At 48.3% G+C, this 72,089-nt stretch overlaps 1 pseudogene; it reads right to left on the minus strand.

The window, feature by feature from the left end:
• Positions 1-30,139: 30,139 nt before the first annotated feature.
• On the minus strand, positions 30,140-51,104 carry LOC141240604 (mitochondrial fission regulator 2-like; annotated as a pseudogene).
• Positions 51,105-72,089: the final 20,985 nt, after the last annotated feature.

The raw sequence follows: 72,089 nt of genomic DNA on the forward strand, positions 1-72,089 counted from the left end.
CTGCGGCTTTTTTTATACGGACTGTCACGGGTGTGTTGCCACGAAGATCGTCACGATTACACAGCCTGACTTCTCGCAGCTGACTTTTTGGTGCTTTGTGTTTTTCGGCAGTGAGGGAGTTAATTCTCTCTCTCTCTGTGCTAGACGAGGTCAGCCTCGCCCAGCTGCAATCAATGCTGCTGTAGTGAGACTCCTTCAAATGCCTGCTGGTCTGTTAGGGAAGTGTCGGTGAAAGCATTTCATACAGACTTACAGAGCGGATCGTGGTATTTGGAGTTTCTGAGATAAGTGTATTTGGAGTGTATTTTCCCTTCCTCGCTTTATCATTTTTCTCCTTTCCCGTTGGTGTTCCCTCTGTTGTAGTTGTGTAGTTTTTGTATGCAAGGTGGTTTTGGTTTTTCCCTTGTACTGTCTCGTTCGTCTAAGTACTGTGTGTGGGCATATTATTACTTGTCCCCTTTTGTTGTGATCGGGGTCCTTCTCAGGACTAGATTACTTAGGTGCAGGGATCCTCAGGAGGTAGGGGTTACGCTGGCGGCCTGGACCTCTGTACCTTTAACAGTACCTCCAGGTTGAGGGATTAGTCAGGGCCCCAGCTTAGGGTCAGCTTAGGCCCCCTACCTCCAGTATACAGAGACAGCGTGACATTTTCACCGATCCACTTAGTTTTTCTCCAGCTACCATGGATCCAGTAGCCGGTCTAGCTCGGCAGTTGCAGAGTTTGTCCATGGAGCTGGCGGACGTTAGGTCCAAGGTTTTGTGTCCTCAGGAGCAAGCCGGACCAGAACCTAAAGTAGCTCTCCCTGACAGGTTCACTGGGGGGCGGGACAAGTTTTTTGTTTTCCGGGAGGCATGCAAGTTGTACTTTCGGCTGCGGCCTCGGTCATCGGGGAGTGAAGATCAAAGGGTGGGAATTGTCATCTCGCTCCTACAAGGGGACCCTCAATCTTGGGCGTTCTCTCTTCCCCCGGGCTCCCCGGCTCTTCAGTCAGTGGATAGGTTTTTCGCTGCTCTGGGACTCGTGTATGATGACCCAGATCGGATCTCCCTTGCTGAGTCTAAGTTACGTAGGATCCAGCAGGGAGATCGTCCGGCGGAGGAATTCTGTTCGGAGTTCCGTAGGTGGGCCACGGACACCCAGTGGAATGACCCGGCTCTTAGGAGCCAGTTTTGTCAAGGTTTATCCGACAAATTACAGGATGTGTTGGCACAGTATGACTCTCCCGTGTCACTGGAAGCCGCTATGGCCCTTGCTATTCGCGTTGACAGACGGCTTCGGGAGAGGTGCGGGGCAACTCCGCCCCCTGTGATGACTCCACCTTCTACAAGGTCCCCTCATATGGTGGTTCCCCTGGTCAGTCCAGAGGAGCCTATGCAATCAGGAGGGACATCATTTCGGGGGAGGGGACCGGTGGTGCGCCATAAGACAGGAACGTGTTTCTTCTGCGGGAGAAAGGGACATTTTATTGGGGGGTGTCCGTCCCGTCCCTTGCAGAGTGAAGAGTCGTCGGAAAACTGTTGATCCCAGGTTGTGTGGTGGACGGCAATCTGGGAGTAGGTATTTCGTCCCTAGGTTCGTCTCAGTTTCTCGTACCGGCGGAGGTGGTGGTGGGTACGAGAACTGAGAGGATATCTGTTCTTCTGGATAGTGGGGCCGGGGCTAATCTGGTTGATGCTCGGTTTGCCCGGGTTCAAGGTATGCGATTGAGTGAGTTGGCTAAACCCATCCCCATATTCTCGATCGATGCCAGGCCTCTCGGTCAGGGAAGTTTTTTGCAAGCTGTGCATGACGTAAAACTTCAAGTGGGGGCGATACATAAAGAACTGTTGTCTTGCTACGTGTTGGAGGGTCTTCCCACTCCTATAGTGTTGGGCCTTCCTTGGTTAACTAAGCATAACCCGGTTATTAATTGGCAAACCAGAGAGATAAGCCAATGGAGTAAATTCTGTAATAAAAACTGCATGAACACGGTCATCGGTGCGGTTACTCCTTGGGTCTTACCTCCATTTCTGGCGGACTTTGAGGATGTATTCTCGGAGAAAGGGTGTCAGGAACTACCTCCTCATCGCGAGTATGACTGTTCTGTAAAACTGCTCCCTGAGGCCAAGTTACCTAAAGCTAGGTTGTATAACCTTTCTGGTCCTGAGAGGCAGGCCATGAAGGATTATATTTCAGAAAGTCTGGCTAAGGGGCATATTAGACCTTCATCTTCACCGGTGGCTGCGGGGTTCTTCTTTATTAAGAAGAAAGATGGAGGCCTACGCCCTTGCCTGGATTTCCGTGAACTTAATCGGATTACGGTCCGAGATCCGTATCCGCTCCCACTTATTCCCGATCTCTTTAATCAGATCGTGGGCGCCAAATGGTTCTCTAAGTTGGATCTCAGGGGGGCGTACAATCTGATTAGGATGAAGGAGGGGGATGAGTGGAAGACGGCGTTTAACACTCCGGAGGGGCATTATGAGAACCTTGTCATGCCATTCGGTCTGACTAATGCCCCGGCGGTGTTCCAACACTTTGTTAATGACATTTTTCGCCGCCTGGTGGGACAGTTTGTTGTCATATATCTGGATGATATCTTAATTTACTCGCCGGATCTGGTGTCTCATCAGGAGCACGTTAGGCAGGTGTTACAGATCTTGCGGGATAATAAACTGTATGCCAAATGGGAAAAGTGTGTGTTCGCCGTACAGGAACTCCAGTTTTTAGGCTTCCTGGTTTCAGCGTCCGGTTTTCGTATGGACCCTGGGAAAGTGCGGGCAGTTCTTGAGTGGGATCGGCCAGAGAATCTTAAGGCACTACAACGTTTCCTGGGGTTTGCTAATTATTACCGGAAGTTTATTCGTAATTTCTCGTCCATGGTTAAGCCTCTCACAGACATGACTAAAAAGGGGACGGATTTTTCTAGGTGGTCTGACAAGGCTTGTCAAGCATTCTCCTCCTTGAAAAAATGTTTTGCCTCGGCACCCATACTCATTCAACCTGATGCGTCACAGCCATTCATTGTAGAGGTAGACGCTTCCGAGGTAGGGGTGGGAGCAGTATTGTCACAAGGTTCGTCCCCTGGTAAGTGGCATCCGTGCGCCTTTTTCTCTAAAAAATTGTCGTCCGCTGAGAGTAATTACGATGTCGGCAATAGGGAACTCTTGGCCATTAAGTTAGCTTTTGAGGAGTGGCGCCATTTTTTGGAGGGGGCAGTCCATCCGGTCACCGTCATCACCGATCACAAGAACCTGCTATATCTGGAGTCCGCGAAACGTCTGAATCCCAGACAAGCTAGGTGGTCATTGTTTTTTACCAGGTTTAATTTTGTCGTTACATATCGTCCTGGGTCAAAAAATGTAAAGGCGGATGCCTTATCTCGTAGTTTCCCTGGGGCCGGGAATACGGACGACCCGATTCCTATCCTTCAGGAGGGGGTGGTGGTTTCGGCAGTATGCTCTGAGCTTGAGGAGGAGGTATTGGAGGCTCAGGGGGACGCCCCTGTTGGACCTCCGGGGAGACTGTTTGTTCCAGATCAGTTGCGACAAAAGGTGATCGAGGCACACCATAACTCAGTTTTTGCAGGACACCCGGGGAGTAGAGCAACTGTGGATCTCCTCTCGCGTCGGTTTTGGTGGCCTAACTTACATAAGGAGGTGGTAACTTTTGTCGCGTCCTGTGGGGTTTGTGCGCGCTCTAAGACCTCACATACCCGTCCGTCTGGGGCCCTCTTACCTTTGAAAATCCCGGAGCGTCCTTGGACTCATCTGTCTATGGACTTTATTACGGACCTCCCTCAGTCTTCGGGTAAAACGGTCATACTCGTTGTAGTGGACAGGTTCAGCAAGATGGCACATTTTATCGCTCTTCCGGCTCTCCCTAATGCTAAAACTCTTGCGCAGGTGTTCATTGGAGAGATTGTGAGGCTTCACGGGGTACCCTCCGAGGTGGTGTCTGATCGGGGGTCTCAGTTTGTGTCCAAGTTCTGGAAGGCGTTTTGTGCACGGCGGGGGATGCATTTGTCGTTCTCATCGGCTTTTCATCCTCAGACCAATGGTCAGACGGAACGTATGAACCAGAGCTTGGAGACATATCTCCGGTGTTTTGTGTCAGAGAACCAGGAGGACTGGGCTTCTTTCTTACCTCTGGCAGAGTTTGCTCTTAATAATAGGCGGTGCGAGTCCACTGGTAAGTCCCCGTTTTTTGGGGCATATGGTTTTCACCCCCAGTTTTGTTCTTTCAGTAGGGGGGGCTCTTCGGGGGTTCCTGAGGAGGAACGTTTTTCCTCATCACTCGCTTCAGTATGGAGAGGGGTGCTGAAGAATCTGAATACTATGGGGAACCGATACAAACGTATGGCTGATAGGAGGAGAGTGTCTGGTCCGGACCTAAGTGTGAACGATCGGGTATGGTTGTCTACCAGGAATATAAAACTTAAGGTTCCCTCCTGGAAACTGGGTCCCAGGTTCATCGGGCCGTACAGAATCAGTTCTATTATTAATCCGGTGGCATTCCGTCTTGACCTCCCCCCTACGTTTAAAATTCACAACGTGTTCCACAGATCGTTGCTTAAGAGGTATGTGGCGCCGGTGGTGGTCAATGGTAACTTGGAGTTCCAGGTATCGAGGGTCATCGATTCACGCTTTAATCGCCGGTCCCTTCAGTACCTGGTTCATTGGAAAGGGTATGGTCCTGAGGAGAGGATGTGGGTTCCTGCGTCGGATATTAACGCAGACCGATTAGTTCGGGCCTTCCACACGACTCACCCGGATAAACCTGGCCCTGAGGGTCCGGAGGCCCCTCGTAGAAGGGGGGGTACTGTCACGGGTGTGTTGCCACGAAGATCGTCACGATTACACAGCCTGACTTCTCGCAGCTGACTTTTTGGTGCTTTGTGTTTTTCGGCAGTGAGGGAGTTAATTCTCTCTCTCTCTGTGCTAGACGAAGTCAGCCTCGCCCAGCTGCAATCAATGCTGCTGTAGTGAGACTCCTTCAAATGCCTGCTGGTCTGTTAGGGAAGTGTCGGTGAAAGTATTTCATACAGACTTACAGAGCGGATCGTGGTATTTGGAGTTTCTGAGATAAGTGTATTTGGAGTGTATTTTCCCTTCCTCGCTTTATCATTTTTCTCCTTTCCCGTTGGTGTTCCCTCTGTTGTAGTTGTGTAGTTTTTGTATGCAAGGTGGTTTTGGTTTTTCCCTTGTACTGTCTCGTTCGTCTAAGTACTGTGTGTGGGCATATTATTACTTGTCCCCTTTTGTTGTGATCGGGGTCCTTCTCAGGACTAGATTACTTAGGTGCAGGGATCCTCAGGAGGTAGGGGTTACGCTGGCGGCCTGGACCTCTGTACCTTTAACAGTACCTCCAGGTTGAGGGATTAGTCAGGGCCCCAGCTTAGGGTCAGCTTAGGCCCCCTACCTCCAGTATACAGAGACAGCGTGACACGGACTCAAGGTCCGTGTGAGCAACCTGACATGTGTGTACACCCATTGAATACAATAGGTGTGTGTATGTCATACATATTTGCGGTCCTTTAAAAACGGGCCTCATATGGACATAGAAAATGGATGTGAGAAGGGGGCCTGAAGCAGTATACCTAGATCCAGGGGTTTCCACCTTACCCTCATTCAGTATTGTCTCCTCAACCACCCCCACAACACTGTTACATCCAGCTTCAAGCATCCCCTATGACTATAAGTATCCTATCTCCAGCTTACAATACTTAAATTATCTCTAAACCCCCAAGGCCAGTATATGAGCATCCAGATCTGCTCTTTTGTACTGGGCTAATCATAGAAGTCACCATCTGGAGATCTGCTCCTCATAGCTGTTTGCTAGGCTTGGTGCTAATGCATTGGGCTGGCAGACGGTCGTGCCCTCGAGCCACAGGTTGGGACACCTGCTGTAAAGAGAAAAAAATCCAAAAGCCAGAATTGTAATTTTTCGGCTACAGCAACTCTGTAAAAAAATGCAATAAGCGATCAAAACGTGATATCTACCCCAAATGGCATCAATAAACACGTCAGCTCGCCATGCAAAAATCAAGCTCTCACACAGCAATATTGACGGAAAAATGAAACTGTAACAGGTCTTGGAAAATGGGGACATAATCACATGTTTTTATGAATTTCCAATTTCTTTTTCTTTGAATAAAAAAAATATGCCGGTTGGGATTTGCTGAAAAGTATACAAATAGGGCAACACAAAAAATCAATACACCAGATGTGGACTTCTTATAAGGCTGGTTATTAGTGATGAGCGCGCGTGCTTGTTTAACCCTGTTTGTTAGGCAATCCCTGCATGTGCTGCAGCTATCTAACAGCCGTGACACATGCAGCCGCGGCAGATCAAACATAGATGCCAAGCACGCCGCAAATACTCGGCGAGCACCCGAGGGTGCTCAATTAATAGGTTAAACGAGCACGCTCGCTCATCAGTACTGGTTATCTATTAAGATACTTATGCTCATTTGCTTATTCTGTTTGGTGTCTTGATTTTTTGTGTTTCCCTATTGATATATTTTCCCTGACGACTCCTGATCATTTCTGCATATACTTATAGGGTCAGGGACTTAATAATTGATGCACACTTTGATGTATAACATCTTTGTCTTTTCAAACATGGGCAGTGAATTGCTGTGTATTTTGTTATATTGACACACATCCAGGATTTTGTGATTACTACTACCTGTGCTGCACTTTAGATTAGGGGTGTAATAGGGTCCTATATATCATATCCTGTCAATATATTATATATTTATTGTGGACCCTTATATATATTGGCTGTTAAATGTGTAATTGGATATACACATTATAATATATGTTTTTGTGAGTTTTTAACCTAATCATTAAAAGTTCTATTTTAGGGGTGTATTTTTTGGTGGTTATTGAATAACGGCCATAACTGGTGTAAAATGCTGGGATCAGATGAGTAATCAATAGGTTTTCTTCAGAAAGTGAACTAAGTCCGCACCTCTGACTTCATGGCGCAGGGGAATACAGATTTGTGCGTTGATCCTGTATATTGTACTTATGTGATTGGGCACTCAGATATTGTGTTCTCTCTTATATTCATTTACTCAGCACTTTTCTAGTCTTATGTTATGGTCTCACTTTGTAACTTTTTATTGGTGACTCTGGAATATGACATTCTCACATGTTTAAACATATTTCTAATCTCTGCCCAGGAGCCATCGATGTCCGGATCTACAGCCTCTGATAGCGCGATGGAGCCGCAGGCCGATGCCGAGAGCTACGTGTCCATGATTTCTGACCTGCTGGACAGCTTTATAGATGGTGTCAGTGCCAGGCTCTTTCATCTATTAGATACAGTATGTTTGATTTCATCCACAAAAACAGATGATTTTCATCTCCATTTTCATCCGTATGGCATTTACATGACCGAATACCATTTCCTATGTTAAAGAATTGTTTGTATCCATAAAAATCTTGCACTATTCAGATGATCCGTATTGGATCCAATTTTTTTGCGCACACATAGACTTACATAGGCAAGTCTCATCTGACCTACAGAAGAAACTAACGCATGCTAAGATGTGTTTTTGCATGCAGATTCGGTCCATGAAAAACAAAAAAACCCATGCTCCTATCAACTAATTGAACTGCATTGGTCCTCGTGCCGTCCGTGTGATGTCAGTTATTTCATGGACAGCACTCAGACCGAAAATAAAATTGTGTGAACTTGGCCTTACGTTCAAAGGCGGAGACTGTTTTGCCAGAGTGCTCTGCTAGTTTTGCTGTCAAAATGGCAGAAACTCTGTAGATCGGAGCAAGTCCTTAAAAGGGTTGTCCGGTACTTTTAAAAAAAATGCCAGTGTGTTTTAATGATAAATACAAGCTTCTTTCTAAGTACCTTGTGCTGCTGATGCTGCCTGTGGGCGGCGCTATCGGTGGCCGCTCACAGGCAGCACGTGACACAGGCAGTGTGAGGACCATGAGTGGAGGCAGATCTGCTGTGTTCAAGTCAGTTAGTCAGCGGAAATATCACATATTTGGTCAGTTAATGAGAGTTAAATCATTATAGTTCACCGAGGTCACTCTGCTCCGTGAGACATGTACACAAAGAAATATTCAGAAAAAGTAAAACTGTATGACTAGCGTATTAAGCAACTGACTAAAAGGGCACAAAATCATAGATATTTGTGTGTCTACAATTTTTGTTAAATGAAGCATAAAACTGCATCAAAACTAGAATATCGAAAAAACACAAATACACAGAGAAAAACCCCAATAATACAGTGCAGATCTGAGAGTGCACTAACATTTTACCTATACAATTTGTAATTTTCCTCTTTTCTTCTATTAGGATCAGGATGCGGTGGGTATGACGATGATGACAGGGTAAGAGCCTCATTGCCACCATAGTCTATATAAGTGCTCCCTTACCTATGGCCCTGCAGGCATCTCTAAGCTAGAAGTCCTAGTATGCAATAATATGAGGAATTTATTAAATGACTGAATCAAAGGGGTTGTTCAGCCCTGATGTAATTTTCGACAGAATACAAGCAGTATGTAATGTTCTACTGATAGGACCACTTGTATGAAAATTGCATACTTTTGGTCACATGGCAACTGCTGGAACCGACAGGCGAAAGCCGAATCCTGACAGTGTGTTAGGATACAATGCTTTATGAAAATTCCACCAAGGCTACACAACTCCTTTATGATATTAAAAAAAATAAATACAAACTAATTCTTATCTGTTGTATTGCAGATCATCTACATGAAGCTGGATGATGGCATCAGGATCCCAGAGGATGAGGTAAGTGATGGTGGTGTTTGGCCAGCGTTTATCTTCATACTGAACTGAAAGGACATGATTTACATTAGCATCATGTAGAGGAAGAAAACTGGAATTGTCATTCTGTTTGGTTATAGTAGTTATATACAGATCCCCATCACTTATCACCCCCATCTTTCAGCCAATGCACTTTTTAGCTTCTCTGATTATTACACATAGGGAACGGCTCCAGGTCACATGCCCTGATTGCCTTTGCACCTGTGTTTTTGTCTAGCTTTGTGTGTTTAGCGCCTTTTTGTTTATACCTATTTAATTATTTTATTTGCGCCTTTTTTTAAGTTTATTCTTTATGTGCTTGCCTGGTTGTTTTTATTTTGTTTTCCGTTTTGTGGGCAAAGTCTAGTAATTCCAGATGTTTTATTCTGATTCATCAATTGAAACCATTTTAAAATTTGACACCACTTTACTCCAGTCCAACCCTGCTGTATTTTTCAATAAGCCACTATTGGGGGCAATTTTTGCAATTTTTGGTGCCAAAATTTACCAAACATAGTTCAAGACAGAGAAAGACCATTTTTTACTTAATGCCAAATTCATAAACCTGGTGCACCGTTTTGTCAGCACCCGGCGCACCTCGGTAAGTGCCGGGGCCCTGAGCAGGTGGAGGGGACCATTCGCCGTTGGGCACCCCGGCACTCTATGGGACCCATGAGCGGAGGAGAGTAGTGTCAGCGCCCACTCCCCCCCAACTTGCTCAGGGCCCCGGCAGCCAGTGAAACAATACTTACCTCTCCCCGTGCCTCCGCAGCAGCTCCGGTGTCTTCCGCGTCCTCTGACTGTGACATCTCAGGTCAGAGGGCGCAGTGATGTCTTTACACCGCGCTCTCTCCTGAGCCGTCACAGCGCAGAGCGGGAAGACGTTGGCGATGCTGGAGCCCAGAGCAGCGGCAGCAGGTAAAGAGTGAGGTGAGTATTTGATTTTTCTTTTTTTAATGTATGGGGGCATGGGGCATTATAAGGAAGGGGGGAAAGGTGACATCCTGCATGGGGCATTATAAGGGGGGAAAGTGACATACTGCATGGGGCATTATAAGGGAGGGGGGGTGTGATATCCTGCATGGTGCATTATAAGGGAGAGGAGGTGTGTGTGACATCCTGCATGGGGCATTATAAGGGGGGAAGGGACATCCTGCGTGGGGCATTATAAGGGAGGGGAGGTGTGTGTGACATCCTGCATGGGGAATTATAAGGGGGGAAGTGACATCCTGAATGGGGCATTATAAAGGGGGGGTGACATCCTGCATAGGGCATTATAAAGGGGGGGTGTGACATCCTGCATGGGGCATTATAAGGGAGGGTGACATCCTGCGTGGGGCATTATAAGGGGGGGAGTTTATCCTGCATGGGGCATTATAAGGGAGGGTGACAGCCTGCATGGGTCATTATAAGGGGGGAAAGTGACATACTGCATGGGGCATTATAAGGAAGGGGGGGAGAGGTGACATCCTGCATGGGGTATTAAAAGGGGGGGAAGTGACATCCTGCATGGGGCATTAAAAGGGGGGGAAGTGACATCCTGCATGGGGCATTAAAAGGGGGGGAATTGACATCCTGCATGGGGCATTATAAGGGAGGTGGGGTGTGACATACTGCATGGGGCGTTAAAAGGGGGGACGTGACATCCTCCATGGGGCATTAAAAGGGGGGGAGTGACATCCTGCATGGGGCATTATATGGGGGGTTGACATCCTGCATAGGGCATTAAAAGGGGGGAAGTGACATCCTGCATGGGGCATTTTAAGGGGGGGTGACATCCTGCATGGAGTGTTATATGGGGGCCAGTATTCTGTATGGAGCATTATATGGGGGCCAGTATTCTGTATGGAGCATTATATGGGGGCCAATATCCTGCATGGAGCGTTATAAGGGGGTCAGTATTCTCTATGGAGCGTTATATGGGGGCCAGTATCCTGTATGGAGCATTTTATGGGGGCCAGTATTCTGTATGGAGCGTTATATGGGGACCAGTATCCTGTATGGAGCATTTTATGAGGGCCAGTATTCTGTATGGAGCGATTCGCCGGTTTCTGAGCTATTGAGCTATTGTGGAATTTACAATAGATATCGATCATGTAATGTAAGAAGTGAAATCTTTGGCATTGTGCTATATATATATTTCTCTGCGGTATCTATGCATCATGAATTGTGGTATGTGTTAAAGGGGCCCACTGAGACTCTTTTGCCAAGAGCCCACAAAAACCTGGAGCCGGCCCTGCTTTGTAGCTCACACATCCCCAAAACATCATCGATCCACCTGACTGGATGAAAGATGCAAGAGTCTGTCTGGATCCCAGAAACTCACTCAGCTTTTATGCACACACATTGATTACAAGCAAACAGGTCACAGGTGAGGATGTTACCTTTAGCAGCCATTCAAACCCATTTGTGTCAAATTATGTGCATGTTATCAGGCCAAAATCACCTGGGTATGTGAACTTTTGATCAGGGTCATTTGGATGCCTTTGGTTGTCATTAAGATTTAAAAAGAGAAAACACAGTAGTTTGACAATAAATGTTCAGTCCTGTTTTTTTTCTGTATTGTGGTTTGGAGAGGCAAGGTCTCCAGACTGGGAGAGCTTCAGCTCAAGACAGAGCTGAAGGCTTGAACTACAACTTGTGTGGGCAAATCCCATACTCATATGGACTCTGCTATCGTTTATTCTTTTGTTTTGTCGTTTTGCCAGTAAGGCTGTGTTTAGTTTGCTGGAGTGCAGAGCTTTATGCCATTTAATAAAGCCTGCAGAGAAAACTGAGTCTACTTCCAGAAGCGGACGAGCGAGTCGTCTAGGACCTGCGGTCTTGTGACCGCGGGCAGGAAGAGGGATATCGGCGGCAGGGCGCCGCAGCCAGTGCCTGCACATGGGACCCGGCGGCCAGCACTGGATTCTGCAGGGGGCAAGGCGCAGCCCCCACTATGCTCCTCCATAACCCATACCATGGGCCTGTCTCTGCCTCCACCTCCCGGCCACTAACAATCACAGCCCGCCCCATTCCCCGGCAGAGCCCCCTACAATGTGAAGCACTCCTCATGCTATCCCCACCTCACCCTGCAGTTTGCACAGGATCCTGTTGCCCCTTTGCTGGCCAATTTGCCTGCTAGTCATATGCAGGTCATGGCAGCCCTCACAATGACCCCCCCGCTAGCCCCAATCTACCCCCTAGACTCACCCAGGGCCTGCCTAGCGCATTTATCACCAGGGATGCCTCCTCAGCGTCAGGAACTCCAGGAAGGACAACACCGTGCGACCAGGGAGGACGACTGGACGCGGGATGTCCGGCCGGTGTGGCGGGAACGCCCACGCGGCCCCGTGAGTATGACTCTTTGTCGTGTCCGTTTACACCCATACTAATGTCGGAGGGCACGGAGCACAGTCAGAGGGCAGGAGAGGTAGATCAGGTAGTAAGGGTAGGGGGGAACCCGGAAGGGGCAGGTATGCAGAACATGCTGACTATCCTAAAAATTGCATAGCCTCTCTGGAGGCGCACAACCTGCCACCAGCTACAGCGTCAGCCTGGGTCCCATTGGGTGATGAGGTGGTGCGGAGCGAAGGGGTAGGGCAGGGAGAGGGGGATCAGCAGCCAGCGGCGACAAGTATGTCACCGGTAGCAGAGCAGACTACGAAAGGGAAAGGGGATAAGATTCACCTGGATGATATGGGGCGAAGTTTACGTCTGCTACGAGGGTTCCCTGGGGGCACACTTAAAGAAGGAGGTAAAAGAGCAAATTTGAAGGGATGAGTACGTCGAAATTTTTTCCCTACTGCTGAGAAATTTAATTTAGACAAAAATAAGAACCACGATAATAGAAAGGAGGATGAAAAGAAATGGAAGTGGCGATTAATCCCACAAACATTCTCGAATTGGTTGCAGGCTTTCTCTATCCTAGCAAGTATCATAGGCGAGAGGGCACGGGAGAACTGCTCGGCACTATTTTGCTACCAAGACGCTATTGGGGAAGCGTATAGAGTGAATGGTGGGCAAACATGGCTGAGATACGACAAACAATTTAGTCAAAGAAAGGCAGAAAAAGAAAGCGAGGTTCGGGCAGCCCTTTCCAAGCAGGGCCGGGTCATCCGGCCACCACGGAAGTAGAGGAAGAGATAGGGGAGAAGGGGGGCAAGCGAGCGGGCAGAGGTCAGGATTATGCTGGTAGTTCAATGAGAGCCAGTGCAAATTCGCCGCCAACTGTAAATACAGGCATGCTTGCTCCTTCTGTAATGGGTCATCACACCGGGCAGATAAATGTTTTAAAAAAGGAAGATGAGGGGGCCACTACCAGCTATTCCCAAAGGGGTGACGCCAGTGAAACTAACAGAAATGCTTACCTTCCGAAATAGGTTCCCAGACAGGAAAATAGCAGAGCTGCTGGCGGCAGGTTTTGAGGTGTGCTTTCAGATCCCCTCCATCACAGTCGAGGTCTCTGTTACCAATAGGATCCTAAAATCAGCCTACCAGTACCCGGTGGTAATGGCGGAAAAGGTAAAAAAGGAGGTTTCGTTTGGAAGAATGGCAGAGCCATTCAAGGAGTTAACATGAAAAAATGTTGTGGTGTCCCCACTCGGGGTTGTCCCCAAAAAAGAACCCAATAAACCAATAAATTTAAATTAATACACCATCTATCGTACCCAAGGTGTAGTTCAGTGAACGACGGTATCGCCGAAGAATTAAGTTCGGTGGTTTATACCTCCTTTGACAAAGCGCTCAAGTGGGTCAAAAAATTAGGGAAGGGTACGCTGATGGCCAAAACAGATATTGAAGGGGCGTTTAGGCTACTGCCGGTACACCCGGATAGTGTTCGATTACTAGGTTGCTTTGGGGAAGGAGCATACTATATAGATCGCTGGTTGCTAGTGTTGAGCATTCCGATACTGAAATATCGGGTATCGGCCTATATTCGCGGTATCGGAATTCCGATACTTAATTCCGATACTTTTGCAATATCGTATACCGGAATCGGAAGTTCCCATAATGCAATGAGCCATTTTCATTTTAATCAGCCAATGAGGATCCTAAGAAGTGTGGGCACATCCTGTTAGGCATGTAGGCATCTTAACTAATGGCATGGCTGTGATTGGCTGCTGAAATGATGTCATGATGCACTATAAAAGCCGCCGCCGCCATTTTGAGCTCACTCTGCTGTGAATTCAGTTAGGGATAGGACGCTGTTGTTCTGAGGGACAGTTTTAGCTACCTATTTGGTCTATTCTGCTTTACCCAAGCTACTTTATAAATCGCTGTGCCTTGCAGTGCTAGTGCACAGTTCTCTGTGCTGTTCACTGCTTTCTGCAAGGTCTCTGTGTGTGAGTGCAGCTCACCCTGTAGTGTGTGCTTCAACCACGTCTGGTTGTAGTGCACTCAGTGTGTGTCACTGCCTCATACATTGTCCTTTTTTGCCAATTCATAATTTTTCCTGATATCTCCTATTAGTGTGGTGGTTCCATCCGTATTCAGCTAAATTGGTTCCAAACACACTATATAGGAGTAGATAGAGAAATTTTTTTGGTCTTGCAGCGCTAGTGCATAGTGCTCTGCATCTGTACTGTTCACCGCTGTCTGCAAGGTCTGGTGTGTGAGTGCAGCTCACCCTGTAGTGTGTGCTTCAACCACGTCTGGTTGTAGTGCACTCAGTGTGTGTCACTGCCTCATACATTGTCCTTTTTTGCCAATTCATAATTTTTCCTCATTTCTCCTATTAGTGTGGTGGTTCCATCCGTATTCAGCTAAATTGGTTCCAAACACACTTTATAGGAGTAGTTAGAGGAGCCTCTCTGCAGCATTGGGCCCTGCAGCCCCAGCCAGATTAGTATTAGCCTATTTTTTGCAGCCTCATCTATTGCATTGTAGGTTACCTTCCTACATTGTAATAGCTACAAAAAGTTTGTGATACTATCGTTATTACATCTTTAGGCACATACAGTGTCTTTTTGTGACAAAAAAACCTAAATAAAGTTCACCAAACACTCCACTTTACAGTTGTGTAGGCCACATTAGCTCATATTAAAGTCTAGTCCACACTTTATAAAATTAGTGTTTCTTATACCTGTTAGCAGCTGTTCAGGAATAAGCACACTAAGCCCTTAGTACTTTTCTGCCTATCTTTATCAGTCTACCAAGATGAAGAAGGCAGGGAGTAAGGCATGTGGTCGTGGGCGTGGGCGTGGAGTTTCTGCAGGGAGAGGACGTGAGGATTCTGTGCCTGCAGGGAGAGGACGTGGGGATTCTGTGCCTGCTGCGGGCACCAGTGACTCAGCATCCCCCAGTTTTACCAGGGAACAGTCCTTTATGTGCAGCTTTGTGGGAGCTAGCCGTACCCCACTGCTGCGCGAGGACCAAATTGAAGCCGTTGTCGGATTAGTTCCAGATCCTCTCAGGTCCTGAGCACTGAAGAGCACCCATCTGTCTCTTCACCACCTGCCAAATTGCCCAGGCAGTCAGAGAGCCCTGGACAGGAGCCATCTCTACTTCTGTTCTCTGAATCTCTTGGCTTGGAAAGAGGGGGCCAGCCAAGCAGAATTCGAGAATTTGAAGAAGAGGTAGTATGCAGTGATGCGCAACCGTTTTGTCTCTCTGAATCTGAAGAGGCGGGTGGGCCAGTGCCTATGGTCAGCAGCACACCTCAGTACGCATCTGATGATGAGACTCAGGTGCCACTTTCTGGTGTGTACTGTGCTGTCGAGACTACTCAGGAGAAGCAGTTGTTTGAAGAGGGTGGTGTAGATGATGAGGTCCTTGACCCATCATGGCGTGAGGGACAGGAAGGTGGTGGGAGCAGCTCTGAGGAAGAGATTCCCCGAACAGCCCAAAAAGGAGGGAGAGGGAGGGGGCAGACTTGGTTGCCTGTAGCCTCCACTTCGGCACCCATTAGGAGCATGGCTCTTCCAAAATCCAAAGCGGGCGCTCCCAAGACTTGCAGTGCCTGGTCCTTTTTTGACACAGTTGCAGATGACATTTGCTTTGTCAAATGCAAGCTGTGTAATCTGAAGGTGAAAAGAGGGAAAAGTGTCAGCAACCTCAATACCACAAATATGTGGAAACATGTGCGGACCAAGCACATGGTGGAGTTACAAAAACACACTGAAGACCTAGGCCAACCTACAGCGCCACCTACCACCTCTTCAACTCGTGTTGTAGCCTCTTCCTCCAGCTCACACACAGCTGGTTCGGCTTCCTCACAGGATCGCCATGGAAGAATCTCTGGCACTGTTGTACAGAGACACAGTGTAATTCCACCCACAGCACCACTTTCCCAGTCATCCTCACACTCCCAGGCCAGTCTGCAGCCATCGTTAGCACAGGCATGGGAGAAAAGGCGCCCATACTCGGCAAACCACCCCCGAGCACAGGCTCTGAATGCTGGCATTGCTAAACTACTGGCCCTTGAAATGCTATCATTCAGGCTGGTGGAGACTGACACATTCCGTAACTTTATGGCATTGGCAGTCCCACAATACAACGTGCCCAGCCGATTTTATTTCAGCAGGCAAGCAGTCCCTGCCTTGCAACATCATGTGGAGGGAAAAATTAAACATGCGCTACAAAACGCCGTCAGTAGCAAGGTCCACCTGACCACCGATGTGTGGACCAGTAAGCATGGACAGAGACGATACCTTTCCCTCACTGCCCATTGGGTAAATGTTGTGGAGCCAGGTACAGATCTTGAGTGTGGCGCTGTACGTGTTCTGCCAACTCCAAGGATTACAGGAATCCAGTCTGTACACATTGACTCCTCCTCATACTCCAGTTCCTCTGAATCAGCGCTGCAGGAGCCGTCACGGTCTACCTCCACATCGACCCGTGAACGGTTATCTGTTATGGTGACCAATATGAGCACAGCCGTGGCCAAACGTCAACAGGCCGTATTAAAATTAATTTCTTTGGGGAATCGAAGCCACACAGCGCAGGAGCTCTGGAATGCCATCAAGCAGCAGAGCGACGTGTGGTTTGTGCCAGCGAATCTCCAGCCAGGCATGGTAGTGTGTGACAATGGCCGAAATCTGGTGGCAGCTCTGGGCCTAGGCAACCTCACTCACATCCCATGTCTGGCACATATGCTCAACTTGGTCGTGCAGAGTTTTTTGAGGGACTATCCGGATCTTGATGCACTGCTTCACAAGGTCCGCATAGAGTGCGCTCACTTGCGGCGTTCCAGCAATGCAAGATCACGCATTGCAGCTCTGCAGCGCCGATTACGTCTTCCGGAACATCGCATCATATGTGACCTACCCACCAGGTGGAATTCAACGTTACATATGTTGGAGAGGTTGTGTGAGCAGCAGGCAGCAGTAATGGAGTACCAGCTGCAGCAGGCGCAAACAAGTCGCAGTGCGCGCCGTTCACACTTCACCACCACTGAGTGGGCCTCTATGAAGGACATTTGCCACGTTTTGCATGCCTTCGATTATTCCACGCGGATGGTGAGTGCAGATGATGCACTAGTCAGCATGACTATCCCCCATATCTGCCTGCTTGAAAAAACACTGCAAGCACTAAGGGACGAGGTTTTGGAAGAGGTGGAGGATGAGGAGTCACAAATGCCATCTGCTTCTCTACAGTTTGCGCAACGTGGTTCCTCACAAAGGCCTAGGCAGGGGACACTCTGTGAGGAGGATGAGGAGGAGTCAATGGATGAGGAAGACATCTGTCCAGAGGAGGGAGGTACACAATGCTCTAGTAGTCAGTATCTAGAGCGAGGGTGGGGTGATGCAGAGCAGGCAGAGATCACGCCTCAAGCAGGGGACAGCGTTTCTTGGCCAGTTGGCAGTCTGCAGCACTGTCACGCTGTCTCTGTATACTGGAGGTAGGGGGCCTAAGCTGACCCTAAGCTGGGGCCCTGACTAATCCCTCAACCTGGAGGTACTGTTAAAGGTACAGAGGTCCAGGCCGCCAACGTAACCCCTACCTCCTGAGGATCCCTGCACCTAAGTAATCTAGTCCTGAGAAGGACCCCGATCACAACAAAAGGGGACAAGTAATAATATGCCCACACACAGTACTTAGACGAACGAGACAGTACAAGGGAAAAACCAAAACCACCTTGCATACAAAAACTACACAACTACAACAGAGGGAACACCAACGGGAAAGGAGATAAATGATAAAGCGAGGAAGGGAAAAAACACTCCAAATACACTTATCTCTGAAACTCCAAAAACCACGATCCGCTCTGTTAGTCTGCATGAAATGCTTTCACCGACACTTCCCTAACAGACCAGCAGGCATTTGAAGGAGTCTCACTACAGCAGCATTGATTGCAGCTGGGCGAGGCTGGACCTCGTCTAGCACAGAGAGAGAGAGAATTAACTCCCTCACTGCCGAAAAACACAAAGCACCAAAAAGTCAGCTGCGAGAAGTCAGGCTGTGTAATCGTGACGATCTTCGTGACGACACACCCGTGACAGTACCCCCCCTTCTACGAGGGGCCTCCGGACCCTCAGGGCCAGGTTTATCCGGGTGAGTCGTGTGGAAGGCCCGAACTAATCGGTCTGCGTTAATATCCGATGCAGGAACCCACATCCTCTCCTCAGGACCATACCCTTTCCAATGAACCAGGTACTGAAGGGACCGGCGATTAAAGCGTGAATCGATGACCCTCGATACCTGGAACTCCAAGTTACCCTTGACCACCACTGGAGGGGGAGGTAAAGGTGACGGTACCACCGGCGCCACATACCTCTTAAGCAACGATCTGTGGAACACGTTGTGAATTTTAAACGTAGGGGGGAGGTCAAGACGGAATGCCACCGGATTAATAATAGAACTGATTCTGTACAGCCCGATGGACCTGGGACCCAGTTTCCAGGAGGGAACCTTAAGTTTTATATTCCTGGTAGACAACCATACCCGATCGTTCACACTTAGGTCCGGACCAGACACTCTCCTCCTATCAGCCATACGTTTGTATCGGTTCCCCATAGTATTCAGATTCTTCAGCACCCCTCTCCATACTGAAGCGAGTGATGAGGAAAATCGTTCCTCCTCAGGAACCCCCGAAGAGCCCCCCCTACTGAAAGAACAAAACTGGGGGTGAAAACCATATGCCCCAAAAAACGGGGACTTACCAGTGGACTCGCTCCGCCTATTATTAAGAGCAAACTCTGCCAGAGGTAAGAAAGAAGCCCAGTCCTCCTGGTTCTCTGACACAAAACACCGGAGATATGTCTCCAAGCTCTGGTTCATACGTTCCGTCTGACCATTGGTCTGAGGATGAAAAGCCGCTGAGAACGACAAATGCATCCCCCGCCGTGCACAAAACGCCTTCCAGAACTTGGACACAAACTGAGACCCCCGATCAGACACCACATCAGAGGGTACCCCGTGAAGCCTCACAATCTCCCCAATGAACACCTGCGCAAGAGTTTTAGCATTAGGGAGAGCCGGAAGAGCGATAAAATGTGCCATCTTGCTGAACCTGTCCACTACAACGAGTATGACCGTTTTACCCGAAGATGGAGGGAGGTCCGTAATAAAGTCCATAGACAGATGAGTCCAAGGACGCTCCGGGATCTTCAAAGGTAAGAGGGCCCCAGACGGACGGGTATGTGAGGTCTTAGAGCGCGCACAAACCCCACAGGACGCGACAAAAGTTACCACCTCCTTATGTAAGTTAGGCCACCAAAACCGACGCGAGAGGAGATCCACAGTTGCTCTACTCCCCGAGTGTCCTGCAAAAACTGAGTTATGGTGTGCCTCGATCACCTTTTGTCGCAACTGATCTGGAACAAACAGTCTCCCCGGAGGTCCAACAGGGGCGTCCCCCTGAGCCTCCAATACCTCCTCCTCCAGCTCAGAGCATACTGCCGAAACCACCACCCCCTCCTGAAGGATAGGAACCGGGTCGTCCGTATTCCTGGCCCCAGGGAAACTACGAGATAAGGCATCCGCCTTTACATTTTTTGACCCAGGACGATATGTAACGACAAAATTAAACCTGGTAAAAAACAATGACCACCTAGCTTGTCTGGGATTCAGACGTTTCGCGGACTCCAGATATAGCAGGTTCTTGTGATCGGTGATGACGGTGACCGGATGGACTGCCCCCTCCAAAAAATGGCGCCACTCCTCAAAAGCTAACTTAATGGCCAAGAGTTCCCTATTGCCGACATCGTAATTCCTCTCAGCGGACGACAATTTTTTAGAGAAAAAGGCGCATGGATGCCACTTACCAGGGGACGAACCTTGTGACAATACTGCTCCCACCCCTACCTCGGAAGCGTCTACCTCTACAATGAATGGCTGTGACGCATCAGGTTGAATGAGTATGGGTGCCGAGGCAAAACATTTTTTCAAGGAGGAGAATGCTTGACAAGTCTTGTCAGACCACCTAGAAAAATCCGTCCCCTTTTTAGTCATGTCTGTGAGAGGCTTAACTATGGACGAGAAATTACGAATGAACTTCCGGTAATAATTAGCAAACCCCAAGAAACGTTGTAGTGCCTTAAGATTCTCTGGCCGATCCCACTCAAGAACTGCCCGCACTTTCCCAGGGTCCATACGAAAACCGGACGCTGAAACCAGGAAGCCTAAAAACTGGAGTTCCTGTACGGCGAACACACACTTTTCCCATTTGGCATACAATTTATTATCCCGCAAGATCTGTAACACCTGCCTAACGTGCTCCTGATGAGACACCAGATCCGGCGAGTAAATTAAGATATCATCCAGATATATGACAACAAACTGTCCCACCAGGCGGCGAAAAATGTCATTAACAAAGTGTTGGAACACCGCCGGGGCATTAGTCAGACCGAATGGCATGACAAGGTTCTCATAATGCCCCTCCGGAGTGTTAAACGCCGTCTTCCACTCATCCCCCTCCTTCATCCTAATCAGATTGTACGCCCCCCTGAGATCCAACTTAGAGAACCATTTGGCGCCCACGATCTGATTAAAGAGATCGGGAATAAGTGGGAGCGGATACGGATCTCGGACCGCAATCCGATTAAGTTCACGGAAATCCAGGCAAGGGCGTAGGCCTCCATCTTTCTTCTTAACAAAGAAGAACCCCGCAGCCACCGGTGAAGATGAAGGTCTAATATGCCCCTTAGCCAGACTTTCTGAAATATAATCCTTCATGGCCTGCCTCTCAGGACCAGAAAGGTTATACAACCTAGCTTTAGGTAACTTGGCCTCAGGGAGCAGTTTTACAGAACAGTCATACTCGCGATGAGGAGGTAGTTCCTGACACCCTTTCTCAGAGAATACATCCTCAAAGTCCGCCAGAAATGGAGGTAAGACCCAAGGAGTAACCGCACCGATGACCGTGTTCATGCAGTTTTTATTACAGAATTTACTCCATTGGCTTATCTCTCTGGTTTGCCAATTAATAACCGGGTTATGCTTAGTTAACCAAGGAAGGCCCAACACTATAGGAGTGGGAAGACCCTCCAACACGTAGCAAGACAACAGTTCTTTATGTATCACCCCCACTTGAAGTTTTACGTCATGAACAGCTTGCAAAAAACTTCCCTGACCGAGAGGCTTGGCATCGATCGAGAATATGGGGATGGGTTTAGCCAACTCACTCAATCGCATACCTTGAACCCGGGCAAACCGAGCATCAACCAGATTAGCCCCGGCCCCACTATCCAGAAGAACAGATATCCTCTCAGTTCTCGTACCCACCACCACCTCCGCCGGTACGAGAAACTGAGACGAACCTAGGGACGAAATACCTACTCCCAGATTGCCGTCCACCACACAACCTGGGATCAACAGTTTTCCGACGACTCTTCACTCTGCAAGGGACGGGATGGACACCCACCAATAAAATGTCCCTTTCTCCCGCAGAAGAAACACCTTCCTGTCTTATGGCGCACCACCGGTCCCCTCCCCCGAAATGATGTCCCTCCTAATTGCATAGGCTCCTCTGGACTGACCAGGGGAACCACCATATGAGGGGACCTTGTAGGAGGTGGAGTCATCACAGGGGGTAGAGTTATCCCGCACCTCTCCCGAAGCCGTCTGTCAACGCGAATAGCAAGGGCCATAACGGCTTCCAGTGACGCGGGAGAGTCATACTGTGCCAACACATCCTGTAATTTGTCAGATAAACCTTGACAAAACTGGCTCCTAAGAGCCGGGTCATTCCACTGGGTGTCCGTGGCCCACCTACGGAACTCCGAACAGAATTCCTCCGCCGGACGATCTCCCTGCTGGATCCTACGTAACTTAGACTCAGCAAGGGAGATCCGATCTGGGTCATCATATACGAGTCCCAGAGCAGCGAAAAACCTATCCACTGACTGGAGAGTCGGGGAGCCCGGGGGAAGAGAGAACGCCCAAGATTGTGGGTCCCCTTGTAGGAGCGAGATGACAATTCCCACCCTTTGTTCTTCACTCCCCAATGACCGAGGCCGCAGCCGAAAGTACAACTTGCATGCCTCCCGGAAAACATAAAACTTGTCCCGCCCCCCAGTGAACCTGTCAGGGAGAGCTACTTTAGGTTCTGGTCCGGCTTGCTCCTGAGGATACAAAACCTTGGACCTAACGTCCGCCAGCTCCATGGACAAACTCTGCAACTGCCGAGCTAGACCGGCTACTGGATCCATGGTAGCTGGAGAAAAACTAAGGGGTCGGTGAAAATGTCACGCTGTCTCTGTATACTGGAGGTAGGGGGCCTAAGCTGACCCTAAGCTGGGGCCCTGACTAATCCCTCAACCTGGAGGTACTGTTAAAGGTACAGAGGTCCAGGCCGCCAACGTAACCCCTACCTCCTGAGGATCCCTGCACCTAAGTAATCTAGTCCTGAGAAGGACCCCGATCACAACAAAAGGGGACAAGTAATAATATGCCCACACACAGTACTTAGACGAACGAGACAGTACAAGGGAAAAACCAAAACCACCTTGCATACAAAAACTACACAACTACAACAGAGGGAACACCAACGGGAAAGGAGATAAATGATAAAGCGAGGAAGGGAAAAAACACTCCAAATACACTTATCTCTGAAACTCCAAAAACCACGATCCGCTCAGTTAGTCTGCATGAAATGCTTTCACCGACACTTCCCTAACAGACCAGCAGGCATTTGAAGGAGTCTCACTACAGCAGCATTGATTGCAGCTGGGCGAGGCTGGACCTCGTCTAGCACAGAGAGAGAGAGAATTAACTCCCTCACTGCCGAAAAACACAAAGCACCAAAAAGTCAGCTGCGAGAAGTCAGGCTGTGTAATCGTGACGATCTTCGTGGCGACACACCCGTGACAAGCACATGGTTGATTTCATGCTGCAGTGCCTGAGAAACGACCGCCGCATCGCCCACATTCTCAACACGGCTGATTATTGGGTGTCCACCCTCCTAGATCCTCGCTACCGGGACAACTTACAAAGCCTCATAACACCGTTGAACCAGGAGCGTAAAATGCGGGAGTACCAAGTCGCACTGGTGCATTCCATCATGTTCTCCATTCCAACCGAGAGCAGTGCTGCTAGTGCTTTACAAAGCAGCTCAGTGCGTCGAGGCAGTGGAGGAAGCTCTGCACAAAGAGGGAGCAGAAGCAGCGCCTCAGCACAAGGCAAGACCAGTAAGGCCGAAATGTGGCAAAGTTTTGTGTCCCCGCCGCCACAAATGTCTACACCATCACAGACGGCTCCAGTCAGCAGGAGGCAACGTTTCCGTCAGATGGTGACAGACTACATGTCTTGCCCTCTTTGTGTACTCCCAGACGGCTCTTCTCCCTTCAAGTTTTGGGTCTGTAAGCTGGATACATGGCCAGAGCTTAGTCAGTATGCATTGGAGGTACTAGCTTGCCCTGCTGCTAGTGTATTATCGGAACGCGTCTTTAGTGCCGCAGGTGGTGTACTAACAGACCGTCGCATGCGACTATCCTCCGATAACGTTGACCGGCTTACTTTTCTCAAAATGAACAAGGCCTGGATCTCTCATGAATTTGCCAGTCCTCTTCCAGAATAAATAATTAGTTGGCAACAGTATCCAGGTCTCCTGTTCTGTTCATGTTTCTACCACCTGAACTGTAATCCCTGAGCTCCAACACCGCCAGTTGGCGCTTGGAAGTGCCGTCTGCACAGTCAACACTTGCTGCCGTGTTATTGGGGTTCAGTAACGTCAGCTGTTCCCCTGCTGTGCGGACGGGAATTTCTCCTGCTCTGTCCACATCCACTGTACTACTGATTTAAAACCTCCTCCAAATACACCTCTGGCTCCTCTGTTTTCAGTATTATCCCTGAGCTCCAACACCGCCAGTTGGCGCTCGGAAGTGCCGTCTGAACAGTCAACACTTGCTGCCATGTTATAGGGGTTCAGTAACGTCAGCTGTTCCCCTGCTGTGCGGACGGCAATTTCTCCTGCTCTGTCCACATTCTCACTACTACAAATTTTAAAGTTGCTCCAATTACACCTCTGGCTCCTCTGTTTTCAGTATTATCCCTGAGCTCCAACACCGCCAGTTGGCGCTTGGAAGTGCCGTCTGCACAGTCAACACTTGCTGCCATGTTATAGGGGTTCAGTAACGTCAGCTGTTCCCCTGCTGTGCGGACGGCAATTTCTCCTGCTCTGTCCACATTCTCACTACTACAGATTTTAAAGTTGCTCCAATTACACCTCTGGCTCCTCTGTTTTCAGTATTATCCCTGAGCTCCAACACCGCCAGTTGGCGCTCGGAAGTGCCGTCTGCACAGTCAACACTTGCTGCCGTGTTATTGGGGTTCAGTAACGTCAGCTGTTCCCCTGCTGTGCGGACGGCAATTTCTCCTGCTCTGTCCACATTCTCACTACTACAGATTTTAAAGTTGCTCCAATTACACCTCTGGCTCCTCTGTTTTCAGTATTATCCCTGAGCTCCAACACCGCCAGTTGGCGCTCGGAAGTGCCGTCTGCACAGTCAACACTTGCTGCCGTGTCATTGGGGTTCAGTAACGTCAGCTGTTCCCCTGCTGTGCGGACGGCAATTTCTCCTGCTCTGTCCACATTCTCACTACTACAGATTTTAAAGTTGCTCCAATTACACCTCTGGCTCCTCTGTTTTCAGTATTATCCCTGAGCTCCAACACCGCCAGTTGGCGCTCGGAAGTGCCGTCTGCACAGTCAACACTTGCTGCCGTGTTATTGAGGTTCAGTAACGTCAGCTGTTCCCCTGCTGTGCGGACGGCAATTTCTCCTGCTCTGTCCACATTCTCACTACTACAGATTTTAAAGTTGCTCCAATTACACCTCTGGCTCCTCTGTTTTTAGTATTTACCCTGGGCTCCAATACCGCTAGTTGCTGCTCAGAAGTGCCGTCTGCACAGTCAACGCTTGCTCCAGTGTTATTGGGGTTCAGTAACGTCAGCTGTTCCCCTGCTGTGTGTCCGGCAAATTCTCCTGCTTTGTCCACATCCACTTTACTACTGATTTAAAACTTGCTCCAATTACACCTCTGGCTCCACTCTGTTTTTAGTATTTACCCTGGGTTCCAGCACCGCCAGCTGGTTCTCGGCAGTGCCTTTGGATTAGGTGCCTCCTTCTCGGTATCCAAGTTCCACCAACGTCTGCTGGTCCTTGGTAGTGCTTTCTGGCACAGGTACCTCCTGCTTAGTAACCGAGTTCCAGTACCGTCAGCTGGTCTTCGGCAGTTCCATTGGCTCTTGTACCTTCTGCTACCCATCCGGGTTCCAGTACCGTCAGCTGGTCCTCGGTAGTTCCATTTGCTCTTGTACCTTCTACTACCCATCCGGGTTCCAGTACCGTCAGCTGGTTCTCGGCAGTGCCTTTGGATTAGGTGCCTCCTTCTCGGTATCCAAGTTCCACCAACGTCTGCTGGTCCTTGGTAGTGCTTTCTGGCACAGGTACCTCCTGCTTAGTAACCGAGTTCCAGTACCGTCAGCTGGTCTTCGGCAGTTCCATTGGCTCTTGTACCTTCTGCTACCCATCCGGGTTCCAGTACCGTCAGCTGGTCCTCGGTAGTTCCATTTGCTCTTGTACCTTCTACTACCCATCCGGGTTCCAGTACCGTCAGCTGGTTCTCGGCAGTGCCTTTGGATTAGGTGCCTCCTTCTCGGTATCCAAGTTCCACCAACGTCTGCTGGTCCTTGGTAGTGCTTTCTGGCACAGGTACCTCCTGCTTAGTAACCGAGTTCCAGTACCGTCAGCTGGTCTTCGGCAGTTCCATTGGCTCTTGTACCTTCTGCTACCCATCCGGGTTCCAGTACCGTCAGCTGGTCCTCGGTAGTTCCATTTGCTCTTGTACCTTCTACTACCCATCCGGGTTCCAGTACCGTCAGCTGGTTCTCGGCAGTGACTTTGGCATGGGTACTCCCTCCTGCCCAGCCTGGTTCCAGCACGCCAGCTGTTTCCGGGTAGTGTCAACGTCACTTTGCCTCCAATGCGTTGTCCTGTCGTACTGCGGTCGGGTTAGCCGACTCTATGGTGCCTGCAGTTTAGGTGACTCCTATGTGGGCTGCGGGATCTGGCAATGAAGGCTGGTTCCATAGTGCCAATAGGACAAGCACCCCCTGTAGGACTGTGGGTTTTGGTAACTGCGGCCGGCTCGCGGCCTTGAACTTTTTTTTACATGGGTACCTTCTGCTACCCATCCGGGTTCCAGTACCGTCAGCTGGTTCTCGGCAGTGCCTTTGGATTAGGTGCCTCCTTCTCGGTATCCAAGTTCCATCAACGTCTGCTGGTCCTTGGTAGTGCTTTCTGGCACAGGTACCTCCTGCTTAGTAACCGAGTTCCAGTACCGTCAGCTGGTCTTCGGCAGTTCCATTGGCTCTTGTACCTTCTGCTACCCATCCGGGTTCCAGTACCGTCAGCTGGTTATCGGCAGTGACTTTGGCATGGGTACTCCCTCCTGCCCAGCCTGGTTCCAGCACGCCAGCTGTTTCCGGGTAGTGTCAACGTCACTTTGCCTCCAATGCGTTGTCCTGTCGTGTTGCGGTCGGGTTAGCCGACTCTATGGTGCCTGCAGTTTAGGTGACTCCTATGTGGGCTGCGGGATCTGGCAATGAAGGCTGGTTCCATAGTGCCAATAGGACAAGCACCCCCTGTAGGACTGTGGGTTGTGGTAACTGCGGCCGGTTCGCGGCTTTGAATTTTTTTTTACATGGGTACCTTCTGCTACCCATCAGGGTTCCAGTACCGTCAGCTGGTTCTCGGCAGTGCCTTTGGATTAGGTGCCTCCTTCTCGGTATCCAAGTTCCACCAATGTCTGCTGGTCCTTGGTAGTGCTTTCTGGCACAGGTACCTCCTGCTTAGTAACCGAGTTCCAGTACCGTCAGCTGGTCTTCGGCAGTTCCATTGGCTCTTGTACCTTCTGCTACCCATCCGGGTTCCAGTACCGTCAGCTGGTCCTCGGTAGTTCCATTTGCTCTTGTACCTTCTACTACCCATCCGGGTTCCAGTACCGTCAACTGGTTCTCGACAGTGCCTTTGGATTAGGTGCCTCCTTCTCTGTATCCAAGTTCCACCAACGTCTGCTGGTCCTTGGTAGTGCTTTCTGGCACAGGTACCTCCTGCTTAGTAACCGAGTTCCAGTACCGTCAGCTGGTCTTCGGCAGTTCCATTGGCTCTTGTACCTTCTGCTACCCATCCGGGTTCCAGTACCGTCAGCTGGTCCTCGGTAGTTCCATTTGCTCTTGTACCTTCTACTACCCATCCGGGTTCCAGTACCGTCAGCTGGTTCTCGGCAGTGACTTTGGCATGGGTACTCCCTCCTGCCCAGCCTGGTTCCAGCACGCCAGCTGTTTCCGGGTAGTGTCAACGTCACTTTGCCTCCAATGCGTTGTCCTGTCGTATTGCGGTCGGGTTAGCCGACTCTATGGTGCCTGCAGTTTAGGTGACTCCTATGTGGGCTGCGGGATCTGGCAATGAAGGCTGGTTCCATAGTGCCAATAGGACAAGCACCCCCTGTAGGACTGTGGGTTTTGGTAACTGCGGCCGGCTCGCGGCCTTGAACTTTTTTTTACATGGGTACCTTCTGCTACCCATCCGGGTTCCAGTACCGTCAGCTGGTTCTCGGCAGTGCCTTTGGATTAGGTGCCTCCTTCTCGGTATCCAAGTTCCATCAACGTCTGCTGGTCCTTGGTAGTGCTTTCTGGCACAGGTACCTCCTGCTTAGTAACCGAGTTCCAGTACCGTCAGCTGGTCTTCGGCAGTTCCATTGGCTCTTGTACCTTCTGCTACCCATCCGGGTTCCAGTACCGTCAGCTGGTTATCGGCAGTGACTTTGGCATGGGTACTCCCTCCTGCCCAGCCTGGTTCCAGCACGCCAGCTGTTTCCGGGTAGTGTCAACGTCACTTTGCCTCCAATGCGTTGTCCTGTCGTGTTGCGGTCGGGTTAGCCGACTCTATGGTGCCTGCAGTTTAGGTGACTCCTATGTGGGCTGCGGGATCTGGCAATGAAGGCTGGTTCCATAGTGCCAATAGGACAAGCACCCCCTGTAGGACTGTGGGTTGTGGTAACTGCGGCCGGTTCGCGGCCTTGAATTTTTTTTTACATGGGTACCTTCTGCTACCCATCCGGGTTCCAGTACCGTCAGCTGGTTCTCGGCAGTGCCTTTGGATTAGGTGCCTCCTTCTCGGTATCCAAGTTCCACCAATGTCTGCTGGTCCTTGGTAGTGCTTTCTGGCACAGGTACCTCCTGCTTAGTAACCGAGTTCCAGTACCGTCAGCTGGTCTTCGGCAGTTCCATTGGCTCTTGTACCTTCTGCTACCCATCCGGGTTCCAGTACCGTCAGCTGGTCCTCGGTAGTTCCATTTGCTCTTGTACCTTCTACTACCCATCCGGGTTCCAGTACCGTCAACTGGTTCTCGACAGTGCCTTTGGATTAGGTGCCTCCTTCTCGGTATCCAAGTTCCACCAACGTCTGCTGGTCCTTGGTAGTGCTTTCTGGCACAGGTACCTCCTGCTTAGTAACCGAGTTCCAGTACCGTCAGCTGGTCTTCGGCAGTTTCATTGGCTCTTGTACCTTCTGCTACCCATCCGGGTTCCAGTACCGTCAGCTGGTCCTCGGTAGTTCCTCAGCTTTCTTGTACCTTCTGCTACATTTCCAAGTTCAAGCTTTTTGAAATGGTTCTTGGTAATCACTCTAGATCTCCCTGACGAGGACCCTGAAGACGAGGACCCTGAAGACCAACCCTAAGAAGACAAGGACCCCGAAGACGACGACCCTGAAGACGAGGACCCTGAAGACCACCCCGAAGAAGACGAGGGCCCTGAAGACCACCCCGAAGAAGACGAGGTCCCTGAAGACCACCCCGAAGAAGACGAGGACCCCGAAGATGAGGACCCAGAAGACCAACCCGAAGAAGACGAGGACCCCGAAGACGAGGACCCCCGAAGACGACGACCCTGAAGACCACCCCGAAGAAGACCAAGAAGATGACCCTGAAGAAGTTGACCAAGAGGACAAAGAAGAGAAGACAAGCACCAAGATACAGAAGAACAAGAGACAGAAAACCAAGAAGCAGAAATACAAGAAGCTGCAGAACAAAAAGCGGAAGAACATTAAGCATAAGACTAAAAATCAGAGCAAAAGATAATATCTAAATTATAAGCAGAAGATGACTAAGCAGTGTATGGGGGTGAGTCCGTTCCTCCTCGTGATGCCCCTGGAAAAGACCTGCTGCTGCAGGCCAAACTGAACGCGGACAAATCCTGTTGTAAATCTTTTGTGACGGGCAGAACGAAAGGTGTAATGTCCAACCTTTTATAGATAACAACTAGAGGAATGCCTGCCACAAATAAGAATATGATGAAGAAGAAGAAGATGAAGAAGATGAAAAAGTAGAATATGATGAATGTAAAAAAAAAGAATAATACGAAGAAGGTGAAGAAGAAGAAGATGAAGAAGGTGAAGAAGAAGTGGATGAAAAAGATGCTGAGGATGATGAAGGAGAAAGTGTGGGAGAAGTAAAAAAGAAGGTGAAGAGCATGGAAGTAGTGAAACATAAATATCTGACAAAATATAAAAATACTTAACATAGTCAATATTTCCGTAACTCAGAACGTCTTAAAAAAAAAAATTAATTCCTGCTATTCCATTTGATAGGGCTAAACCTCTATGCCTTTATTGTCTCCCCCACCTCCCCCAATACATTCTACATTATTCTTAGTTGTTTTCCTTCATGTAGAATTAACCTACAAGGAAAGAAAGGGTTTATTTTCATTCCGATATTTCTGTCCCATTGACTTGCATTGGTTTCCGGTATCGGAATCGGCGATATCCGATACTTTTTCGGTATCGGTCCGATCCAATCCGATCCGATATTTCCCGATATCGGAAGGTATCGCTCAACACTAGCCAAGAATAAAGCTGCTCAAAGAAAAAGGAAGGATATAAATAACCTACGCGTTACGCCAAGTGATTATGGCTTCATCAGGGGTATGAACATCAACTCAGACATGAACTTGCTTTCTTGTAATTTCCTTCTGTGTTCTTTTCCCAATAGGCTTAAGCAGGTGGCGCCCAAACTACAAGTGAAGAACATAGGAAAAGTTAGAACCAGATATACATTCATATATACACTGGGAAAATCGTGAAAGATCAGTCAACGATTCAATTAGTTAAAACACTTCTACCCAATAAGGGTATGTGCCCACGATGCAGAAATGAAGCAGAAAATTTCTGCAGCGTTTCTGCATCTCCCTTGCCAGAAAAAATGCATGCAGATCGTGCATTTGACTCGCCCCCTGGGCCGAGGGACACCCGGAACCGGGCTTCTGGGGGTTGTAGTCTCCGTGGCGGTGACCCGGGCCCGTGGCTCAGTGTGGTCAGGCCAATGGCGGTCTTTTGTGGGGGCTTTTATGGGATAATGTCCGACTACGCCACCCGTGGATTGCGGTCAGTGCGAACCGCCGCTGCAAGGCAGACCGCTGGGGCTGATGGTGTATGCAGCTGAGGTAGTGTGACTCCCGACGGGAAGAGTGAAGCCCCAGGGCAGTGTAGTAGACGGTGGGGGTTATGGTGCACGGGCGTCCCAGTACCAGTAGTGCTGCATACGGTGAGAAAGCACAGAGACAAGGCGTTGCAGTTCAAGCTTTTTACTCACAGTTCTCATCCAGTTCACTTGTGCACAGGTAGGACCGCCCGAGCCGTGCTGCTTCCACCAGGCAGGGGGCTCGGTCAACCCCCAGGTAATTCCAGAGTGTGGCACAGGACTCCCTTCTATCCTTTCGTCAGCCGTGCCCCACCAATGACACTACTTTTGTCCAGCTGCCTCTGATCTTCTCCTGGGAGGGCTGGGTACCCACTTCCCTGACCCTATGTGGTGTGCCTTTCTAGTAGGTGTAGTAAGGGGTCGCACCACTAAATGATTGCGACCACCGGTTCTTGGTTAAGGATTAGTCGCCTCCACCAACTTGGGATCCGGTACCCTGTTCTGCCAACCCGTCACCTGTAATCTCCTGGGTCCTTAGGTTTCCTTCTGCCTTCGTGTCTCTGGGCCTCTCTTGGTGTTCTGTTCCTTCTTACTTTCCTTTCTGTTCCTTTCTGTTTCTGTCCTTTCTTCTGGCTCTGGCCTTCACTCTAGGCCTGCCTCGTGGAGCTGGGCCCAGACTGAGCCACAGCTCCCTGTCAGCCCTCCTGGTTGAACTCCTTTTCTCTTCTCCTCCTGACTGAACTGACTCTACTCGACTAAGATGAAGACACCTTATATACCTCCCTCTCTGTGTATGAGCCCAGGTGACTTCCAACCAATGGGCTCCTACCTATGCCCAGAAACCATCCCCCCCTGCTCCTACATCACTGGGTGTGCTTCCCCCTCCCCACTCCAGCCAGGGACATGATTTGTCGTGCCTGCATTACTGTACTAATGGGAGCACCGTTGAGCTGTCCCTCGGAAATGGGGTGTGTGTGATGCATGCAGCTAACCGAGCCCCGATAGCATCACTTGGAAAGTGCTTGACAACTAGGTCACACTATATAAATCCATGCAAACAGCATGGATTTATATAGTGTGACTGTAAAAAATAAAGCTATACTTACCGATCCCCTGCCGCATGTGCTGCCGCGTGTGTTGTCGCGGTCCTTCCGGGTTGCCGGCATATCGCGAGACAGCCTGCGGTCACATGATCGCGACGTCATCTCAGGTCCTGGAAGATAAGCGCTGCCGGCCGGCCCGCGAGAAGGTAAATATAAACTTTATTTATTATTTTATTCTTTTTTTCACAGGTACAATGGTACCCAGGTCTGGATGAGAGTCTTCTCTCCTCCAGAACTGGGTACCATCCGCACATAGAAACGCATATAATCCACATGTACAAACGTATAGACACGGATTATATGCGTCTCAATGCAAGTCAATGGCGGCAATTCCGCTGCGCTTCCGCAAAATTAATGAACATGCTGCGGATTTTTGAGCGCCGCAGAAACGCTGCGGAATAATCCGCAGCATGTGCATTGACATTGCGGAATGCCATTGAGGACCATGTGGTGCAGATTACCAAGCGTTTTTAATGAGTTTCCACTGCGGAAATTCCGCAGTGGAAACGCATGAAAAACGCATCGTGGGCACGCAGCCGAAAGGTCTAGATTTTAGAGTATGTGGGTTGCCTTAAAAGGGTTATATAGCATCTATAAGAACTATGTTTTTTTTACTATGTAGTATCAACAGTGTAAAAAATTGGTTTCGATGACGAATGCTTCAGCAAAGGCACATGCTTGACAGCTGCTCCATTCATTCCCTAGGTAGCTGCTCGGCTTTTTCCGGTAGACTCCCAGCGGTCATGCATCTGACCTGCGGCACATATTTTGTAACAGGGATAAAAGTTCTCCATTGGGGATAAAAATTCCCCGTTCTGCCAATTGGTGCATGTTGCATCTTTGTGGACTTAAAGATATATTTTGTGCATTTTGGTTTCATTAAATATATTGCACCATTTGGCTTTTACAGACTATTTGTTTCCCTGCACATTCAACTTTGATGTGGTCAGTGGTCTTAAACCAGCTGAGATGATGTCAGAAAAAGACATAAAAAAAGGTACTCTCCTTCTCTTGTTATAACAGTTCTCTCCTATTGAACTGTTATAATAAGCTCACTGATGGATTCTTAGACAGTGCAAGATAGAGACTACAAAAGGCAAACGGTGCAAAATTTTTAATCAAATCCAATTCCAAAAAATTATTTTTAGCTAAAAATGCATGCATTTAAGTATTTAAAAAAATTGTCTTTATTGATGGACAACCCCTATAGAGCAATTAGGGTCTATATCTGTAGCTAGTGCCGCCAACATTAGGAACCATATTTCAAATAAATGGGGTTGTCCGTGCTTTTATACTTTCTTATCACTGGTCAGTAATAGACCATGTTATACAGTCAAGGACCATGTTATACAGTTGACTTAGTCTTATGGCCACGTCACACGATAGATAATTGCTGCCAAGTATATAATGTTAAAAGGGGTTATCTAGGACTATTACATTTTTTTAACTATTGACCTAAGAACTAACAGGTAGGTAGTTGCTAACTACCAGTCTGTTGTGCCCTGCACAGATCTCTGCTGACACAGAGCGGTCACAGCAATTCAGCGGCTTCTGCTAATATCATGTCTACAGAGCAGCGGCTTCTCTTCTGCTCTGGTCTCTTGATGGATCGTGACTGCTGACGTCATGCTGATTGGCAGCCGACTCACAAGTTGCCTAACGTCGGTAGCCACGCCCCATCAACAGAGCAGCCTGGAAGAAGAAGAGCTGCTCTGTTGACTTGGAGCAGCTGAATCGCCGGCGACAGTGGTCGGTGACCTCTCCGAGCCGGCACCGGATACAACAGGCAGGTAGTTGCCACTGTTAGTAACAACCTGCCTGTTAGTTTTTAGGCTTATAGTAAAAAGATAAAATAGTCCTGGATAAACCGTTTAAAGATCCAGCAACAAACCTTCCATTCACGATCTTTCATAAGCCTGATTTTTGGTTGGTCAGTCATGTAAGATTTACAAACAGTACCATTGGGGCTTCAGGACTGGAGAACGGAGACTCCTCATGAGATCTATTTTCTTTATTGACAGCGTCATCACCATTTCTGTGCGCAAACTTCTGCTTCAAGGCTTTGGCTATAATGGCTGCAGGGTCTGTGGGATCATTAAGTGAACATCTCTTCTTGTCTTTCCTGGTTGAGGGTTTCCCACCAGGGGATCTAAAGTGAAAAAGCAGTGAAAATAAACATCACTGCCATTCTGTAACAGACGGGCTGACAGGCTATAACTTAGCTCTTCATACAAACCACTTTTCGTTCATTGCTGCTATGTCTAATAAGATTTTTTTTTACAGACTTTTTCTAAAAAAATGAATCAATCACCTGCTATCCATTTTCTGAAAAGACTTGTCTAAGATCCTATTAGTGGGGCTAATACAGCATATTTATGATTAGGGACAGACTACTCTGAAATGTTAAACCTAATATAATTATTGAAATCATGTTTGCATAAGTTAATTTTAACTTTGCAAGTTATCACCTATCTGTGAAGCCCAGCTGTGCTTGGTATCACAGACCCAGGAGGGTGTATTGAAGGATTCCTCCACAAGAGGCCCCCATAACCATTCACACATCTCCACCTTCCACCTCAGACCACCAGAGGGAGCTCCTTAGGGAGATATATAAGGGAAGGTGGAGCCAGGCAGCAGTTAGTCTAGACTGGAGACGACAGAAAGCAAACCTGTTGTGAGAGTTCCTGCAGTGCAAAAGCCTGAGAGAGGTCAGTCTGCAGTGGAGCACGTTCTAGACTCACGTGTAGCTCAGTGAGGTGAGCTGTAGGTGTGTCGGCGCCATAAGATCGGTGAAACGCGGCACGCTGCCGTTAGTGTGAGTAGCCTATTGAGGGTCCGAGTAGGCCGAAGGCGAAGAGTAGAGAGTTAGTTCATAGGGGGCAGAGGAGCTTAACTAGCTCACCCCGAAGAAGAAGTAGTTACCGGACACCGGGTCCGAAGCTTGCCAGGATCTCCACGACCCAGTAAGATAAACTGGAATCCCTGGAGAACTACAGGTCCCAGGAGCGCTAAAGTGCTGATATGTACCAGAGCCAGGAGACACATAGGCCCCGTAGGTTGGGAGCGTGCACTCCAAGAGAAGGCCCTACCACAAGGTCAGCCAGCGCAGGACAGAGACAAAGTTAGGCCTAGCTCCAGGCAGGTCAGAAACTTACTACGCAGAAGCCAGAACCAGGAGGCCCAAAACCTGCTCATTGGGGAGGATCCGGACATACACCCTTCACCCTACAGTGCTCCGGGGAGTGCCTGAAATTCCACCAGTAAAAGGTACTGAAGTGACTATTGTGTCCGTCCCTGTTCTTGATCTGGCCCGGCGGAGTCTCTTTGTCCTGCATCCCCGTTCCTATACTGCCCTGAGGCCCAGCTCTACCTGTGGGGAGCTATACCATCAAGCTGCCTTATCACCAGCCTCAGTGGACTGCGCAGCGCTGGTGATCCTCACCAGAAGCCACAGGTGGCGTCACGAACTCTTTCTTTTACAAGACCAACCCTTTTAAAAGAGAGGCTCAGAGTACGGGCCCGGGAGCCGACCACCGCGACATCCCTAAAGGCCCGGGTACCGAGTCATCCCCATTCCCCTGGGCTAGTCATCTCTTTCCTGGCGTCGCAAACAGGATCACGTGCCCACTGCAACGACACCGTGTTTTGCCCGTTGCCACCGGGTACTGTGCGCCTTTATTTTGAACTGTGTACGAAAAGTTGTGGTGAAGATAGCCGCCATTGTTGGGCCGTTGAGCGAGAAGAAGGGCGTAACCGCGGGAAAATAAGGGGCGTACCTGCAAAAGAGCACGAAGTCCCGGACACACCCCACGCCTTGATGTCAAATCAGGAAGCGCCAGGTCCTGTACGGAGCGTCGCTGAACGCTCTGACGTAGGATGCAAGCGACGCAAGGTCCTGAAGACAACCGTCACCTGCGGAGCTGCGGCCTACCGGAAGAAAAACCAGAAGGTAGGCCACGGTTAACTAGGGGGGCGCTAAGATGTCCGTCGAACAGCAGAACGCCGACCTACCGGTCAACGTCCCCGATAATGGGCAGGCCGAAGCCGCCGCTCCACCAGCAGCGCCTGTAACACCTGTTATTCCTATGACTTTACCGTACATTCCTGGAGAAAAGTGGCTCCGCCAGTACAACGGCAAACCAGATACCCTGTCTGGATTTAAGCGGAAGATATGTGGTATTTTGGACATGTACTCTATGACCGGCAAACAAAGAGCTGCCGTTGTATTAGGACAGCTGACCGGTGCTGCGGAGCGGGAAGTGGAAACATGGTCGGCCGCAGACCGGGGATAGTGTCCGCAATATTCCAAAAACTACATACTGTCTTTGAGGACCTTACTGAGGCGGACCTCCGGATGAGGTTCTACAGCTGCTCCCAACAACCAGAGGACTATGTTCGTGACTACGCCTGGCATCTTCAAGGGGCCCTGCGGGCTCTGAACCAGGTTAGTCCGACCAGCTTTGAGAATGAGAACAAAATGCTGAAGGAACAGTTTGTCCGGGGACTGAAGTCTCCAGAGGAGAGCAGGACTGTGCGTTGGTGGTCCCTGGATCATCCAGATGCCACCTTTGACAATCTAAAGGACATGGCTATAAAAGGACTACAGCCCCTGGAGACAAATGCCATCCAATGTTACCAGGGTGGGGCAACCCCAGAGCCTGCAACGCCCACCTTTTCTCCAGTGACTGCTGAAGCTAAGGTTCCAACAACGTCCCCTAAAGACCTGGACAGTCTGCGCTCAGAGGTGCGTCAGTTGAGTAAAACCCTGACCACCGTGCTGAGTGCCCTGCAGCTGCGGACGGAGCCTGAGGGAGGAGGGAAGATCCTGCTAGCTGATAGCCCTGAGGATGTCCCCTGGATGCGGAGGAGGAGGAGGCCAACACCACCCTCGCCGAGGACCAGTGACCAACGCCGTCCACCAAGGGAACCGATCTGTTACCGATGCCATAAGACAGGACACATCGCCCTGAATTGTCCCTTAAACGAGAAAACCCTGGGTCCGAAGGCCGCCACCCAGGAGTAGACTCACCATGTCCATCAGACTGGTACAACAGGTTCGTCGGAGGAAGACCTTTCCTGTCCATTGTATTGGACGGGATCCCGATGCATGCCCTGCTGGACACAGGATCTCAGGTAACCATCATACCTGAAGTCCTCTACAAGAGGTACTGGTCCATGGACGATCTGCGTCCGCCAGCTCCAAATTTGTCTGTATATGCATCAAATGGACTCCCCCTTAACCTACTCGGGGTTAAGAATGTGACTGTAAGGTGGGGAGAGTGGAGCTGAAGGACCAGGGACTTATTGTAGTGGAGACTAACCCTGATGACAGCAACCCATATATGGTACTAGGCACTAATGTTGTTGGTAACTGTTTGGGAGAGGTTGTGTTCTTGCTCCAAGAGATCGCTGACACTGCCAGACCGAGACAGAGGAGGGCGCTGCAGAGAGAAATCCGCGTCTTGATGTATCAACAGCAAGTACAATTAACAGATGGTGAAATCGGTAACGTGAGGGTAACAGACCCTATACCCATTGTTGTTCCCCCAATGAGTGAAATGCTCATCTGGTGTAGAGCTGCCATAGGTCTTAGAGGACAGAGCTACCAGGCGGTAGTAGAACCCCTTTGCTCTGAGCACAGACCCACGCTCTTAACCGCCAGGGGGGTGGTAGATGTACGTAATGGGAGGGTGCCTGTCCGTCTTCTTAACCTAGGGGAAGATGAGGTCAAACTGCCACGTTATGCCACTGTTGCTAAACTACATGCTGTCAACAACAACTGTATCCATGTGGCGGAGTCCTTAACTTCACCAGAAGAAGTGGAAGATAATGACCCTGCAACCCAGGTGGAGGATTGGTGTCAACAGCTCCATGTTGGGACAGACACCACTCCTGCCCATCAAAAACAGGGTGTACACCGGGTGGTTCAAGAATACTCGCAGGTGTTCAGTAAACATCCACTTGACTTTGGGAGGGTTAAGGGGGTTCAACATCATATCTCCACAGGCAACCATTCCCCAATTAAAGAACGTTATAGGCCTATACCCCCAGCTCACTACCAGAAGGCAAAAGAAATGCTGCATGACATGAGGAAGGCGGGAGTAATTAGGGATAGTTGTAGTCCCTGGGCGGCTCCCCTAGTGCTGGTTAGGAAAAAGGATGGGAGCATGAGAATGTGTGTAGATTACCGTCAAGTAAATCGCATTACACATAAAGATGCATACCCTTTACCACGCATAGAAGAGTCCCTAGCTGCCTTAAAGTCTGCAAATTACTTTTCTACCCTTGACCTCACTAGTGGTTACTGGCAGGTCGCTGTGGCTGAGGAGAATCAGGAGAAGACGGCCTTCACCACCCCGATGGGACTCTGTGAGTTCAACAGCATGCCGTTTTGACTCTAAAATGCCCCCGGAACGTTCCAGAGACTGATGGAGTGCTGCCTGGGACACCGCATCTTCGAGACTGTGTTACTTTACCTGGATGACGTAATTGTGTACTCCAGAACGTACGAGGACCACCTGAAACACCTGGCAGAGGTATTTGAGTCACTGTCCCGGTACGGGATGAAGTTGAAGCCCTCAAAGTGCCACCTGCTCAAGAGAAAGGTACAGTACCTGGGGCACATTGTCAGTCCGGAAGGGGTAGCACCAGACCCGGAGAAAGTTACTGCCATCCAGAAGTGGCCGGAGCCGAAGAACCTCAAGGAGGTGCGTCAGTTCTTGGGACTAGTCGGATACTACCGGAGGTTTGTAAAGGACTACACTAAGAAGGCAGCTCCTCTGCAAGACCTCCTGGTAGGGCAGTCCCCCAAAAGCAAAAACCCTCCATTCCACTGGGGTAAAGAACAGGCTGAATCATTTCAAGAGATGAAGGAGATCCTGACAGGTGATGAGATCCTAGCCTACGCTGACTACAGCCAAACATTCCTGCTGTATACAGATGCCAGCAATGAAGGCCTGGGCACTGTCTTAAGTCAGAAGCAGAATGGCCAGGAGAAAGTCATCGCGTATGCAAGCAGGAAGCTCCGCCCGACCGAGAGGAACCCAGAGAACTATAGCAGCTTCAAGTTGGAGTTCCTGGCCTTGGTCTGGGCCATCACAGAAAAGTTCAAGCACTACCTAGCCTCCAGCAAGTTTACTGCCTACACTGACAATACCCCCTTAACTCATCTTCAAACAGCCAAGCTGGGAGCCATGGAATAGCGATGGATGGCTCGGCTGTCAAACTACCAATTCACCATAAAGTACCGGGCGGGCCGCAAGAACGCCAACGCCGATGCCCTGTCCAGGATGCCTCACCAGTCAGACACAGAAGAAGAAGTGGATGACCTGGAAGAGGTTGAACTACCTGCCTTCCACCGGAATGGGATGGCCCACGAGCTACGAGCCTCCAGGAAGCAACGCGGTAAGACGTTAAACCCCTTGCCTCACCACAGCTGGAAAGAGACCCAGGACAGCGACCCGGTTGTCAGCCGTATCAAGGAGCTGATAACCCAAGAAGGTTCCTCCCTGGAGAAGGATGCGGCTCTCCAAGCAAAGCAGCTGTGGAATGAGAGAAGCCGGCTGTTTATCTACCGTGAGAAGTTGTGCCGGAGGTACGTCAATCCCAAAACCCTCGAGATGGTGTGGCAGATAGTGGTCCCCAAGACGGACATCCAGATGGTGTTGGAGACCTACCACGATCAGGCGGGGCACTTTGGCTAGAAAAAGCTAGAGACCCTGTTGAAGTGTCGATTCTACTGGGTGGGGATGCGCAGCTTCATTGAGAGGTGGTGCAGAGACTGTGGACCCTGTAGCCTCAGAAGAAAAGACTACAGCAGCCAGAAGGCACCCCTGCAACCCATCAAGACGACTCGCCCTCTGGAGATCGTGGCCCTGGACCATGTCAAGTTGTCACCCAGTCGGTCAGGATACTCCTATGCCCTGACCATGGTGGATCACTACTCCAGGGTCCTGGTGGTCTCCCCTATCAAAGACCTGACAGCAGAGACAGCAGCTAAGACGTTCCAAGCGTACTTCTGCAGGTTCCATGGATAGCCTGGACAGGTACTGACTGACCAAGGCACGGCCTTTGAGGCTGAATTGTTCAAAGAGTTCTGCCATCTGTACGGGTATAAAAAGATCAGGACTACACCGTACCACCCCCAAACTAACGGTCTCTGTGAAAAGATGAATAACATCATCATCGATCTACTGAAGACCATACCACTAGAAGAGAGAAGCCAGTGGCCAGACCTACTACCTGACCTAGTGGATCTGTATAATCACATACCAGTAAGTTCCACCAATTGCACTCCGGCATATCTCATGCGTGCAAGACCAGGGAAGTTGCCCATGGACCTGAAGCTTGGTGTGGTAGAACCTGAAGCTGATGTGACCACTGAGGACTGGGACACGACCAGACAGGAGCAGTACAGGAGAGTCCAAGCCTGTGTCGAAGACAGTCTCACTCGGGTGAGGGATAAACAAGAGGCACAATACAACAGAAGTGCACCAGCAGAACCCTTCACACCAGGAGAAGTGGTATTGAAAAGGAAGCGGAGGAAACACAAGCTTGATGACCAGTGGGAGAGAGAACCCTACACTGTGTTGAATTCAAGGTTTGACAACAGGAAGACGTGTTTGATCAGCAAAGATGGAGGAAGAACAACTGCGACAATATCTAGGGACCACCTGAAGTTGTGTCTACATCTACTAAAGACTCAGGAAGAAGTGTCTTTCACAACCCAGGAAGAACCTAAAGAAACAGTGATACACACTGACCTTGGAGACTTCCCAGCGGATTGGCCTCAAATAGGAGGTGCAGTAATCATTCCAGTACTCCAATTCTATGAACAGCCAGAAAACCCTCCACAGCAAGTTGAACCTGTAAGTGCTGCAGAAGAGCCAGCTCAAGAAGTATCCCCGGATGAAGGATCCCCGGCAGGAGCGGAGCAAGAGGGCCCAGCCAATGGTAGACTTGCCAGTCCAAGAGAGAGGTTAAGGCAATTTTACAACATGGTTACATGTAAAACTGGTAGGGTAACTGAGGATACAGATACTGACACTCCACTAACCACAGCACTATGCAGATCAGTACGCAGCACAAGAGGTAAACCTCCTGCTAGGTACACTGAGTAAAGTAGCAAAATTTCAGAGAATGTAGATAGTTACCCCTGGGGTATTGAGTATTAAATTGTAATGTATTGCGTAACTGTTTGTTTTCATGCATGCTTATCAATTTGTGCTTTTTCCTATTAATTCTTTATTTGCATAATGAACTGCATGGCTGAGGACTGTGTGCAGCCCAAAAACTCTTATTGTATATAATTGCGCTCCCTGGAGTGCCCCTTTCAGGTGACCTCAGAAGGAAAACCTATCTGGAGTGGCTCTTTTGGAGGTCCAACTCGGATCTTCATGCCCTGCAGCCACCCCAGGGCCTGCGTAGAGGGTTTAGGACAGGTCCCTCAAAACTACCAAAGTACTCTACCTTGTGAGATGGACATCCTGTATGGGAACCTCACCATAGGAGACTTGGATTCTGAGGACACTCTGTATTTGTATTGTTTCTGCAACGTTTAAGATCCGTGCCTCCCATAAAGGGAAGAGTGTTCTAGTATTGCTTATGTTTCCTATTGTTACTGTTGTTATAAAATGTACTTCAGCCCGGGAGTGCTGAGTTTAACTAGGGGGGAATGTGAAGCCCAGCTGTGCTTGGTATCACAGACCCAGGAGGGTGTACTGAAGGATTCCTCCACAAGAGGCCCCCATAACCATTCACACATCTCCAACTTCCACCTCAGACCACCAGAGGGAGCTCCTTAGGGAGATATATAAGGGAAGGTGGAGCCAGGCAGCAGTTAGTCTAGACTGGAGACGACAGAAAGCAAACCTGTTGTGAGAGTTCCTGCAGTGCAAAAGCCTGAGAGAGGTCAGTCTGCAGTGGAGCACGTTCTAGACTCACGTGTAGCTCAGTGAGGTGAGCTGTAGGTGTGTCGGCGCCATAAGATCGGTGAAACGCGGCACGCTGCCGTTAGTGTGAGTAGCCTATTGAGGGTCCGAGTAGGCCGAAGGCGAAGAGTAGAGAGTTAGTTCATAGGGGGCAGAGGAGCTTAACTAGCTCACCCCGAAGAAGAAGTAGTTACCGGACCCCGGGTCCGAAGCTTGCCGGGATCTCCACGACCCAGTAAGATAAACTGGAATCCCTGGAGAACTACAGGTCCCAGGATCGCTAAAGTGCTGATACGTACCAGAGCCAGGAGACACATAGGCCCCGTAGGTCGTGAGCGTGCTCTCCAAGAGAAGGCCCTACCACAAGGTCAGCCAGCGCAGGACAGAGGCAAAGTTAGGCCTAGCTCCAGGCAGGTCAGAAACTTACTACGCAGAAGCCAGAACCAGGAGGCCCAAAACCTGCTCATTGGGGAGGATCTGGACATACAACCTTCACCCTACAGTGCTCCTGGGAGTGCCTGAAATTCCACCAGTAAAAGGTACTGAAGTGACTATTGTGTCCATCCCTGTTCTTGATCTGGCCCGGCGGAGTCTCTTTGTCCTGCATCCCCGTTCCTATACTGCCCTGAGGCCCAGCTCTACCTGTGGGGAGCTATACCATCAAGCTGCCTTATCACCTGCCTCAGTGGACTGCGCAGCACTGGTGATCCTCACCAGAAGCCACAGGTGGCGTCACAAACTCTTTCTTTTACAACACCAACCCTTTTAAAAGAGAGGCCCAGAGTACGGGCCCGGGAGCCGACCACCGTGACATCCCTAAAGGCCAGGCTAAAGGCCCGGGTACCGAGTCATCCCCATTCCCCTGGGCTAGTCATATCCACAGGATAAGCCTGCTGATCGCAGGAGGTCCGCATGGAAGACCCCCACCATGAATGGGGCTTGGAAGAGACACATTATATTTGAGCCTTCTCAAGCATTCACGCCACTGCTACATTCATTATATGTGGGACTTCCAGAGAAGGGTACAGCATTGTTAACCCCATTCATGACCTTGCAATTTTCTGTTTTTGCCCTTTCATTTTTTTCTACTCTTATTCCCAGAGCCAAGTTTTTTATTTTTTGTCAATATACAGTACAGACCAAAAGATTGACACACCTTCTCATTTAAAGATTTTTCTGTTTTTTCATGACTATGAAAATTGTACATTCACACTGAAGGCATCAAAACTATGAATTAACACATGTGAAATTATATACCTAACAAAAAAGTGTGAAACAACTGAAAATATGTCTTATATTCTAGGTTCTTCAAAGTAGCCACCTTTTGCTTTGATGACTGCTCTGCAAACTCTTGGCATTCTCTTGATGAGCTTCAAGAGGTAGTCACCGTCAATGGTTTTCACTTCACAGGTGTGCCCTGTCAGGTTTAATCAGTGGGATTTCTTGCCTTATAAATGGGGTTGGGACCATCAGTTGTGTTGTGAAGAAGTCTGGTGGATACATAGCTGATAGTCCTACTGAATAGACTGTTAGAATTTTTATTATGGCAAGAAAAAAGCAGCTAAGTAAAGAAAAACGAGTGGCCATCATTACTTTAAGAAATGAAGGTCAGTCAGTCCGAAAAATTGGGCAAACTTTGAAAGTGTCCCCAAGTGCAGTTGCAAAAACCATCAATCGCTACAAAGAAACTGGCTCGCAAAAAAGAAGCAAGACAAAAATATATCTCATACCCTACCATAATTATATATAAATGTAAAGCAAAATTGCATAATAAATATAGGGTACTTAGTGAACTATTTTTGATCAAAAAAAGTATACAAGCCGTCCCACCAGCGGCAAGGTGACCCTAAATTGGGACGGTACCTATACTGCCTATATTAAAAACCTTACTGTATATCAAAGTTGAAGTAATGCATATAAAAGGGTAGACAAATAGGACCGGGTCCCAACTCCAGACCACCTAGGCCCGTGGTAAGCTACATATATACCAATCAGCTCAACAAAGGGCATGCCACACCCTTAAATTGCACAGAATGCAAACAAGTCAAAAAACCAGACAATGTGAACTGAGGTCTAAGATGGCAGACATACAAGAAACAGAGGCATGTTCACACTAGCAAAAAAGAAGCAAGACAAAAATATATCTCATACCCTACCATAATTATATATAAATGTAAAGCAAAATTGCATAATAAATATAGGGTACTTAGTGAACTATTTTTGATCAAAAAAAGTATACAAGCCGTCCCACCAGCGGCAAGGTGACCCTAAATTGGGACGGTACCTATACTGCCTATATTAAAAACCTTACTGTATATCAAAGTTGAAGTAATGCATATAAAAGGGTAGACAAATAGGACCGGGTCCCAACTCCAGACCACCTAGGCCCGTGGTAAGCTACATATATACCAATCAGCTCAACAAAGGGCATGCCACACCCTTAAATTGCACAGAATGCAAACAAGTCAAAAAACCAGACAATGTGAACTGAGGTCTAAGATGGCAGACATACAAGAAACAGAGGCATGTTCACACTAGCAAAAAAGAAGCAAGACAAAAATATATCTCATACCCTACCATAATTATATATAAATGTAAAGCAAAATTGCATAATAAATATAGGGTACTTAGTGAACTATTTTTGATCAAAAAAAGTATACAAGCCGTCCCACCAGCGGCAAGGTGACCCTAAATTGGGACGGTACCTATACTGCCTATATTAAAAACCTTACTGTATATCAAAGTTGAAGTAATGCATCTAAAAGGGTAGACAAATAGGACCGGGTCCCAACTCCAGACCACCTAGGCCCGCGGTAAGCTACATATATACCAATCAGCTCAACAAAGGGCATGCCACACCCTTAAATTGCACAGAATGCAAACAAGTCAAAAAACCAGACAATGTGAACTGAGGTCTAAGATGGCAGACATACAAGAAACAGAGGCATGTTCACACTAGCAAAAAAGAAGCAAGACAAAAATATATCTCATACCCTACCATAATTATATATAAATGTAAAGCAAAATTGCATAATAAATATAGGGTACTTAGTGAACTATTTTTGATCAAAAAAAGTATACAAGCCGTCCCACCAGCGGCAAGGTGACCCTAAATTGGGACGGTACCTATACTGCCTATATTAAAAACCTTACTGTATATCAAAGTTGAAGTAATGCATATAAAAGGGTAGACAAATAGGACCGGGTCCCAACTCCAGACCACCTAGGCCCGTGGTAAGCTACATATATACCAATCAGCTCAACAAAGGGCATGCCACACCCTTAAATTGCACAGAATGCAAACAAGTCAAAAAACCAGACAATGTGAACTGAGGTCTAAGATGGCAGACATACAAGAAACAGAGGCATGTTCACACTAGCAAAAAAGAAGCAAGACAAAAATATATCTCATACCCTACCATAATTATATATAAATGTAAAGCAAAATTGCATAATAAATATAGGGTACTTAGTGAACTATTTTTGATCAAAAAAAGTATACAAGCCGTCCCACCAGCGGCAAGGTGACCCTAAATTGGGACGGTACCTATACTGCCTATATTAAAAACCTTACTGTATATCAAAGTTGAAGTAATGCATATAAAAGGGTAGACAAATAGGACCGGGTCCCAACTCCAGACCACCTAGGCCCGTGGTAAGCTACATATATACCAATCAGCTCAACAAAGGGCATGCCACACCCTTAAATTGCACAGAATGCAAACAAGTCAAAAAAACAGACAATGTGAACTGAGGTCTAAGATGGCAGACATACAAGAAACAGAGGCATGTTCACACTAGCAAAAAAGAAGCAAGACAAAAATATATCTCATACCCTACCATAATTATATATAAATGTAAAGCAAAATTGCATAATAAATATAGGGTACTTAGTGAACTATTTTTGATCAAAAAAAGTATACAAGCCGTCCCACCAGCGGCAAGGTGACCCTAAATTGGGACGGTACCTATACTGCCTATATTAAAAACTTTACTGTATATCAAAGTTGAAGTAATGCATATAAAAGGGTAGACAAATAGGACCGGGTCCCAACTCCAGACCACCTAGGCCCGTGGTAAGCTACATATATACCAATCAGCTCAACAAAGGGCATGCCACACCCTTAAATTGCACAGAATGCAAACAAGTCAAAAAACCAGACAATGTGAACTGAGGTCTAAGATGGCAGACATACAAGAAACAGAGGCATGTTCACACTAGCAAAAAAGAAGCAAGACAAAAATATATCTCATACCCTACCATAATTATATATAAATGTAAAGCAAAATTGCATAATAAATATAGGGTACTTAGTGAACTATTTTTGATCAAAAAAAGTATACAAGCCGTCCCACCAGCGGCAAGGTGACCCTAAATTGGGACGGTACCTATACTGCCTATATTAAAAACCTTGCCGCAAGGTTCTTTTTTGCTAATGTGAACATGCCTCTGTTTCTTGTATGTCTGCCATCTTAGACCTCAGTTCACATTGTCTGGTTTTTTGACTTGTTTGCATTCTGTGCAATTTAAGGGTGTGGCATGCCCTTTGTTGAGCTGATTGGTATATATGTAGCTTACCACGGGCCTAGGTGGTCTGGAGTTGGGACCCGGTCCTATTTGTCTACCCTTTTATATGCATTACTTCAACTTTGATATACAGTAAGGTTTTTAATATAGGCAGTATAGGTACCGTCCCAATTTAGGGTCACCTTGCCGCTGGTGGGACGGCTTGTATACTTTTTTTGATCAAAAATAGTTCACTAAGTACCCTATATTTATTATGCAATTTTGCTTTACATTTATATATAATTATGGTAGGGTATGAGATATATTTTTGTCTTGCTTCTTTTTTGCTAGTGTGAACATGCCTCTGTTTCTTGTATGTCTGCCATCTTAGACCTCAGTTCACATTGTCTGGTTTTTTGACTTGTTTGCATTCTGTGCAATTTAAGGGTGTGGCATGCCCTTTGTTGAGCTGATTGGTATATATGTAGCTTACCACGGGCCTAGGTGGTCTGGAGTTGGGACCCGGTCCTATTTGTCTACCCTTTTATATGCATTACTTCAACTTTGATATACAGTAAGGTTTTTAATATAGGCAGTATAGGTACCGTCCCAATTTAGGGTCACCTTGCCGCTGGTGGGACGGCTTGTATACTTTTTTTGATCAAAAATAGTTCACTAAGTACCCTATATTTATTATGCAATTTTGCTTTACATTTATATATAATTATGGTAGGGTATGAGATATATTTTTGTCTTGCTTCTTTTTTGCTAGTGTGAACATGCCTCTGTTTCTTGTATGTCTGCCATCTTAGACCTCAGTTCACATTGTCTGGTTTTTTGACTTGTTTGCATTCTGTGCAATTTAAGGGTGTGGCATGCCCTTTGTTGAGCTGATTGGTATATATGTAGCTTACCACGGGCCTAGGTGGTCTGGAGTTGGGACCCGGTCCTATTTGTCTACCCTTTTATATGCATTACTTCAACTTTGATATACAGTAAGGTTTTTAATATAGGCAGTATAGGTACCGTCCCAATTTAGGGTCACCTTGCCGCTGGTGGGACGGCTTGTATACTTTTTTTGATCAAAAATAGTTCACTAAGTACCCTATATTTATTATGCAATTTTGCTTTACATTTATATATAATTATGGTAGGGTATGAGATATATTTTTGTCTTGCTTCTTTTTTGCTAGTGTGAACATGCCTCTGTTTCTTGTATGTCTGCCATCTTAGACCTCAGTTCACATTGTCTGGTTTTTTGACTTGTTTGCATTCTGTGCAATTTAAGGGTGTGGCATGCCCTTTGTTGAGCTGATTGGTATATATGTAGCTTACCACGGGCCTAGGTGGTCTGGAGTTGGGACCCGGTCCTATTTGTCTACCCTTTTATATGCATTACTTCAACTTTGATATACAGTAAGGTTTTTAATATAGGCAGTATAGGTACCGTCCCAATTTAGGGTCACCTTGCCGCTGGTGGGACGGCTTGTATACTTTTTTTGATCAAAAATAGTTCACTAAGTACCCTATATTTATTATGCAATTTTGCTTTACATTTATATATAATTATGGTAGGGTATGAGATATATTTTTGTCTTGCTTCTTTTTTGCTAGTGTGAACATGCCTCTGTTTCTTGTATGTCTGCCATCTTAGACCTCAGTTCACATTGTCTGGTTTTTTGACTTGTTTGCATTCTGTGCAATTTAAGGGTGTGGCATGCCCTTTGTTGAGCTGATTGGTATATATGTAGCTTACCACGGGCCTAGGTGGTCTGGAGTTGGGATCCGGTCCTATTTGTCTACCCTTTTATATGCATTACTTCAACTTTGATATACAGTAAGGTTTTTAATATAGGCAGTATAGGTACCGTCCCAATTTAGGGTCACCTTGCCGCTGGTGGGACGGCTTGTATACTTTTTTTGATCAAAAATAGTTCACTAAGTACCCTATATTTATTATGCAATTTTGCTTTACATTTATATATAATTATGGTAGGGTATGAGATATATTTTTGTCTTGCTTCTTTTTTGCTAGTGTGAACATGCCTCTGTTTCTTGTATGTCTGCCATCTTAGACCTCAGTTCACATTGTCTGGTTTAAAGAAACTGGCTCGCATGAGGACTTCCCCAGGAAAGGAAGACCAAGAGTCACCTCTGCTTCTGAGGATAAGTTTATCCGAGTCACCAGCCTCAGAAATCACAGGTTAACAGCAGCTCAGATTAGAGACCCGGTCAATGCCACACAGAGTTCTAGCAGCAGACACTTCTCTTCAACAACTGTTAAGAGGAGACTTTGGGCAGCAGGCCTTCATGGTAAAATAGCTGCTAGGAAATCACTGCTAAGGACAGGCAACAAGCAGAAGAGACTTGTTTGGGCTAAAGAACACAAGGAATGGACATTAGACCAGTGGAAATCTGAGCTTTGGTCTGATGAGTCCAAATTTGAGATCTTTGGTTCCAACCACCGTGTTTTTGTGCGACGCAGAAAAGGTGAAAGAATGGACTCTACATGCCTGGTTCCCACCGTGAAGCATGGATGAGGAGGTGTGATGGTGTGGGGGTGCTTTGCTGGTGACACTGTTGGGGATTTATTCAAAATTGAAGGCATACTGAACAAGCATGGCTATCACAGCATCTTACAGCGGCATGCTATTCCATCTGGTTTGCGTTTAGTTGGACCATCATTTATTTTTCAACATGACGATGAACCCAAACACACCTCCAGGCTGTGTAAGGGCTATTTGACCAAGAAGGAGAGTGATGGGGTGCTACACCAGATGACCTGGCCTCCACAGTCACCAGACTTGAACCCAATCAAGATGGTTTGGGGTGAGCTGGACCGCAGAGTGAAGGCAAAAGGGCCAACAAGTGCTAATCATCTCTGGGAATTCCTTCAAGATTGTTGGAAGACCATTTCCGGTGACTACCTCTTGAAGCTCATCAAGAGAATGCCAAGAGTGTGCAAAGCAGTTATCAAAGCAAAAGGTGGCTACTTTGAAAAACCTAGAATATAAGACATATTTTCAGTTGTTTCACACTTTTTTGTTAAGTATATAATTCCACATGTGTTAATTCATAGTTTTGATGTCTTCAGTGTGAATGTACAATTTTCATAGTCATGAAAATACAGAAAAATCTTTAAATGAGAAGGTGTGTCCAAACTTTTGGTCTGTACGGTACCTTTTTTTTTTGCGGGACAAGTTGTTCTTTTGATTGACATCATTTATTTTACCATATCGTGTACTGGAAAACGGGAAAAAAATTCCAAGTGCGGTGAAATTGCAAAAAAGTGCATTTCCACAATTGTAATTTTTTTTTTTTATTTACCATGTTCACTAAATGCTAAAGCTGACCAGCCATTATGATTCCCAGGTCAGTACGAGTTCATAGATACCAAACATGTATTGGTTCTTTTATATGTGAGTGGTGAAAAAAAAAATCAGAAGTTTGTAAAAAAAAAATTAAAAAAAATCGCTTATGTCGCCATTTTCCGAGACCCGTAGCATCTCCATTTTTCGGGTCTAGGGCCAGGTTAGGGCTTATTTTTTGCGCCCTCAGCGGACGTTTTTATTTATATAATTTTGAGGTAGATACAATGTTTTGATCGCCTGTTATGTTTGCGGAGGCAAAAAAAGAAAAACATAATTCTGGAGTTTAGATTTTTTTTGTCGTTACGCCGTTTACCGATCTGATTAATTTACTTTATATTTTGATAGATCGGAGATTTCTGAATACAGCGATACCAAATATGCGTATATTTTTTTAATGGTTTTATTTTCAATAGGGCAAAAGGGCGTGATTTAAACCTTTATGTTTTTTAAAACTTTTTTTACTTTTTACTGGCAGCAATAGTCCTCTTAGGAGACTTGAAGCTGCAATCATCTGATTACCTGTGCTACACATAGCAGGGCTTCAGCACTGCTATGTATAGCAGAAATCACAATCTCCTATGAATGCCGGCCACAGGGGATCTACAATGACAGCCAGGGGTCTTCTGCAGACCCCCGGCTGTCATGACAACACATTGGCACCCCGCAATCACATGACAGGGACGCCTATGGGTGTGTCTTGTGACGAGCTTCTGGCAGGTGTGTATTAAATGCCACTGCTAGTGATTGACAGCGGTATTTAACTGGTTAACAGCTGCGGGTGGATCTCGGATCCGACTGCGGCTGTTAAAGGCACATGACAGCTCATGAGATCAGCAGTCATGTGCAGGGAAAGATGCAGGCTCAGTGACAGATTTTTTTTTTTTTTACAGTTTTCTCCTTCATTCTATTTCACGCATGTCTGTAATAAAAAATATATATTTAAAGAAAATCTATAAAATGACCTTTCGACCGCCCGAAGCTTGATGGAATTCATGCCTTTTAACACATCCATCATACTGGGGAGCTGATCCACACTGCCTTTCTCTGAAGCCTCACTTTCCGTCGGGCTGCATTTGTGAGAAGCTTTACGTTCTCTTATAATATCAAGTGCAGATTTTAGTTGGGAAGATGGGACTGGGGGTGGTGGAGGAGGAGGAGGAGGAGGAGGAGGGGGCAGCGGAGCTACTGGGGTTGTAAATTGCAAAAACTGTGCGGAAAGTGGTGGAGAAGCTGAAGATGGGGGTGAGAGGGCATTACCTGGGCAGCTAAATGAGCACATTGATTCTGTATCTGAGAAACAAAAACGAGATCAAATCATACCAAATACATAGCAAAAGCTTGACCTGTTTAACCCATTAAGTGATTTATAAGGATTACAAAAACAATGGCTTACGAGACTGTGCGGCTTGTGACGGTTGTAGGGCAACAATGGCAGCAATCTGTACTCTCTGCTGCAGCAGCTCATCTTCCAAAGCTGAAAGGCATGATCGTCTGCAGGAAGGAGACTCTTTTCACACACTCTCCTGGCCAACATCATAGTCAGAAATCCTGAGTCTGAATTATTCGGGTCCATTGACTTGTTGGATGGAAGATCGTGTCTGATGTTACTAAAGGGAATCTGTCACCAGGTTTATGCTACCTCATCTGAGAGCAGCATGATGTGGGGGCCGAGACCCCGAATCCAGTGATGTTACTGGGCTCCTTGCTGTAGTTTTGATAAATCATTGTGACGCGCCCCCTGGGCCATGTTGTGCTGCGTTGCGCATGCGGGGGATACCCGGAGCCGGATCTGACAGGGGTAGTAGTCCTCGTGGCGGTGACCCGGTCCGTGCCCAGGGTGGTCAAACTAAGAGGCAGTGCTCGGCATTAAGATGTTATAGAGTTCGACTACGCCACCCGTTGATTGCAGCTATGAAGCCGCCGCTGCAGGGCAGACCGCTGAGGCCGGTGGTGTGGTTGTGCAGCGTGGATGGTATAACCCCCAACGGGAGAGGTATAGCCTCAGGGCAGCTGGTGAAGCAGGGAATGATGATAGTGGTAGTGGTGTGACAAGGAAGCTCAGAGACGTGCATTGCAGTTTTCACAGCTTTACTCACAGTTGGTATTCAGATCACTTCGGCCAAGAGTGACCACCCGAGCCGTGCTGCGTCCACCAGGTGCGGGACTCGGCCAACTCCCAGGCAGTTCCAGAGCGTGGTCCTGAGCTCCCCTCTCTTCCTTCCTACTGGCCGTCCCCACCAGGGATCCACCTTTGTCCAGCTCCCTCGAGCCTTCTGGTGGTGAAACCTTTCCCGGCTTCCCTGACCCTATACGTGGTATGCCTTCCTGGTGGATATGGCGAGGGGTCGCGCCAAAACTTGTCCACGACCTCCGGTTCCTGGCTGAGGATAATTGGCCTCCACCAGTTTGGGATCCGGTACCCTGTTCTGCCAACCCTTCACCCGTTAACTCGTGGGATCTCAGGGTTCCCTCTTCTCTTGCATCTCTGGGCCTCTCCTGGTGTTTCTGTTCCTCCTTCTTCTCCTTTCTCTCTCTCTCTGCTTCAGGCCTCCTCTCCAGGCCTGGCTCTGGAGCTGGGCCCAGACTGAGCCACAGCTCCCTGTCAGCCCTCTCTGGCTGAGCTCCTCTCTGCACAGAGCAGACCAAAAAGACCTTGTCCTAAGATGGTGCCCACCTTATATACTCCCTCTGACACCTGAGCCCAGGTAACAAGCACCCAATGGGCTCCTACCTATGCCCAGAGTCCCTCCCCTATCTGCTCCTACACCACTAGGATGTTCCTCCCCCCTCCCCACTCCAGCCGGGGACAGAAGCTGTCGTACCTGCACATCTATCTGGTGGGAGTACCGTTGGTCTGTCCCCCGGAAATGGGGTGAGTGTGGTGCATGCAGCTAACTGAGCCCAGTTCCACACTCCATCCTTACCCGGGAGTGGAATACCACACCTCTGGATCGAGGTGCAATACCCCTGTAGCAGCCGAGTCCTCGGGGTGCTACAATTGTGTTATCTGCTGCAGCTCTGCTAGTCTTCTCAATGATCAGCTCCTGCTATGCAGTCCTTAATATTCATGAGCTCAGGCTAACCATGTCCCTCTCCACTGTCAGCGTTGTCTATGCACAGTGTAGACAGAAAGCTGTAAATCAGTGGTGCAGGCAGGGCTGTGGAGTCGGTAAGCCAAACCTCCGACTCCTCAATTTCCATGACACCGACTCCAACTCTGACTCCAACACCCTCATACATGGCTCATGTTTAAGAGATAAATTTACTGTAGCACAGATTCATCTCAGCTAAAAGTCTAGACCCTTAGATCAAGAATAGGACAGACATTTATAGGACATTTCATAACTTTCCCAAATCCTTATGAAATAATATTCTCCACAAACTGCATTGAACTACTACACCCAATTTGTTATATATTTTAGGAGTCGGAGTCGGTCCATTTTATCACGACTCCGACTCCACAGCTCTGGGTGCAGGTGGGGTTAGACTGAGCTCATACAATATGGGAGAAGACAATCAGAGCTCACCAGAAGTAAGAAGTATCTTGGTATATTTATTTGTCTTATTAGTCACACCAAACGAAGCAGCACAATAACAGGAAATGGTCGGCACCTGCATGCACCCACGCTCTCCTGTAACAGGTCAGCTGCTATTTTTTAGCCAACAAAAATACCAAGACCCTTATGGTGAGTGTCATCTTTCTTCTCCCATATTGTATTACTGGGCCATTTACTATTGTCACTGAGCATCATCTATGTAATTACCTGACAGAGGCCATAATGATAATTGATCAGTGTCATATATACTCAAGCCGTTACAGTAGTAGCCTAACCAGTGTCTACACATACTTACATATATATATTGTAAGGCAGTGCTAGTCATCACGCTGGGGGACCCTCGCTTCACCGGGTCAATTAAAGCACACATGCAACGTTTTCCAGTAACATGAAATCCAGCAGTTTATTACACTTCATAACTGCTTATCACACAGTCCATCTCAGTGGCTCACTGGCATGTTTACACACATAACATCCAAGAGCCTTTCAAGTGGCAGACAGGCCCACTTGGCTCCAGTTACAGCCTTCAGCCAAGTAACTATATCAATGTCCATATAACGCACCACTTTTACCTTTTGCCGGGTCTAGCGGTTTCCATCAGATTTGTTCTGCCACAGCTGTGGCTTTACGGCTTCCCAGATGGGGGTCTCCAGCCCTCTTACCTTCCAAGGCTACTGGCATCTCTTTGCACACACAAGGAAACCAGCCTCTGCCTTTCAGGACTCTTGTCTTCCAAGCCTCTTGCCCTCCAAGGCTACTGGCATCTCTTATACACAAGGATCCTGCCTTTGCCTTTCAGGCTTCACCCGGCTTCACTAGGCCTCACACTCTAATGGTGTCCCACACACGGGGAACAGGCCTCATGCCTTTCACACCCTGTTTCAAAAGCACCAAGATTTATATATCCTCCAGTGCACACAGGTCCTGTGCTGATGTCACAATCATGTGATCAGTCCTTCTGTGTGCACAGGACCTGTGATGATGTCACAGTCATGTGATCAGTCACCTGAGGGAGAGGTACATGGTCAGCCAGAACACACCCTGGACCATTACAGTAATGCCGCAAGCCGCTGCATTACATATCCCCCCTCTGTTCAAACTTGTGGGGTTGAACACATAATATACACAATCACATTATAACCCACAGTTCACACAGAGACCAAGTACTTGACAATTGCGCTGCTCAGCCCCTGGAACACTAATCATCAACATTAGCCCATTCCTTAGGGACCTACCTTCTGTCATTGTCACTGCCTTCGTCAAGTCAAATTTCTGGGTCGTAACCTTGTCAGACCTCCCCCGCTCCCAATGGTCAGTCGTAACCTTGTCAGACCTCCCCCCGCTCCCAGCGGTCAGTCGTAACCTTGTCAGACCTTCCCCACTCCCAGCGGTCGGTCGTAACCTTGTCAGACCTCCCCCGCTCCCAGCGGTCAATACAGCAGTGTGACTCACATACCCTGGTATCTAAGGTCCGGTTCGACTCCCTACTGTCCCGTACTCTATTGGGTCGTTTGTATGGGCCACTCAGACCTGAGTTACTGGAAGTCTCACTACCTCTAAACCCACGCCCACTATCCTCAGGACATCTTGGAAAGTCTCTAACTTCTACTGTAGCCGTTCTATTATTTGAAGGGTCCTTTCTCTGTCTGGTCTCACAATTTCTAGACGGCTGCCATCTTCTGCTGCTCAGGCGATTCTGTCTTTCCACTCGCAGTCTAGCGAGATTCAACTGTTCTACCTCTCGCAGGTAGGTCACTCGGTACTCCAACAGTATGCGAATATATAAAAGACTTTCTTCTGTTCCTACAGCGGAGAATGACACCATGCCGTCTTCATCTGGTACCGAGTCCTGTCGATCACGTGGACTGCTTACTTTCATCACACCGGACTTCTTTACCATCATCTGCATGGCTCGGCCATTTCCCACAATGAGCTTTCTTACCAGAGCATGAGGCACCCGGATGACCTCTTCATGCAGACTTTGAGCTTTACTCATAAGCTCCAGTTGTCTAATGGCTTGTTTCGTCTTCAACCGGACAAACCGCTTTGTGCGAATACATCGCCAGTGCATGTTACTTAGGATAGCCACCCTCTTCATTGTGACTTCGGTTGTGGACAGGACCAACAGCTGTTTAGCTTCTGAGGTCGAGTATACCTTACAGGCTCCCATGGCCTTCTTAAACTCTTCATGCACGGACTCACTGGTGCATTCTTCTCTCAAATCCTCGGGTACATCTATGAGGCACTTGTACCGAGACATTTCTGTTTCACCAGTGGTTTTCAGTCGATCAACCGGCTCAGGTTTCAGGGGGAACTGACTTTCAGCTTCTTCACCCTGTATGCTTCCCCTGAGCTGACTCACAGCTACAAATTCAAGAATTTTCGTCTTGACCTCTTCTTCCTCTAGCTCAGCCACTCGCCTCTCTGCAACCAATCTCTGAAGCTCTTCCGGCTTCAACTGCTCCTTTATCAGCAGAATTTTCTCAGAGCTCTCTGTCTCCAATGCGCCCACTCGGCTCTCGACAGCCAGTCTCTCAAGCTTCTCTTGCTTCCAATGGGCTTGTAGCAACTCCTTGAGTTCCTTGATCTTGGCTCTCACATCCACCGAATCACCCAAGCTCGCATTATCTGAAGAGGCATTTGCTTCATACCTCCCTTCTTCGATGGACTCCTCCATCTTTTTCCGCTCAGCTTCCATCTTGCTGATTCTTTCCTTAAGGCACGTCTCTGCCCTCTGGAGATTATCAGAGAACGTCTGCAGCTCCTTCACCTGAGCTACCAGACCTAGGGTCTTTCTGCGGAGATCATCATTTTCATCACGGGTGTCCTGTAGAGTGGTCTCAACCACTTGGCGCATGTGCTCTGCATCAGCCTTATCCTCCTCTAGTTTTTTCTTAACCTTGAGGAGATCCTCATAGTCTCTCTTAATTTGTTGCAGTTCCTTACTGAGTTCACTACACTCCTTCTTGGATTCACACAGCTTCTGGTTGAACTGTTCGCGCAGTCGTTCTAGGTTTTGATCACGTCCAGAAACTTCATCCTGCAGCGCCTCTTTTAGGGCAGACAGCTCCCTATCCTTCTGGTGTAGACCCTAATCCAGCTTTTGCTTCACTTGCCTCAGCTCTAACCATACCAGGGAGAAGCGATCTTTCACCTCTCACAACTCATCTTCACACTCCGCTTTGTCAAGCTCCAATTGAGAAACCTCCTCTTTATTTCTCTGAAACCTTTCTTTCCATTTGTTGATTTCCTCGCGGCTTTCTTCCAGTTCTCGCTGCAAGTTCCTTACAACCTTGTTTATTTTCTGCTGTTCAGACTCCAGGCTCAGCTGGTCTGAGGACACGTTCTCCAGGTTTTCCCTTCGTTGCAGCATGTCACGCTGACACTGCTGCCTGATAGGCTCCAGCTCTTGGTCATGACTGGCCGCCTCCTCTTTCAGGGCTGTCGGATCCTGATCCTTCTGTCTCAGTACTGTATCGGAGGTTGCTACTGGCAACGTCACCTCCTCTTCTTCTAAAAGAGGATCCAAACTCGGAATAAAGGCACACAGCCTTGCATTTTCTTTATTTGCCCTTTCAGCAAAATCTACAGGAGCAACTTTTTTGTGGCCTTTGTGCCATCGACGACGAGAGTGGGACTCTCTCCCCTCATCTAGCCCCTCCTGACTGAACTCTCTTTCTACTTTCATAGTGTCACCGTCAGTTGTGGGGTCTGTGTCACTCCCCATGGAGTTGTGGGCCAACAAGTCACCTCCCACCTTGACGTCAACCCCTTCTACTGAAGCTACCCCGTTATCAATGGTTAAATTGTCATTTTTAGGCGGTACCAACCCACAACCAGTAACAAATTTTAGTTTTCTATACTCCATGCTCTTTTGAAAATCCGCCCCTTTTTGAAACTCCCCCCCTTTTTGGACACCCACACCTGTAGGGGGATTTTTACAAAAAAAATCAGCAATAGTCTTAGGACCCAATTCACAACATCTCTTACCACCTCCCCGGGCACTCTGGGACAATAATGGCGCCCCAGAAGAACTCACATAATGGTCCATTGTCGCCTTTCTGTAAAGGGCCAACAGCTCCTGCCCTTCCTGCACCATGACCTGCTGTCGTTTCTCAAATGCCTGCGGCTGCGATTTTAACAGGCACTTTAATTGCTCAATAGCTTCAGTCTCATTTGCTGCTCCCTTCACAGCCATCTTTATCTGTTCCTGCATTGCTTCAGGACACTCCATTTCGCTCCAAACCATTTGCAGACGGTCATCTAACCCCTTCTCCATTCCGTCTAGAGGTACTGAACCATTCATGGTCATCACGGTACACTGTTCACACTAGACACTTCACACTGCTCTCCCCGGAAAATTTTCATGGTCCTGCTGAGCCACAGCAAACCAGGTTTGAGTGCGAGGACAATTTTTGTAACCCTGCCGAGTTACAGCCAGATGCTTTAATCTTCGTGACCCCGCCCAGCCACAGCAAACCAGGTTTGAGTGCGAGGACAATTTTTGTAACCCCGCTGAATTACAACAAGATGCTTTAATCTTCGTGACCCAGCCGAGCCACAACAAGATGCTTGTATCCACACTCGTCGTCCTGTGCCGTTACCCCTAGCAACCGGGCTGCAGTTGCCCCTAGCAACCGGGCTGCAGTTGCCGCATTCTCCAACCACATGTAAGGCAGCGCTAGTCATCACGCTGGGGGACACTCGCTTCAGCGGGTCAATTAAAGCACATATGCAACGTTTTCCAGTAACATGAAATCCAGCAGTTTATTACACTTCATAACTGCTTATCACACAGTCCATCTCAGTGGCTCACCGGCATGTTTACACACATAACAACCAAGAGCCTTTCAAGTGGCAGACAGGCCCACTTGGCTCCAGTTACAGCCTTCAGCAAAGTAACTATATTAATGTCCATATAACGCACCGCTTTTACCTTTTGCCGGGTCTAGCAGATTCCATCAGATTTGTTCTGCCACAGCTGTGGCTTTAAGGCTTCCCAAGCCCTGATCTCAATACTATGGAAAATTTATGGGCAAAGCTGAAAAGGCAGGTGCAGGCAAAGCGACCTACAAACCTTGATCAGTTACACCAGTTTTGTCAGGAGCAGTGATGAGTGAGCATGCTCGCTACTGCTCGGTGCTCGCCCGAGCATCTCGGCAGTTTTGTCTGCTGTTGCTGTTAGATATTTCTAGAAATAGGCCCAGGTCTCAGGGGCCAGGAATAATTTTTTGGGGCATCTTAATCCTCATTATTTGCTTAAAAAGCAATCCAGAGAACACCGTTGTTCTGCGCCATTTGCGTGTTGGCACTGCAGAATACAGCCAGTTCCTTTCCATATTACAGCGCTAAAAATCCAGCTATTTAAAACTGTGGTTTGTCCGTCACACGGATCACATATAATTGTGCTGACAATACTGCCATTTCTGGCCTCCATTAAAATTTTGTTTCAGTGTGTCAGGGAAGAAATTGACAACAGTTTGCTGTTCAAAATAGTTAACTACATGCCAGGTATTTAAAACTGTGTTTTCTCCGTCACACGGATCACATATACGTTTTCAGACAATACTGCCATTTCTGGCCTCCATTAAAAATTTGTTTCAGTCTGTCAGTGAAGCAATTTACAACAGTTTGCTGTTAAAAATAGTTACCTACAGGCCAGGTATTTAAAACTGTGGTTTCTCCGTCACACGGATTACATAAAACTTCGCTCCAAATTCAGCCATTTGTAGTGAGTGTGGAAGTGTGGCGCCCCTGAGGGTTCAGTCGCCACAGCGGTACTGCACTTCACCCAGAGGTATGGCATCTCCTTCTCTCAGGTAAGGATGGAGTGCTGCCCGGGACCCTAACACCTGCACCCAACACTACACTACTCCAGACCATCTGGAAGGGCAATATGCACTGCTTTCTGCTGCCCCTGGCTGGAGTGGGGGGGACCAAACTGATGGGGAACCATGTAGTGGGTGTGGGTGGAGGACGCAGATCAGGGGAGCACTTGAAGAAGAGGCATATATATATAGGGAAGCCATATTTTTAGAGAGTTGAACGAAGAGAGAGGGAGTGTGAGGACGTCGGGAGCGGAGGCTTTTCAGGAGCTCCACTCGGGAGGCAGGTCTGGCCTGTCATGGCCAAGACTGAGAGAGGAGTGGGAGCAAGAGAGAAAGGCTCCAGGAGCAAAAGGGGTCCCACTGGGTACGGTGAGTGCCGGACCGTCACCCGTATGCCCGAATCTGCCAGGCGGTAGAGGGATCAGGCCACAAGAAGGAAACCGGTCCCTGGGCTAGCCAAGTTACTTTAAGTCTCAGCTAGAAAACCGGAGGCTTCTGCACTTTCAAGGTGCAGTTGCCACATCCGCACCTAAGCCACCGAAAAGGGCATCAAGTAAGGTCCGGGAACTTCAAGTTGCCAGAGGGATCCCAAGGTACCTGATCGGTACTTTGTGTGGCGGGGAACAGGGCAGGAGGGAGAGACCCAGCACGGGAAGTCGGCTAAGAAAGGAACATACAGAAAGGGGTCCCATTAAGTGCCCTTGAGATACTTGAGGGAGTGCTGGACCCCTGCCTGGTGAACGCAGCGCGACGTGGGAGGCTGTCACCTGTACAGGCAACCTGAGGAACTTGATAACTGTGAGTAAACTCGGACGACTGCACCCCACTGTCTCAATCAGTTATTGCTGCTATGTTATCACTCCTGCACTACAACGCCCAGCATTACCATCTGCACCTACACTGCCGTGGAGCTGAGCTCTGCCTGTGGAGAGCCGCACCAACCCAGCTGCCCTAACATCTGCTCCAGAGGTCTGCAGCAGCGCTGGTACTCATTACCAGGAACCACAAGTGACGTCACGAGACCAAACTATTATTCATCCCTTCAAGCAACAACCCCCTTTTTAAAGAGTGACTCCAGTGTACGGGCCTGTGTGTCGACTGCCGTGACATCCCAAGAAGGTAAAGGCCCGGGTACCGAGTCCCCCATATCCCCCTGGGTGAGTCAGAAGATATTGTCCTCCATTTAAAATGGACAAGGCACTTGGCAAGGGACAGGGAACTGGACATGATGGTGATGATGCATGCAGACGCTGAAGCCGAGGCCGTGGGCAAACTGAAATTGTGCCACAACAAACACCCACATCTTCTCGCCTGACCTTCTCGTCCCAATTCTTAGGGGACCGCAGCACACCACTATTGAACCAAGAGCAGTGTCAAAAGGTTGTTTGTTGGATAGCGGATAATGCTTCCAGTCACTTTGCCACCACCACCACCACCCTGTCTTCCACACGGCCAACTCTCAGTAGCCGTGAGTCTGGACTGCATATTCCTCACCCTAATCCTCCTTCCTCCCACCATGCCGAGTGCCCAGAGACAACTGATCCCACACTTGGAGACTCCGAAGAGCTGTTCACTTTTCCATTTAAAGATTCGGGCCTCTCGCCCGGTCCACTTGAAGCAGGGCAAGAGGAGATCGGATGTAGCGATGCCCAAATGTTTGAGCAGCCATGGGGATGGTGGGAAAGTGTCGCAAGAGGTGGATGATGATGAGACACAACTGACAGAAAGTTAAGAAGAAGACCAGGGTGCAGAAGTGGAACACGAGGTGGTGGATGATATAGTAACTGACCCTAGCTGGTAGGAGGACATGCAGAGCGAGGACAGCAGCACACAGGGGGAGGGAGGCAGAGCACCCCAACAGGCAGGAAGAAGCAGTGTGGTGGCCACAGACAGAGGCAGGCAACCGTGCCCCGTAACACCAACACGAAGGAAGTTGCCAGTACAACTGTTAGGTCTTCCTGAGTCTGGTTGTTTTTTAAACACTCTGCCGATAACTCCAAAAAGGCCATTTGCACCACCTGCCAGGCCAGCATCAGCAGGGGTAGCAAAACTAGTAAGCCTATCTGCCTAACATATAATACATGGTCAGCAAATCCCTATAGTAGAAGTAAAACCAAAAAGATCTATTTTGGAGAGAGAAATTCGAATGTGAAAGAGAAAAGATTTTTTTCCCCCCTATACAGGTAATGATTTTAGTCTACTTATAAGTACTCTCCAAACAGACACACATGAGGGATTTAAATGATAAATATATACTGTACTTTATTGAAAAAATATTAATATCATAAAAATTACAATAGTGAAGGACAAAATGAGGGCAACAAGGGAAGGTGGGAGAAGACAGCTAGAGAGTAGTGGAGTAGGGTGGATAATGTAGCAAAGAGACTAACACCCCAAAATGTAAATATGCTGCCAATGGATGAAAATCCTAACACTGACCATATCTGGTGATAATGGTTACAAATCCTATGAGGGAAGCTGAGAAAATATCTAGCATAAGACTGATAGCCCTGTATATAAAATACATACAGGTAGATACCAGAGCGGTTACATGCAATCAAATGAGCAATAAATCATAATAGTTACGCTATGAAATGTACGTGTCAGTAAATCATGAATACAGGCATTAAGCTTCCATTACCTTGAGTCATGTCAATGGGATCTAAGGCAGCGTGGGAGAGAATGCTGGGGGTGTAAAGCAGCCTCGACGCGCGTTTTTCCCGGAAGTGGCTTCGTCAGGAGGCGTGGTTATCATGAGGAGAGGGGACACCTTATGTACCAGAATGTACCAATCGGAATTCGGTACGTTGTAATGTCCCGCCCCTGGCGATGACGCGGACGCCCGCGCGTCACACGCGGCCAGGAAGGGGCTGGAGTACCTCCCACATTACACAGCAACGCGGCCCGTCGGAGACGCCGCCGGGACGGAGGCATATGCACACAGAGACAGGTGTGTTAAGGTTCAGAGGGCGCATCAGAAAGCCTGAATGAGCAGGCAACAGGCTGTGGGAGGCTCAGCACCACACAAACACACAGAGTGGCCACCTCACTGCGTCGCAAAGTGCTGGGCGTCCATCAGCGCTAAAGCAACAGTCATGAGCAGCCCTGAATGGTAGGGGGGGGCATATTAATATCTCTGTATAGGGGGGAAAAAAATCTTTTCTCCTTAACATTCAAATTTCTCTCTCCAAAATAGATCTTTTTGGTTTTGTAGCATAACTAGAAGCCTGACCATCACCAGCATGTTCAGGCACATGGCAGCAAAGCACCCCACTAAGTGAGCTGAACACCAGGGTCTAGAAACAGTGTCTGCAGGTGACACCACTGCTTCTTCCGCTGTTGTGCATGCACCCCAATCCCCTCTCCATGGCGCATGCCAAGATGCCTCCTGCCCTGCACCTGTCGTTGCACACTCTCAAGTAGCAGCATCAGGAAGCACGTCGACGTCCTTGTTCAAGCACAGCATTCAGTAGTCCATACCCCAGTGCTTGGAACGTAAGCGCAAATATGCAGCCAATGCCCCACAGGCCACACTAGTAAATTCCAACATTTCACGACTGCTTGCGCTTGAAATGTTGCCTTTTAGGCTCGTGGAGATGGAAGCATTCCGCAACCTGATGGCGGCAGCCATTCCTCGGTACTCGGTGCCCAATCGCCACTATTTCTCCCGGTGTGCTGTCCCCGCATTACACAAGCACGTGTCCCAAAACATTAGCCGTGCCTTCAACAATGCAGTTACTGGGAAAGTCCACCTAACCACAGACACGTGGACAAGTGCTTGTGGGCAGGGACGGTATATCTCGCTGATGGCACACTGGGTAAACATAGTGGAAGCCGGGACGCAGTCGGATCTTGGAATTTAACACGTCCTCCCGACGTCAAGGATCGCGGGCCCTAGATCAATCAGGGTTGCCCCAACAGTCTACAGCTCCTGCACCTCCTCCTCTTCAGCCTCCATCTCTGAAATGACTACATCAGTCACAAGCTGGAAGCACTGCAGCACTGCCTCGGCCAAGCGGCAACAGGCTGTGCCAAAGCTAATATGCGTAGGTGACAAACCCCACAATGCTGAAGAGTTGTGGACAGCTCTGAAAGAGCAGGCAGATCTGTGGCTCACACCACTGAACCTACAGCCAAGCATGGTCTTGTGACAATGGCCGGAACCTGATGGCGCTCTGAGGCGAGGCGAGCTCACACACGTACCATGCCTGGCCCATGTGCTTAATCTCGTGGTTCAGCGATTTCTCAAATCCTACCCGGAGCTGCCGGATCTGCTTGTCAAAATACGCCACCTGTGTGCCCATTTTAGAAAGTCAGCTACAGCTTCCGCTGCACTTGACGTGCTTCAGCAGCGTTTGCAGCTTCCGGCTCACAGACTGCTGTGTGATGTCCCCACGCATTGGAACTCAACACTGCAGATGTTGGGAAGGATTTGTGAGCAGAAGAGGGCAGATATTGAGTACCAGCATCAACAAGGCCATCGGTATTCAGTTCAGACTCCACACATAAGACCTCAGGAGTGGACATGGATGTCAGACATATGTACCATCCTCCAAAACTTTGAGAACTTCACCAAGATGGTGAGCGGCGATGACGCCATAATTAGTGTAACATACCTGGTGGTGGGCTTGCATGCTGCACCATCTCTCACTGTGCAAGATCGCAAACTCAATCTTCAGTCCAGTCTGCTAGCCTGGCTTCTATTCATGCTGTCTGTTTGTCTCTGTTCTGACTGCTTAGGGCGGCGGCCCGGTTACTTCCTGTTTCTTGTAGCTGCTGTGGGCACACCCCTAATGCGTCCTCAGCCTATTGCTGTCTGTCACTGGATATTTAAACCAGCTTCACCTGGAAGCTGGTGCCTGAGCAACTCTATCATTCAGTGTGCTCCTTGACTCTGAATGTGCCAGGTCCTGTTCTGTTTCTCTTGCCTGTCTGTCTGCCTTCCTGGAGGCTGTATTTCCAGGCCTGTCTGAACACGCTCCTAGCCTGTTCGTCCCGCCTTCTAGGGGCCGCATACCTAGATCTGTTATCTGTGTTTTCTTGCCTGTCTGTCCGCCTTCCTGGAGGCTGTATTTCCAGGCCAGTCTGAACTCGCTCCTATCCTGTTCGTTCCGCCTTTTCTGGGGGCCGCATACCCAGACTCGCTCCTGTATCTCGCTGCAGTGTCAGTTCCTGTCTGAACACTCAGTTCCTGTCTAAACACTCTCCTAGCCTGTTACCTGTCTTTATGTTCATACCTTCCCTTTTTCTGCAGAGTCTGAACCTGCACCTAACTCTTACTCATTGTCGCTGTACTTCCGTTTGTGAGTTTAGAGTACACTCGCTACTTCATTGCAAGTATCTTGTGTGTATCTGGTTCTGCCTTTCTCTTCCAGTCTGTTCCGTGTGAACAGTGCCCTGTCTGCTCTGCTCTGCCTTTGCTCACCGCTCCAGCGGTTTATCTCTGCTGTGCCTTGTTCACCGCTCCGGTGGTTCCTGCCCGCTCTGCCTTGCTCACCGCTCCGGCGGTTTCTGCCCACTCTGCCTTGCTCACCGCTCCGGCGGTTCCTGCCTGCTCTGCCTTGCTCACCGCTCCGGTGATTCCTGCCTGCTCCGTCTTGTTTACCGCTCCGGCGGTTCCTGCCTGCTCTGCCTTGCTCACTGCTCCAGCGGTTCCTGCCTGCTCTGCCTTGCTCACCGCTCCGGCGGTTCCTGCCTGCTCTGCCTTGCTCACCGCTCTGGCGGTTTCTGCCCGCTCTGTCTTGCTCCCCGCTCCAGCGGTTTCTGCCCGCTCTGTCTTGCTCACCGCTCCGGCGGTTTCTGCCCACTCTGCCTTGCTCACCGCTCCGGCGGTTCCTGCCTGCTCTGCCTTGCTCACCGCTCCGGCGGTTCCTGCCTGCTCCGTCTTGTTTACCGCTCCGGCGGTTCCTGCCTGCTCTGCCTTGCTCACTGCTCTAGCGGTTCCTGCCTGCTCTGCCTTGCTCACCGCTCCGGCGGTTCCTGCCTGCTCTGCCTTGCTCACCGCTCTGGCGGTTTCTGCCCGCTCTGTCTTGCTCCCCGCTCCAGCGGTTTCTGCCCGCTCTGTCTTGCTCACCGCTCCGGCGGTTTCTCCCTGCTCTGTCTTGCTCACCACTCTGGCAGTTTCTCCTTGCTCTGTCTTGCTCACCGCTCCGGCGGTTCCTGCCTGCTCTGCCTTGCTCACCACTCAGGCGGCTCCTGTCTGCTCCGCCTTGCTCACTGCTTCGGCGGTACCTCTCTGCTCCGCCTTGCCCACCTCTCCGGCGGTTCCTCTCTGCTCTGCTTGTCTACCGCATCTTCAGTTCTGTTCCTGAATCCCAGTCTGTACTGGACCCTATCCAGCCTGTGCTCCAACCTGCTAGTACCTCCCCGTCTGTACGCCAGCTGTACTTGTCAGTACCCTCCTGTCTGCATACCAGCCGTGCCTGCCAGTATCCTCCTGTCTGCACTCCAGCAGTGCCTGCCAATACCCACCTGTCTGTATGCCAGCCTAACCTGCCTGTTCCTGTATTCCCCGGTGTGGGCGTAAACAGCCGTGTCAGGGGTCTGACCTGGAGTCACGCCTGGTCCCTCTTCTCGGTTCCTCTCTGGCGCATGGCATCGTAGCCGTCGTGCGACCTTGGTCGGATCGGGTTGATACTTAGTTACGCCCCTCCAGGCACTCTCCGGTTCATGGCACAGTGGAATCACTAAATCACGCACACGCCAGTCAGCCCGGGCGTGTGCATAACAATTAGCATCACCATCCCGCTTCTCTGTCTTCTGAAACGCTCTTTTCTCACAATCAAAGAGGATGCATTGCAGGTGGAGCACGATGAGATGAAGCAAGGAACCATACAGGGTGATTACACACAGCCAAGCCTCAACTCATCCCAATGTGGATTGGGTGACAATGAGGAAGAGGAGGAGGAACAACAGGAGCTAGTTTCATGAGCTATAGACGGTACTACCTGCATAACTGTCATCCCATCTGTTCAGTGTGGATGGCCAGAGGACAGAGAGGAGGAGGAAGAGGAGAGCATGGTCAGTCATCCTCTTGCCTGTTAGCAGTCTGGCACGTATGGCTAAGTTTATGTTACGCTGCCTTTCCCATGACCCTCGCGTTTTCAAAATTTTGGGCGACAGTCATTACTTGTTGGTGACACTTCTAGACCCACGCTACAAGGAGAACTTTATATCTCTTATTTCTGAGGCTGACTGGTCTACAAAAATGGGGCAGTACCAGAAGGCCCTTGCTGCGGAACTATTAAAAAAATTCCCATCTGAAAACGCTGGTGGCAGAGGTCACAGTTCGTTGGACAACCAAGGAGTACAGGCAAGAGAAACACAACTTCAATCCAGCAGAGGCAGGGGAACACTGTCAAAGTTCTGGGAGAATTTTCTCAGCCCCTCCCATCGCACAGGCCCTGAGGCGCGGGGTACTCTCACAAGGAGTGCAAAGTTTGGGAAGATGCTGAGGGAGTACCTTGCCGACCGTACCAACTTCCTCCGTGATTCCTCTGTGCCTTATAATTATTGGGTATCCAAGCTGGATACGTGGAATGAACTGGCTCTCTATGCCTTGGAGGTCCTGGCCTGCCCTGCTGCCAGCGTTTTATCAGAGCGGGTTTTTAGTGCCGCTGGTGGAATTATAACTGATAAGTGCATCCGCCTGTCAACTGAAAATGCTGACAGGCTGACTCTTATAAAAATGAACAAGGGTTGGATTGGGCAAGACTTCTCAATGATAGCAGCGTAACATAAACTCAAATCCAGTGTCTTTTTTTGGGAGGTGTATTCCCATGCACCTCTTCACACCCACACATGGGTATACGCTTCCTGATTTTGTCTATTTGCTCTTGTCCTCCTCCTTCTCCTCATCCTCATCCTCCACCACCATATCACCAGGTAATTTTTTTAAAGGGTGTTTATGATGCATGTAGTTTTTATACAGTATGTTCATGTATACCCCCTAGGGGTAAATGTTTGTCAGCCCATACACTTAGGGCATGGGCATTACAAGTATAGGAGGCCCGCTCCTTTCTAATGAGGACATTTTTTATGAGGCCCTCCTCCATGTGTCTTCCAAGGGGTATTGGAGTGCCTCCTAGTTTTTAGCAGCCCTTGCATTCACTGCATAGGCAAACACAATGGGAGGCCCACTTTCTAATAATGGGAACATTTTTTTTCAAGAGGCCCACCTCTACGTCTCTTCCAAGGGGCATTGGAGTGCCTCCAAATTTTTGGTAACCCTTGCATTCACTACATAGGCAAACATAATGGGAGACCTACTTCCTAATAATGGGAACATTGTTTTCAGGAGGCCCTCTGACTTCCACGTCTCTTCCAAGGGGCATTGGAGTGCCTCCAAATTTTTGGCAACCCTTGCTTTCACTGCATAGGCAAACACAATGGGAGACCTACTTCCTAATAATGGGAACATTGTTTTCAGGAGGTCCTCCTCTAAGTCTCTTCAAGGGGGTATTGGGGTGCGTCCAAATTTTGGGCAGCCCTGCCACTCACTGCATACGCAATAACAGTATAAGAGACCCACTCTTTAGTAATGGGAACAATAAAACATAGCCGGCTGATGGCTCTCTAAGAATAATGAGGGCCGACTGCTGGCCCTTTAAGAATAGTAAAGGCCGCCTGATGGCCCTATAAAATAGGCTTTGTGACTTTCAGAGTCCCTCCTTCATAAATGAAACACGATGTGTCTGATCATGTCTCACACACCACATGGCCAGATAAGGTTGTAAAATGTTAAAATGACATTTCCTGGTGAATGCATTTGCCACGGTTGAAAGCAATGCAAAAGTGCAAAAACGCATCAAAAACGCTAAGTGTGAACATAGCCCAAGGTGTGGAGGAGTATTTTTGTTTTTGGCTATTCATTTTTCTTTATATACAATACAAGTCATTACAATGGAAAGCATGTTCCTTAACATATTTCCCAGGAAAATCCATTTTGGTTTCGTTTTTGTATGTTTTATTGTGAGTCTGTAAAAGTGGTGTAATACCTCTGATAACGTTGGTGACAGCAGTGACCTGGGAGTCAGAAATGCTTCCAGGGGTCTTCCGCATGCTGTTCCCATGTCATTTGAGCACTGTTCCCATCGATTTGGGCAATTTTTAGGCCCTCTGCAGACTGCCGGGGGGAGGCGCCTGAAAAATGCTCGAGTTTCCCATAGACTTACATTGGGCTCGTTGCTGTGGTCGAGCACCCGAGTATTCCAATGTGCTCGACCCGAGCAACGAGCACCCGAGCATTTTAGTGCTCGCCCATCACTAGTCAGGAGGAATGGGCCCAAATTCCGACCAACTATTGTGAGGAGCTTGTGGAAAGATATCCCAAATGTTTGACCCAAGTCATTCAGTTTAAGGGTAATGGTACCAAATTTTAATGAAATGTATGTAAACTTTTGATTTTGCAGCAAGTAGTAAAAATGCCTTAAAACATTCTCTCTCTCTCATTATTCTGTCATTTGGCAAATATTAAAAATTATGGTAATCCTAATGGACCTAAAATGGGAAAGGTTTATTCTGATTTCATGTCAGATATTGAGAAAAACATGCATATGTGTCTTTTTATATAGTGTATGTGTAAGGGGGAAGACTGGGGTGTAAGTACTTTCAGAGCAAGGGATCCGGAACTGCCGGGGCCGTACCTCGTGTTGCAGGGGGAAGACAGACTGCAAGCAGAGGAGTCATGTGACAGGGAAGCTGGGGGTGTGTCGAGAAAGAGAGCTGGGAGGTCTGGTGACAGAGGGACTCCTGGTGTGACGAGAGAGAGGGAGAGACGAGGACGTTTGCGTGGGAAAGCAGAGCTGAGTCCTGCGGAGCAGAGCAGTGTGAGAGGGTCCAGGCTCCTGGCTACAGGACTTGGAGCAAGGGATCCGAGTGCAGTGGACCGGAGGAGTCAATCTAACTGTAGGGAGAAGAGACGCAGGGTCCGTGGAGCTGAGCACGTGAGGTGCCGTGTTATGGACTATGGGCTCAGCGGGTAAAACCGGAGACCGCCCGCTGCCGCTAGAAGACGGAGCATTGTTTGGGCGGGGACGCCTGAAGACAGCGTCACCAGCACCAGCTGGCAACTGCCTTGTAGAGGATACAAGTCAGCTAAATGAAAAAACTGTCGTTTGTTACTGGTTTGACTCTGCTACATCTAGTTAAACTGTAAACTGTCAGTTACAGACTAATATCTGCTATTTCCCCATATTTTCCCCTGTTACTCCTTTTTATTCTTGATGCTTATGAGTGGCTTGCACCGTGCAGTGAACCCTCTGTATTTACTTTCACGCAGTCTTCTCTTTATGGTAGATTTGGATATTGATACGCCTACCTCCTGGAGAGTGTTGTTCACTTGGTTGGCTATTGTGAAGGGGTTTCTCTTCACCATGGAGATTATTCTGCGATCATCCACCACTGTTGTCTTCCGTGGGCGCCCAGGTCTTTTTGCATTGATGAGTTCACCAGTGCTTTCTTTCTTTCTCAGGATGTACCAAACTGTAGATTTTGCCACTCCTAATATTGTAGCAATTTCTCGGATGGGTTTTTTCTGTTTTTGCAGCTTAAGGATGGCTTGTTTCACCTGCATGGAGAGCTCCTTTGACCACATGTTTACGTCACAGCAAAACCTTCCAAATGCAAGCACCACACCTCAAATCAACTCCAGGCCTTTTATCTGCTTAATTGAGAATGACATAACGAAGGGATTGCCCACACCTGTCCATGAAATAGCCTTGGAGTCAATTGTCCAATTACTTTTGGTCCCTTTAAAAACAGGGTGGCACATGTTAAGGAGCTGAAACGCCTAAACTTTTCATCCAATTTTAATGTGGATACCCTCAAATGAAAGCTGAAAGTCTGAACTTCAACTGTATCTGAATTGCTTTGATTAAAATTCATTGTGGTAATGTCTAGAACCAAAATTAGAAAAATGTTGTCTCTGTCCAAATATATATGGACCTAACTGTATATTCAGGTATTTAAGTGCTTTATACAGCTTCAATTTTCCAAAGACTTCAAGCGGTTAACAGAAGTGGGCTCACCATTCTTCAGGCATTTTCAGTTATTGAATGAAGTTAAAAAGAAATAGCCAGAAAATCTCAGTAAAAAAAAATGTTAGTGGCCAAAAACATCTAATAAGCAATCAGGAAGTGACCAAAAGACTCTAAATACAGTTCAGGGAAAAAAAGTCAGCGTGCCCTTGAGCATCTTCCTTCTGACAAACTTGATAATGTCGCCCGCCTCGAAAAGACATCATATGCACATATCCTAATGGTGGTTTTGATCCTCTATTTTGTATGTTACTAGATATACAGTGGGGGAAATGAGTATTTGATACACTGTCAATTTTGCAAGTTTTCCCACCTACAAAAAATGGAGAGGCCTGTAATTTTTATCGCAGGTACACTTCACCTGTGAGACAAAGAATCTAAAAAAAATCCAGAAAATCACATTGTATGATTTTTACATAAATAAATTGGATTTTATTGCATGAAATAAGTATTTGATTACCTACCAACCAACAAGAATTCTGGCTCTCACAGACCGGTTAGTTTTTATTTAAGAAGCCCTCCTACTCTGCACTCATTACCTGTATTAATTGCATGTGTTTGAACTCATTACCTGTATAAAAGACACCTATCCACACACTCAATCAATTACACTCCAATCTCTCCACCATGGCAAAGACCAAAGAGCTGTCTAAGGACACCAGGGACAAAATTGTAGACCTACAAAAGGCTGGGATGGGCTACAGGACAATAAGCAAGCAGCTTGTTGAGAAGGCAACAATTGTTGGCTCAATTATTAGAAAATGTCAGAAACATAAGATGGCTGTCAATCTTCCTCAGTCTGGGGCTCCATGCAAGATCTCACCTCATGGGTAAGGATGATACTGAAAAAGGTTAGGAATCAGCCCAGAACTACACGGGAGGATCTGGTCAATGAACTGAAGAGAGCTTGGACCAAAGTCTCCAACATTACCGTTAGTAACACACTACGCCATCATAGATTAAAATCCTGCAGGGCATGAAAGGTCCCCCTGCTCACACAGGCACATGTCCAAGCCCGTTTGAAGTTCGCTAATGACCTTGTGGATGATCCAGAGGAGGCATTGGAGAAGGTCATGTGGTCAGATGAGACCAAAATAGAACTTTTTAGTATCAACTCCATTCGCCGTGTTTGGGGAAGAAGAAGGATGAGTAGAATCCCAGGAACACCGGCCCAACCGTGAAGCATGGTGGGGGAAACATCCTACTTTGAGGGTGCTTTTCTGCAAAGAGGACAGGATAACTGCACTGTATTGAAGGGAGGATGGATGGGGTTATTATTGCGAGATTTTGGCCAACAACGTCCTTCCCTCAGTAAGAGCATTGAAGATGTAATTGCTGTGTCGGGGTAAAAGAGAATATATATTTTTGTAACTTTTATACTTTTGTAACTTTTATACGCTTTTTTGCTAATGTACTAACCACCATTTTGTGTCTTATAACAATAAGCTTTCCTTGCTACGTATTACTTAAATCGAAACTTAAACTAAGACAGTTCCAGTGTTGCCAAGACTTATTTCAGAGAAACGAAACAAGATTATAAGCTGACGGCTGCAATATCTGCCCAGAGAATGAGATAAGGAGATGTGGACCAATCAGGAGTGGCCAGACACTGGACTTTCATGGCTTACCCCGCCCCGGACAACCCCTTTTCCCTCCCCATTATGTAGTGTATTTAGGTTTGTGTATGTAGGAATAAACACAGAACATTGCTGAGAGCGTTGTCTGTAGTAGTCTTTTGAGCGTGCTCTGAGTTTGAACCAGCTTGTTGTCTGACTCATTCTTTGAATGGTTGACCCATGCTCATAGCCTTAATTTGGAGTGACTGGAGGACGAGTGGAATGTCATCACGACCCCCACAAATGGCGCTCAACGTGCGGCGTGGCTAGCGGTACGCCGCCCTCCCGGACCCATATTGCTGACTTCCCTGGTGGTGACCGCGGTGGCTGAATTTGAGGCCTGATCAACCTCCATCGAACATGGTAAGTTGAGATATATATAATATATGTGTTTCACTTGCCTGTGTGTCAGCCGCAGCGGTTTCTGTGGGGCTGTCAGGTTGGATCTGGGTGGGTGACCGGTCGAGTGGTGAGACCTCAGGCGTCCCGCACCACGTCCTGAACCAGCAAGTGTTAAAACG

This window comes from Phyllobates terribilis, unplaced genomic scaffold, assembly GCF_046119375.1.
Source record: "Phyllobates terribilis strain yellow unplaced genomic scaffold, ASM4611937v1 Scaffold_872__1_contigs__length_582969, whole genome shotgun sequence".
Lineage (NCBI taxonomy): Eukaryota > Metazoa > Chordata > Amphibia > Anura > Dendrobatidae > Phyllobates > Phyllobates terribilis.